This window comes from Ischnura elegans, chromosome 9 (genome assembly GCF_921293095.1).
Source record: "Ischnura elegans chromosome 9, ioIscEleg1.1, whole genome shotgun sequence".
NCBI lineage: Eukaryota > Metazoa > Arthropoda > Insecta > Odonata > Coenagrionidae > Ischnura > Ischnura elegans.
In genome coordinates, this window is record NC_060254.1 from 106,955,142 (window position 1) to 107,027,230 (window position 72,089).

General features: G+C 39.2%; 1 protein-coding gene across 1 annotated transcript; it reads left to right on the plus strand.

Annotated features, from left to right (window-relative positions):
* The first annotated feature begins 14,213 nt into the window (after positions 1-14,213).
* On the plus strand, positions 14,214-36,559 carry LOC124165706 (putative mediator of RNA polymerase II transcription subunit 12). Its single transcript, XM_046543192.1, has 2 exons — positions 14,214-14,307; positions 33,966-36,559. Exons 1-2 carry the CDS (start codon positions 14,286-14,288, stop codon positions 36,002-36,004), a joined length of 2,061 nt encoding a protein of 686 aa, XP_046399148.1. The 5' UTR covers positions 14,214-14,285; the 3' UTR covers positions 36,005-36,559.
* The last annotated feature ends 35,530 nt before the right edge of the window (positions 36,560-72,089 follow it).

Genomic DNA, 72,089 nt, shown 5'->3' on the forward strand with positions numbered 1-72,089 from the left:
GCATGCCCCCTGGAATTTCAAAATGATCGCCTGCGTTTTAAACGAATACTTCCTTTCGTAAAAGACAAAACACGCCCGATCGAGGCGGTGAGAGGCTATCATAAGAGTTACATTCCAAAATCTTATTAGCCAAAGTCCGGTCATTTCTTAGTAAAAAAATCCTGAATCCTGAGTATTAAAACTTCACCGAATGTTGACCATTAAAATTCGGACAAACTAAAATATAGCAAAGAGTCACCAGTTAAAATAGTGTGGTTTCCTATTTTTTTTATTGAATAAACAGAAAGATTACTCTATTTAACGCTTTTAAATTTTTAAATGACGATATCTATTTTTCGCGATTAAATGGAAAGTGAAAAATTTCAAGCGCGCGAAAACGCAACGGCTAAGTATGAATGCTGGGAAAAGCCCGTGTGACGTTATTATGGTTCCAGCTGCCGCTGTGTGAGGCCACCTTGGTGCGAGATTATGAGCGCCGCTGTGATGCAGGCTGCTAGCAGGTAGCAGAGTACCCTGCTAGCAGGTAGCGCTTGGCTTAAATAAAGATTATTAATACCCTATCAAACGAAGGAAACTTTCCATAGGCAATTTTAATAGGTGATTATTAAGAGACGTTTCCCTGAGCTCTGTGCCCCATGCATGCATTGGTAATTTCAGATGATGTAAAACCATTCCATGTAAGTATTCCAAAACCATGTAAGACCATTGTCATTCGTCTAAACTGGGATTTCTAAAACCAAAACAATTGTATATTATGAATACACTAATGGTGGGTAACGAATCGCAATCAATGCCTTTCGTTTTCTTTGATGAAGGAAACTACCCTATTGTAACTTCTCTCGCCATTTTGTCTATGGTTTGTGTGTGAGTGATCATGCGAAATTTCATTGCAGCATTATGAATTCGGAACTAGGCTGTTTATCACAACACAAATATGTTCCATGACTCAATGTGCGGATTCCATATAAATGCCAACAAAGGTGCGATAACAATGAGACCAATGAAGGTTCAATCGTCTGCACCGCATGTGAGATTTTTCTATCATACGAATTAATATTTAAGCACTTTTTATTGCTTTTTACAAAACTACTGACTAAACTTCTCTCCCCAGTAATTTTATATAAAAATATGATGAAAGAATGAGAAAAATCCAGAAATTGCATTGCATTTAAATTTGAAAAATACATGGAAAAATAAGTTTTCCGAGTAGGGATAATGGTATAAAATACTTTTAGAGTCTTAATTGACGACCCCTCAGCGAATATTCGGATAAAGAAAGAGAACTACAAATGGCGAATAGGATTCACCAACGACCGGAAATTGACAGTGAGGTGTTGCCTATACTTTGATATGTAGTCATGGGAAATTTTCAAGCTGAAGACTTTAGGTTTGGCAGCCCTTGAGGAAGCCATTCCAACTTAAAAATAGTTTATCCCCTATGATTAGATGAAATCTCAGCACATCCTTGTGCTTCAAGGTGGAAAGTACGTACACGCATAAGGTTTCAATAACACTAGGAAGTCAGATATCATAAACAAGGTGGTTCTTAAACAACAATTCACTGGCTACAATGACTGCCTAAGGTGGTTTTTGTTGCAAATTACGGGTATAGAATCGGTGAGGTTATGTTAGACTTGCGAAAACCTCTTACTATTCTAAATTTCCAAAAGAAATTCAAAATCAATTGTGTAAAATACCTCTCCACAAACAGAAAGTTTCACAGAACGTGATGCAAAAGAATCCCAGTCGATTTTTTTGTATTACAAATAAAGAGGTTGAAGTAAATGCTTGATTCCCATAATATCCACGCTCGCGCTCAACTTAGCACAATCAACTTTAGTCGCCTCGTTGCCACCACTGTTTGCTAATGTTTTTAATGACTCTAATGAGTTTTCCCTTCAATACAAAATTTGTTGATTTTTATCTTTAGCGATGTAAACAGATGCTCCCTATTGTGGTGGTCGTATGGCCGAATTAACAGCGTACGTCCACCCACGGAAGGGAGCCGAGCCAATACCTGCGAGGTCAGCCCAAAGACAAGGTAGGAAGTTGCGATCAAAGACTGTGACGAGGGAAGATTATCTCTCAAAAACTCAGTGAGTCGAACAATGGAAGAAGAAAATAATATTTTGAAAAAAACACTCAAGGAACAGCTGTCCACAGAGAAGCGAAGTGTCATTCACACCCGTTAGGCAGACAACTGCAAGGATTCTAAACAACTAGCTTTCACGTTTTGTCCATTAAAACGTTTTACTGTTAAATTGGCATCGATTTATTCTAAAAACCATAATTATACCCCTATGAAAAAATTGTATAAACCTGTTTCAAAATTTTATACAATCTTATACATTGCCATGGCAATTGTATAAATTGTATAAAATTTTGAAACAGGTTTATACAATTTTTTCATAGGGGTACCTACGACACAGGATGTGCATAACTTAATCGTGGCATGCATTTTCCAGTCTCAGCTATGAATTGACTCCAGCGCTATTTTCATATATTTTTACGTGATTTTAGTTCACTTAATTTGCTTATGTTTCAAAATTATGTATTTCATTTTCATCAAAATTGTAAGTTAAGACGAAAAGTTAATATTTTTTTAAAGCGATATATTAACCCTGGATATTTTAAATGCCACAAAAGAATTTTTCGCAAAATCATGTCTGCTGAAATAAGAGTGGCCGTAAAAGTATGAACAGAAATCCAAATATTTACTGCTCAATTTTCAAAATACGCGAGGATAGTCGATTGTTTGTATGTAAAACGGTGAAGCAAATAGAAGACTAAATTTTGTAAATGCTTAAGATGGCATGCATTTCGTTTTTAAGAGCAATTAGTGGAACAAACAGCGTCGACAACATTTTTGGTCCAACACTGAATGCACCGCAAGCATTGATTTCGACAATGAAATAATCAAACTTCCAATTGGAATCATCATTGTGTACAGCAAATTAATCTCGATTCTGTGATGAATTCTTGAAGATTGCAGTGGGTCCTCTATCTAATGACAGAGGCGAGATTTGTACCGTCATTTTTCCGAAGAAAAGGTCGGCGTCCTTATTCTCTCACGAGAGTTAATACTTGAGATGTTTTTCACCACGCTCATTACGCATTGCAGTTGGATGAAATATAAATGGCGAAGGAATTACGTAAAAGCCATTATCAATGTTGCAATTCAGCTATGAGTATGAAATGCGTGATCCAATGCTGAGAAACAACTAAAGCTGTTAAGAGATGGAAGTTAAAATCTTCTCAGGGAAGTGTGTTACTTCAGCTTAGTGAAAAAAGTATTCTTGTGTTGGAAACCAAGTGATGCATCAAATAAAACCGATCAATTATTACAGGGATGTCATTTAGATTTTCTGCATGATAAAGGCCAGAGGGAAAATTCATTCTTAAGCCTGAATCACACGATCATTTTTTTTGTCGCGAAAGTGATCACTATCGCGATCACTTTTCGTCCCGTCGCGAAAAGCGATCGCTCTAGTGATCATTTTTCTGAATCACACGGTCTTTCCCGCCGTCGCTTTTCGCATCCTTTCCGATATCAGAGCTCGTTGTCATGGGACCCGCATCACGAAAATATATAGCGTGTTTGTTTATCTATGTCGTTCCCACGATTGTCAAACGCTGCGCTGCAATCACACCATACGGTCATGCGTTCTGATTGGCTGATATGGGGCTTTAGGGACGGTTTTACCGACGGAAAAAAGCGACCGGGCGAGTGATGAAAAATAGCGATGGGAATCCTCATCGCGATCGCGAAAAACAATTGCCGGCGACGATCATTTTGCGAGTTATCACTCTAGTGATCGCGATAGTGACCACTTTCGTGGCGAAAAAAAGACCGTGTGATTCAGGCTTTAACCTTAAGAAAGAGGCAACATCGCAAAAGTTTTTAATTATGATTTGCCTCATCGGCAATTTTTTCAGCGGTGTCATTATCCACCTGAGTGAGTCATATCGTATTTGATCAAAGAAACGTATCCCACGAGAGGCGGGAGAAAACCTCAGGTTATTTGTAAAAGCAGCGGCCTCCCAGCCTCTCCTTACAATGAAATGATGATTGGGATGCATTCTCGTGTGCCCGATTTCACGGACAATTGACTCGGCAACCCACGGCCGCTGACTTAACGGAATGACCTCCAGTGCATGAATGAGAAGCAGTTGGAGGGAAAAATCCTCTAAGCGGGAAATGTTCAAGATAATCTCAGGAAACCTATGCCGAGTGGTAAATGGCATTCCAAAATGATTCTAAGAGGCTCCTCAAAAACTTTGCTGAAAGAAATAACAAGTAGGTAATTTCTTCTCGCAGATTAGATAAAAAAATAACTTTTCGAAGGTGATATTTTTCGATGTTAAATTGAAATCTTAGCTGCACAGCACTCAGACATTTCAATGGCTATATTTTCGAACCAAAAATTATTCCATAATTTCGATTTGATTGTGTTCCACTTTCATTCAACGTATATTATACAAATTCATTGTTTATTATTATGCAGAACGCATTACAATGGCCATGCATCAAGACTGCATGGGTGCATATTATCATAGGCGGATCTAGGAGGGGGTATTCTGGGGGGGGGGAGTACGTGCCCCCCCAGAACAAAATCCTGGATCCGCCCCTGTATATTATGATGGACATATGATGGTCACGTCCTCGTATACACATATAACAGCATTGGAAAATATCAAGTTTATGGTATGCCACTCAGTACTTCAACCCGAAGGTTATTTTGTATGGGAGAGGGCAGAGCTCACCCCAAACTAACCCAAGGGGTGAGAGAATGTGATACATGTAGGCCGGGGGAGTGATTTGCCTTCCTTGGACTCCATCACACCCCTTATTTGCTTTCGGAATTAAAATTTTGGAACATTTTCAGGAATTTGAACGCGAGACCGTTGATGCAAGGCGCTCGCTCTACTGGGCAAACGCGCTCCGCAATATCAGCCAATGGATACTCGACTATTTTCAAAAGTCTGAGAAAATACTATCGAAATCCAGTTTATTCGTACTGCAATCAGTTAACTCCCGTTAATAGAATATTTTTACCTCTTGAAATATTTGTAAGAACCACATGTACTTCCTCTCTCGAAAAACTCTCTCCTTGAAAGAAAAAGCACAAAAAGATCGACTAGAATTTTTTCGCATCACGATCCGTGACACTGAATAGTTTGAGGTTTTCGTAAATATAGCATAACATGAGATAGAGCTCAAAACCCTCTAACACTTAATTATCACGAAAACGGATTTGTAAAATATGAAGGACTTGACTTATGTGCGAAAACAAATTTCTGCAAGAGATTGCGATTGAGAAACCATCAAAACTTATGTATCGATTTTGTTCTTTTAAACGAATTCGTGGCAAAAGAAATTGCGATTTAAACAATTAGGCAGTGGCGCGATTGGACTCCAAATATCATTTCAGTTAAATAAAATTGCTTAGTATTTATTTCCGATTTCAATTAAATTTTCTTAAACCATGTTTATAGTCAACATAAATTATGACGATACCTTGCTAGGACCACGGAAGCGTGTATGAAAAGGACGAAAATTTTGTTTTACCATCGTTGGCCTACGGTATTCAATCAGCTAGGTAGTAAAGTCATGATATTACTAAGAATTGAGCTTATTTTAGCATCACTCACGATTACAAATATAAATCATCACGTAAGGGCATGGGTGGGATAAAAAGAAATGGCATTTCACCTCCATTCACTTAATAGGCATTCAGCATATATTTAGATAATAATGATGGATTTCTAGCAGTAATATTTGAAGGCTAGCTTTCTACAGACGTAGTCTTGGATTCCTTGCCAATTTCAACGTGAGGTGTGAAGTAAATCTATCAATTACTCTCTAAAATGAGCTCATGATTCAAAATTAACGAACTATGAAAGGATTGAAAGACTCGGAGACAAGAAGCAGCTCCCTGATTCATCAATTATTCTACGCAATAATCACCTGAATTTCTACCACTTAAAATCAAAAGGGAAGTAATACCTCTGATAATGATTAAAAATATTATTACCACCGAGGTGGTGAATGCCTGTTTCATTATATCCTGCTTGGAATGCAATAATCAAGAGTAAATACGGGAAAGCGGGCGCCACAGTTGACGGTGCAGTAAGGAAAAACATGGAGTAAGTATATATTTACTCTATGGTAAAAACCAAGACAGCAGCTGAAATCCTCAAAATCGGTATTATGATGGGCATTATGAATTGTTAGCAAATGATATTTCTGAGATTAAATTTTATTAAAATCTTGATACTGCCCCTTGATTGCCAGTTTATTGAAATTGATGGAAAATCAATTAAAAGCGAGATAAAGAACATAAAGACACATTTTATGATCGGAATAGGCCAGCTGAACTCACACAGAATATACAGTGAGTGAACAAAGTATTCGAACAGCTCTTGTTTCTATTTCTGATAAAATTTCCTTTTTCCCTGTGTTGCGCTTGTATTTCTCGAATGAAGTGACTATCAGTGTGCTCAATATGCTCTCTTCATTCATACATACACTAAAAGTACAAAAACAAAATATAAACTTTCGAAATTTAAAACAATGTCCCTGCTAGTCAGCTATCGTGGACGTCCGCTTCCAGGCTTGTTTAGAACGGTCTTGGTTTTCCCCAATCGATTTACTACGTCGTGCACAGTTGACTTAGGACGTCCGATAAGTCCAGCTATTTGATTCTGTGATTTGCACTGATTACGGAGCCTAATCATGAACTTTCGCTCAGCTTCAGTCGTATCAGTTGCCTTTAGTCCCGTTTCTGTCAACAATAGGGTAGTTTCCTTCATCAAAGAAAACGAAAGGCATTGATTGCGATTCGTTACCCACCATTACTGTATTCATAATATACAAATTATTTGGTTTTAGAAATACCGGTTTAGACGAATGGCAATGGTCAATTTGAACCGCATTTGAAAAAGGCCAGATTGGCGCCCATGCGATTCCACTCCACGTGACGTCATAGGGACCTAGTTTCTATACGAGTAGATAGGAGTTTTAGATCGTCTAAGATTACCAATGCATGCATGAGGCACAGGGCTCAGGGAAACATCTCTTAATAATCACCTATTAAAACTGCCCATGCTCGGTAACTTTCCTTCTTTTGATAAGGTATTAATAATCCTTATTTAAGCCAAGCGCTATCTGCTAGCAGGGTACTCTGCTACCTGCTATCAACCTGCATCGTATCAGCGCTCAAAGCCTCGCCCCAAGGTCACCTCACACGGCGACAGTGGGAACCAGAATGACGTCACACGGGGTTTTCCCAGCATTCATACTTGGCCGTTGCGTTTTCGCGCGCCTCTAAAATTTTCACTTTTCATTTAATCGCGAAAAATAGATATCATCATTCGAAAATCTAAAAGCATGAAGTGCGCACTCCAGGAGTAATAATCTTTCGATTTAGGCAATAAAAAATAATAGGAAACCACCCTATTCAGTTCGCAGCTGAGTTAAAGCTGTAAATCGCCTCGCCACAACCTAGAGGAGGCGTGTCCACAGCTGGGCAGAAATGACACTGGCACTCTCCAAGAAACGCGCGTTAATCGCCGTGTGCCCGAATACTTTTTAATCGCTCAAGTTTTGTGTATTCGTACATTGGACTCAATATCTAGCAAAGTATTCGCAGTTTTGCGTTGCCTAGTGTGTAAACCCTTGTCGTAGCAGTCAATGATAACACTAGAATCATGTTGATTCGAAAGAACAGGTGCAACTGAGTCTAAATAGCTGAAGTGGACGGAAGCAAGAGCTGTCCGAATACTTTTTGCACTCATTGTACCACCGGACTATGCCAATCAGGACTTCCACACCCAATTCTATTGTTATCTCATTCAGAAACCGAGTATGCTATTTGTATGGAGTAATTCATATGGGCGCAGAGGGTATAGGAAACAACGTCGTATGATTTGTTTAAGTCTCGTGCCAATAAACAATGGAGCAGACTCCTCTATTTTAATACTAAATAATAACGCATCACAATCATTTGCAAGTATCACGTACCAAACTTCTATCTGCATTCTCAGAAAATAACTATACAGCAACTCATTCACTTACACGCAGTTTGCATGATACCTTTCGGTTGCTATTTTTTTTAACCGGTGACGTGCGGTCTGAGAGACCGCTGCGTTTCTAAAACTATGAATATTTTCAAAATTGCTATTTCAAAATATCTATAATCCTTGGGAGCGTCTTAATTTTGTTATTAAGGACATAGCACTCTTAAAATTTAACGTTCTTATTATTTATATCTGAAAATTTGCAACTGAATTTGAGGAGCGGTCTGTGAGACCTCACGTGACTATATTGGAAAAACCAATAAACGTAATGCTGTTGGAAATAATTCAAAAAGTTGTTAAAAACAATTGCTAGTGATTCTTAAAGAATGATAATAATAATTGATAATTTGTAAGGAAGCATTTTCAGTTTCATAACGTGGATAATTAAGTGCTAAATTAAAAAAAGTATCATAATAAAAATAATAACTCAAGTGTTTTTGATATCAGTTTTTTGATCCTCTTTCAAGTAACAACTTTTACTGAAAAATTGGGTTCGTATTTGGAAAGCATGATATTAAATGTAAGTTTTCTAATAGTTGATAAGTCAATGAAACGTTAAACTAAGCAATAAAAATGACTTTGCATCGTTTTACGAATTTTTGTTTTATTGCGGTCTCCCAGACCGCACGTCACTGGTAGTGTAACAAGAATTGCACGTCACTGGTTAAGGGTTAAAAGGAATTTTCAGTTGAAAGGAAGCCCTTATCGGAGAAAAAATCCCTGCCTATCGCCTTTGCTCTGCTCACTCTGGGAGAAAGACCTACGAGGAGGATCCGGTCTCGCAAGTCCAACCGCTTTAGTCAGTCGACCTTGAAGAAGAAAGAAAAGAAGCAAAGCGAATTGGTGAATACCACGAAGGAACGTGGAGTTGGATTTCTGAAACCTATTTATTGAGCTGGGCAATTCTGCTTCGGACATGTTCATCCCTCCAGCACCATGCAATTAAATTATTTTATCAAGTAAAAATAGATGATAAGAATGATGAATCGCCAATACAGCCAAAGCATCGTCCCAAAAGATCAGACAACTGACAATGAGTGGAAGAGTTGTGCCTTGCCCCGGAGGCATGGAGATTCTAAACAAATCATAAAGCTTTGAGATTATAGTCATGAAGGAGAAGAAATGGATAGTAAAGAGGAGAATGCAAGATGCTGTAAGAGGTAATTAATCACCAAAATAATAGGCGAAACGTGTGTCACAGCACCTAAACCTATAATTTGACAAAAATAAGCCAAGTTTTTGCTTAAAAATATAATATAAGTTCACATGAGTTTTCGCCAAAGGGTAATACTGGAGACGCCGACACTTAATGAGATAGTGTGGGCAGTAATTCTATTATTAATTGATGCGAAGGAGGATCAATGGAGAAGGCATGCATCACACAGGAACGTGCACTTTTCAATGCGAACCGAGAGGGTTGAAGGCGCACAACGCCCTCTAGACAATGCGAACGCGCCTTTCGTTTGTTTTCGCCACTCGACCCGTGCCACGCCCACTTTCAATGCGCCCGAGGAAGGGCTGATTGGGTGAGATTGGCCAATGAGACACGCCCCCACGTCGAACCCGGGTATAACCCACACCAAGGTGGGCAGTGAGAAGGCACAGCCAACCCACAGTCACACTGTGCTTCTACGCCGAAAACTGTTTATTCTTAGATAATGATAGAAACGCAATTGGACTATTCCTAGGAGACACATTAAGTTGAAATCATTGTCTCGGTGGCTCATCCTTAAAATTCATAATTACTATAATATGAGTCAAAGGGAGGTATATTTAGTCAATAATTTTCAATTACATATTTTAAACCATGGCAATGCACTTTGCGTGAAAAAGAAAAAAAAAAGAAATTAGCATTATTGAAATGCTAATTAATAAGCGAAAAAGTGACCCCATTGCGACCAATAGCCCTGAGAACTATGGTAAAACATCCTAAGCATTTGAATAGGCTTAAGTGTTTTATCCTTGCACAATGTGTCTTGCCTCGGAATATTTGCTTCATTATAAAAAGATGCAGACCCAGTAAACAGGTCGATTTGCCCACCCATTGCTATTTAACCTTTAAAAAAACAGAATGCATCCTTCATCTTCACAAAAAGCACTTTAATTGAGAAAACGGACTTATCAGAAGGGAAAAATACTATAAAATTGAAAGACATTGAAAGCCAATGAATCATTTCACTGAGAGTTTATGTGGGCCCAAACGGTCTGCTTCCATTGCTTCAAGATCAAGAAATGAGAACAAATTTTGTGCAATAGTCAGCTATCAGTGCACGCCGTTTAGAAGAGTCTTCAATATCTGTGGTACATTATGGAATAAGCTTTCATTCCAGAGTTAATTTGGAAAGATAAATCGTTGTGCGTCATCAAAACAATGGAATAGATTTTTAAAAATTAATAAAAGCCTTGAATCCTAGGAAAAATACAGCCAGCCCAAGCTTAAAATTAATTTAATAACATGTCTCACTGACAGAGCCAAACAGTGGTTAAAATAAAATATATCGACCATGTATACGTGTTAGGCAGAATAGGAGACAGTTCTTTTGAAAGCCTCCAGAAGAATAGGTGGGAATGAAATGAACGACATGGTGATGTGATGAAGAAAACACAAGAAAACATCATGAAACACAAGTGGAAGTGAAAAAGGGCAAAGGAAGCCCTCGGAAGAGAGGTGTGGAGCGGATGGTGACGGAATTCTCATGCTGGTAAACATGAACAGATCAGCTGATTGGAGAATGGAGTGGGTAGCTGCGACACACACACATCACGGGACTGTTTACTCTCAATAATGACGACTTCTGTCCTATTACTCTGCACCAATAGCAACGAATAGGGAGGTAGCAATTACACACATCACTTATAAGGCTTCCTCAGCAATAAACCTAATCGCTTGTAGCAAGACGAATATCCCGTGGCACACTTACTTTTCGCTAACTCACCGCAAATATTTATTGGGATGGGAGCACAGGAGATTGGACCCAACAAAAATATTGAATTCATCTCAATAAATCAATCAAGGAATTCAAAGGGAGGGTTCTCTCTCACCAGACTCAGCCGCAGGCATGCGAACCTGACACACTCAGGGTATGGGGGGGTGGGGGGGTGAGCAAGTATTCCCGATCTACCTCGTGGATTTAATTCGGAGATGTCCGACAGGATCCGAACTCGGGACTATCCGATCAGCAGCCAAGCGCTCTACTCATTAAGCTCCCACAGATAAGAGCGTGAGAAGCCCAAAAACCTTCAATTTTCCACAGAAGTCGCAGTACATTGGTATCTCACACGTTCTCTCCCCATAGGGTGTTTACCTTTTATTTTTTTAATGCCTAAATCGAAAAATTATTATTCCTGGAGTAAGGATTTCATGCTTTAAGATTTTTAAATTACGATATCTACTTTTCGCGATTAAATAAAAGGTGAAAATTTTCAAGCACGCGAAAACGCGACGGCTAAGTATGAATGCTGGGAAAAGCCCGTGTGACGTCGTTGTGATTCCCGCTGCCGCCAACTTAGGTGACCTTGGGGCGAGGCTTTAAGCGCTGATACGACGCAGGATGCTAGAAGGTAGCAGAGTACCCTGCTAGCAGGTAGCACTTAGCTTAAATAAGGATTATTTGTTCCCTATTAAACGAAGGAAACTTTCCGAGCTTAGGCATTTTTAATGTGTGATTATTAAGAGATGTTTCCCTGAGCTCTGTGCCTCTTGCATCCATTGTTAATCTCAGACGATGTAAAACTCATATCTACTCGTATAGAAACTAGGTCCCTGTGACGTCACGTGGAGTGGAATCGCATCTGGCCTTTTTGAAATGAGGATAAAACTGGCCATTGCCAATCGTCTAAACAGGGAATTATAAAACCAAATAATTCATATATTATGAATACATTAATGGTGGTTAAGGAATCGCAATCAATGCCTTTCGTTTTCTTTGAGGAAGGAAGAAAAATATCAGGTTTATCAGCACTTGCAGTGATTTTTGCTATAACGTTTTTTTGCGCCTATAAAATACACTCCCTTTTTAAAATTGAAATTCATCCATTTTTTTATCGCATTTAGTGCTCTTGAGCAGCTTCTAAGTGTGAAACAATCAACCTGATTTTTTCACCACTTTGATTCCACTTGACATTTTTTAAGAGGCTGAGATCGGAAATCTGAGAATGTTAATGCGGAATTATCAGGCTTTAAGGATGGACCGAGAGCAATAATAAATATCCTCATCATGCCGCTTTCTTCATAGCTCACATTTGCAAAAATACCACTCCGTGCCCTGCAAGCAGCACTTCCTCATTCCTACTCCTGACAATGACAATTGACGAACGCACGGATTTATGAAAGCTCTCGGAAAATACTCATGCCAGAATAATAACCACAATACAACTAATTAATGTCGTATTTTGTCACCACGAATTTCCTCAAAGCCTTATACATTTATTCTCCATTTAGGGCTCACGTCCTTTTGCAGCCACTTTATATAATGGCATTCAGAAGGCGCTAGACACGTCCATTTGTAAGACTAACGTGAGTGAGGATCTTCGTGTAGGACTGATATCCTAGCGCGCAGACTTTCGCTCCGCTGTCTCTTGAATTGTGTTTTCCAGCGCCCGCACCGGAATATCCAGCTCCAGTTGGTGGGAATCTCGTCTGAGGGGACGTCTACCGCTTCCGTGGGTCGCACGGCTCTTTTGTAAAACACTTCCGTCTCTAATGGGCACACCAAGATGCACCGCGGTGGAACACTTGAGTTACAAGGAAGTCATACGTAATCGGGAGACACAATAGCAGCGATCATATTAAGGGGCCATACCGCAACACTCCAACTGTGTAATTTTTTAACGCAATACTTGCTTTCAGCTTACGCTAATGGCTCCAAATCATCAGGTTCTATACATTAGACCCTTGTAATAATTAACTCTAAATAGAATTAGCAAATTTTACTCAGGGTATTTCCGCTGAGGTTCGTTTTTGAGATGCGTGGTTATACTTTGTTTCCCCTGGAAGGCAGACGGAGACGCAGACGTCTTGCCATCGGATGTGGATTCCTTAAGGCCGTTTTACACGGGAAACGGAATTGCGTAATCTGACGTATGTGCGAAGGCGCAATCAAAATTGCGTCGTGTAAAGCGGTGAATTGCTAGAACACATGCGAGAATGCGTGGATGCGAGACGGAAAAATAGCCTCTGTTCTAATTTCGTTCATGCATTCGCGCAATTCCACGCCATTTTTGAAATTAATGCAGCACTAACCTGCGCAATTCCGTGCCCCGTGTAAAATGACCTAAAGAAATGATAACACCAATGAATCAATGCAAAAATTATGTTTTTGAAACAGCTTAATTTGAAATTTCCTCATTTTTATTTTGGAAACTCAATTGAAACAAATTAATATCATCCGGATGAAGTGAGGTACATTTATTTTTGTATACACTTCTGTACGGCAGGAAGAAATTTGTAAATAATAAGTAGAACAAGCGATAGCTATTGAACAAAAATGAATATCAAGGAAAGTAAACAAGTGATAATTAGTGTTCTGAAGCTTTTTTTACGAATTTACGAAAATTACGAATTCTGAAGCTTACAGTGGTCAAGTGAATAGAAGAATACACTTAAAAATGATGGCAGGAAGATAGTAAATTCTCATTTTTCGACTGAAAAATCTATTTTAATTAAATGAATGGAATCGCCAATGGCATCTTCGCTGATTTCGAAATCCTCAATTTTCAACGGCGGTAATCTGAAATGAATGAGTCATCATCGAATCGGAATCATCATAGATTCGCGCCATTACGGCAACCCGCCCACAATTCCATGGTTAGGTACTGTTCCATATGCGCGCAATGTGCTGCTGGCTTATAGAAATCTTCTCTCATTTTCAGCACATTAAACTTCGAGGAAATGAAATCGCGGATCCCCTTAAAGGACCTTTCCTTGGAGCCCGTCAGCCCGTTCACCCATAAGCCGCCGCCGCCGCCGTTTCATGAAATTCCCTTCGGAAGGGAGAATGGGGGGGGGGGGGGTTCTTTCCTCCTCGGTGGCAGCAGACGCCCTCCGCGCCCCCCTCCACCCCCGCCCCCCTTTCACAGAGTCTATATAGGAGCGGGTGACCCTCAGGTGAGGCACTTCGGTGCCAGTTGCCTGAGCATCCATTCCCCTCACACACACAGAGAGAGACTCCAGAAGAGAGAGGACGGCCAGCAGAGCAGCAGAAGACATGTGGCCCAGGATACTCACAGGTAAAAAGCAACGACAAGTGTTAGTGCTCGTCAAACGCTCCACACTCCACAAATAATCCCCTTCCCGCTGATTGGAATGTTTTTATCCATAACACAGTGGCACCGACTCCATGGGGATTGAGGGGGCGCGAGCACCCTCAAAATTTCGTTATGGGTGTGAGGAAAAAATGTGTCTGGCTTGTCGATTTTCCCCGGGGTGTCTAGATATCAAGATTCAAGTTATCAGGGTTCTAATGTTGATCATACGACTCTTCTAAAATGCATAAAAAACTTAAAACTCACTACTTATAAAATTTCCCGGGGAGAGATCCCCGGTTTGGGCCCCTCCAATATTTTTTGTAAGTCGGCGTCCCTGCCATAACATGAGAAACTTCGGGCACGTGATTTGCATTCTCAAAGCCAAGGATATAAGTGGCAATGATTGATTTCCATCGAACACCGTGGCTAATTCAATCACCCCCTTTCCACCCTAAATGTTTGGGTGATCGGTTTCAGGTGCATCCCCTCCTTATTAAACCCCCCCGAAATGCAGTTTTGCTTCCAATTAAGATCCCCCGAATTGTTTAGCTGTGTTCTTAAGGTCATCTTGCAGCTATATTTTACATAATAATAGTTCTTATTATAGAGGAATTCAATGCAGTCAACGCAGCATATAGGGGCATGGTGCAAATTGATACACATTATAAAAGAACACGCCTCGTCTATGCAAGAATAGGTAGACCGGCCAGACTTAGTCATGTCTGCATATATTTCGCTATCTCAGTATACGTAATTACAAAATTAATTGGAAGAGCAATTTTTTATAACTTCCAGTGTTCAACACAATTCAAAGAAAAATAGTACTAAGTACATATTTCAGGTGCTCAAAGTGAAATCACTCTCAATAATTAATACCTCGGTTTGACAAGGAAAGATTCTCTAGTCGATTTCAGTGAAAAAATTTAGACTTTTATGAAACAGAAAAGCAAAATTTCAAAGACAAAGGCAAAGGTTTGAAGGAAATCGACAATGAAAATTTCTTACCAAGCCATACATTAAAAGATTTCACGAAAACATAGTCTTCCACGCATAATACACATTGATATGTAATAATTGTTCATATTTATGAAGGTTCAAAGAAAAATGAGTGACATTTACCGATATGAAATGTAGAAATAAATTTTCATATACTAGCTATACCAGAGTCGAAAAATTTATAGCTTCCATCTCTGGAGAATAACCGTAACAGTCAACTGCCAGCATGATGGTCTGACGTCGCCTAGATGTTCGCAGCTAATAAGTATGTCATCTGTAAAGCTCCTGCGTTTCCGCTTTAGTCCCGCCTCCAAGAAAATATACCCTCATTTCTCATTGCAGTTTATATTACTGCGTTTTCAATTTGGGTGGAAATAGTGAAAGTATCGCTGCGATAAATCGGTGAATTCTTTTCAGGATTGATAAATTTAAAGCTTGCTTCTTATTGTGTCACGAAAATGCTTAAAACGTTACAAAAGGACACACTATTATGTGAAATGATATGTTTTCTTCACAAAGAATTTGAATTTTCATTATTCGTGGGCTACAAGTATTTACCAATAAGTATATATTTTCTATGCCTCCATATTTAGTACTTGTTACCGAATAATCATAAATGGAAATCTAGAATTTCTATAACCTCTATACCGGTATGCATTACTTGAAATGTAAAAAAATCCTTCAAAGTAAAATTTTAATGCAATATAATACCATTAATCGTAATATTGATTTCAACATTAAATTTCGTATAGAAATATCTTTTTTTAATGTTATCAAAACAGACTATTACGAAATATCTCTATACTGTTATAAAAAAATGCTTAGTGACAGATAATGTTCGTACAAATGTTCAAATATTTCGCAACATCTGTAGATCAGATATAGGACACCAATTTGATTTTACGTAAAACCGCGCCAATAAGCATAAGGTTGCTGAAAATACCACAGCAATATTTCAGTCTTGACAATATAAATAACTGGGAAGTGTAACTTGTGGAAGATCTAAGACATTAATTTTTTTCCAAAATTTGCATCGTGAAAGAAACATAGCCAAACAATAACAAACACAGTCATCGTTTTTCCCGTTTTTAGTTTGAAAATTACGAAAACCAACTTTACAGAATTTCATTTTATGGGTGAACAAAAAACGTCAGGAAAACAGTAAGAGATTGTTTCCCGGATAATTTAAAATCGAACCATAGCATTGAAAAAACTTAAAGAACGAGAGCAAAACATCAAATCCAGCCGTAGTGCGAATTAGTAGACATTGCACGCACTTTTAATGTAATATTTCACATGGTTGAAATATAATAAACTGAAGTGAATGGCGAGATACATTTTCTCTCGCAGTGGCTGCTGAACCACGCCGCCACGAGGAAAAGCCAAAAGTCGCTCCGCCGATGTAACCGTCTCGCAATCGCCGGAGATGGGCGTGTCATCGTGATCGCCCCTTTGGAGAGGTGGATCAGGGTCATTTGTGTAATGCGCGCGTGGTTTGGGCGCTCGCGTTTTCCTCTGGTGGGAGAAATGTCGGGTGCGGAGCGGAGAAAGTGCGAAGTTTTGGGGCGCCATCCATTCGAGGCGATCGAGTATTCGAGAAGAAGTAAATGCGAGCTCACCGGGGAAGAGTTTCACGGCTCGGCAGAAAGATATTCTGTCGGACGAGTCACGAATCGAGGCCGATCGAAAAACATGTATTCATGCATAACTGGAGTACGTAATAAATTTACGGGATATGCTTTCGAACACATCTGTGTTTATAATTAATTAATAGTAGCGGGCGTGACTTGGTGGAAATACATAATCGCAGGAATAGAAGAAGAATACTATGTGGAAATAGCAAAGTTGTTGATCCTTCTATTCCTGCCATATCTGTGTTTGTATTCATGGGTTCGTTTCGAATTTTTTTCGCGTGGGTTCTGACATAGCTTTGCGGCACTCCCCATTATAAAAGTAGTTTCTCAAATGAATGATTATGAAGCAAGTGTTAATACTAACTCGGCATACAACCCGAAGATTGGTTCGAATGTGTGAGATTAGAGCTCACCCCAGACTTCTCGTAATCAGGGGTAGGGGGTGGGGTGTGGTATTTCATTTGGCATCCCACCTCGTAGTAATTCGAGGATTTAATTTGGGCAAGTGCGATTGTTTGAGCTGCAATTTGAATCTTCGGTCATTAGCAGACAACCGCTCATTACGTCTCAAGCGCTCTTTTCAATGCAAAATTAAAATTAAAAATCATCAAATTTACCTACTTTATACATTATTTTTACTAATTACGTTTTCATTCCATACTAGATTGCCTACCTATGGCTAAATAAATGCAATGAAAATTGGCAAATTCCAAACAACGCAGTGTTCGGTGAACCCAGAGCGATTTCAACACTCTCGTATCCTACGAAACGGATGATTTTCAAAGAAAAATAAAACATAGCGTAGTGCAGTCTCATTCAATGGAAACGCTTACCAATTCGCTTTTCTTTTGATTCCATTCACTTCGCATTTCCCCCCAGAATGACCTCTGAGCGCTGAAATCAGTCGTCGTTCAAAAAATAAAGAGTTTATCTGTTTCTAATAATATTTCAATCTACTTTTTAGCGGTGGATTCGATATCCCACAAAGTTATCTCGTTCACTAATAACGACACGGATGGATTTTTTTAATAATCTTAGCGACGCCTGGAGATCGCGGCGACAGCAAATCCAGTCACGCCTGTGTGCTCGTAAGAACTAGATATGGGCCAAGTCATTCATTCTTCTCAAAGATTCAATCCTTCTGAATCACCAAAGTGAGTCAATCACTTCGTTCTCGTGAATCTCAATGTATCAAAATAACCGTAGACTCGTCAATCCGCGAGAAGGAATTACTCAGTGATTGAGAGGGACTCACAGATGTAAAACAATCATAAGACCCGATATTACCAATCAAATTAGATTCAGAATATTTTCTCGAATATTGATAATACATAGAGGTTTGTGATAACTTTCAAGGTCTGTAAATATCGATAAAAAAAACGATTCCACCAGGATCTAAATAAAATATTTTTAAAGAAAGAAACTGTTCAGCAGTTATAATATACAATGGTCTTCCTCTTGGCAATATTTATAACGATTCAAGCAGTTTTAACCGTTCTCAACATTCATACTCAATTGAAACCTTCATGGGCATGAGTTCATTGACTGTATCATGAATTTGAACGTGAAAAACACTTCAGTTAAGGAATGAATATCGTCAGTGAAGTCTCGTTCATATGCGGCGAATCGAATAGAATTCTATTTGTAGGAGATTCCGTAAAATAGGGGAGAGTTTGCCATCATAGCGGAGGAATAGTATTCTTTTCACATCCTGTAGTGCGAGTTACAATACTCGGTAAAATTCACAGGGTAGGAGCAGATCTTCTGTAAATTTATACTGCCGCTGAGATATACTTAATTTAAAGGCTTGAAAATAGTTTTGGAAAATTGGATTTCTAATAGCACGACTGCAAGGTTTTTCAATCAAGCGATAAAACATTTGAAAATAGATGGTTCAGCATAGTTATCATCAGCTAACAAATCACCGTAGATATATCAGCTGCTATTATTGAAACATTTACACTAAGAACAAAACGATCAATGTCACCATCAATTAGTATGTTATCATAATATTTTTCTAGAAAATAATATTAAAAATGAAGACAATTTTATTAAATTTCTAAATTGTAGTCTACGACTCGGGGTAAAATTAAAGATATGAAATGTGCAACTTGTTGTTTCAAGATAGTAAATTCAAGATAAAAGATTATAAATACTATTTAATGAACATCAGACTAAATTTATCAGACAAGGGATACTGGATAATGGTTCAAAAGTAATTAATGCTTGTGTCAACGTTTACAAAGTTTTAAATGGATACTCAATTTCTTTTGAATGCGATTACTTTTTTTCCACGTTTAAGCTTATGGACTAGGATTATGACGCTTAGGTACCCTCTGAAACCTTGTTCTGCGTTTGAATGAATCGTACGTAGAATGTGAAAAGTAAAATCAAACTCGATGCGGATTAATTCAACATTGTAACGCCCGAAGAGTGTCTTTGAAACGTCACAAACGAGGACATGTGCGGATTAGCGATCGAATTCAATACAGGATATTTCGAATTCAATACAGGATATTTTCACCAAAGACCGCCAAGAGACCGCTTCGTGCTATTCCTGGCAAATACCCTCTCAACTCTTCAGCAGATAAATCGAGAAGAACAAGCGAACATCCATCGATTCGGGTGCAAGATACCGTGGTTGGCAGATTGTGCAGAGTGGAGGGTTTTCGGGTCAGAGGGAGTGTTTGACGGTACGCCATTACTTATGGGCCTTCTCTTCGGCTGCGTGATCTAGCTGCAACATCGGCCGCCAACGGAGAAACAATCATAACGGAGGTTTTTTTTTATTTCTCGTCCGAAAAGATTTGCCCTCTCTTTTTGACGAACGGGGTTTTTCTTTGGACTGTGTCCAGGTCGCGCACGTACGTGAGCTTTTCACACGCACTTCCCCGCCTATCCACTTTGGCCATCTTCGTGTGAGCGTCCAAAGACTCTCCCCGAATGACTGTGAGAAAGCCAAAAAAGTCCTTCCTCTAGAGGAGACCGTGTCGAAGGATTTTCCCGTCAAAGGGTGCGTGGACATGGTTGGATGGATGGGATACTGCACACCGGGTTTCAGAGGAATATTTGAGAGAGGCATTCTAACCATGCTCCCTTACGTACATAAAATGTACGATATTTTACACACAGCAGTACCGTGTTGAGCATACGTCTTCAGATATTGCTCATTCATTCCATAAATGACGGTTCCTTACACTTCCTAGTGATGAGCGATATATCGCTAACTGTGACTGAATTACCGTTACTGAAAAGTAACAATCACTGTCGGTGATTTAATACTCGAAATTACTGTGATTGGATCACTGGATTCGGTGATGAAAGCACAGGCTGCTACCAAGTGATTGGCGATATATCGCAACCTGTGATTGAAGAGAAGTAGCTGATCATTGCCGGTGACTAAATCACTGAATACTCGAAATCACTGCGACTGTGAACACGGTGAAGATAGCTCCGGCTGCTTCCACTGCTACAAACAGGATGTCCATTCTTTACGAAATATACACCTTACGATTTGAATCACGATGATTTGAATATAAAATATGTTTTAAAACATGCCGACGGAATTTTAATGATAGCCCCTTGTCAATTCCTTTAACATATCAAATTTACTTATCGTAATATAGTCTCAGAATCAGAACTATTCCCTCAAAAATTATTTTGCCTAATTTTCCTATTTTCAATAAGTTTATTCGTTCCTTTTGTGGAGAGCTCATTCATTGGAATTGGACAAAGCAGCAGGAATAGCAGCATAACAAATCTCCACTGACTTTTAAGAGTGATCATTCTCCTCGGTGATCGCAATCACAGTTAAAAATCACCGTTACTGATGAGTAGCAGTCACCGGTAACGAAGTGATTGGAAAATCACAGTTCCGCTCATCACTAACACTTACGCCACAGCCAAAGTTTCGGTTTGGTATAAAGCATACCTAGAACCATACTCACTGCTAAGTGATCACTCATTCTAGACAAACAAAATACAGTTACAAAATTAAATGTCCACTTAAGAATTTTGAGAAAGGCACCAAATATTCAATAGTGCTGACTTGATATGTGCATCTTTGTGCCGACCTGGGACATGTGTGTTTGTAATTGACCTAACCGGGGCTTATATTGCGAAAAAAAAGTACAATGAAAACAAGTAAACGACATTGTAACAAATTCCGAAATCTACAAATTCTGAATATTTCTTTCTACAGAAACGAAATTCATAGCGGTATCTCGGTGCGTTACACCCAAATCGATGGTTTATCATAGAGAGATCTTGGGCTAACTACAATAACTTGAAAGCCTCGAATTCTATCCTGATGTACCTAATTGCATATACGCCAACAGTTTCGTAACAGATAATTTACTAAATGAATCTCATATATCTTCCTTTTAATTTGAACAGCTCACACCAAGCAATACTAATATAATAATTGAAAAATGTATAGAATAATTGTCACGTAAGCTAACAATACAACGTCAGTTCTCGTCCTCGAGAAAAACGAACAGATAAAGTTGGAATTTATTTTGAAATATTGGGCAACCTATGATATTCTAACACCCTAATACCTCTTCACTAAACATTTACACGACCGCGAGAAATTATTGGATCCAATACACAGGAAAAAATTATTTAAAAAATGACATTCATAAAAAATATTCAAAAGCAAAAAAAAATACTTGGCCGGGGATTATATCTAATATTTATCAGCTCATACATTGTACCTCGATGTAACCGATGGAAGCAGGCATTTTTTATTTCTCTAACAATCGCTCAGTAAACGATATGTTTGTGTTTAGGTGCAGGTTAAATAAAAATTCATTAATTGAAGATTTGTAGCGTAACTTCATAACAAATCTTGCCAAAATAATGTTACTTAAGTGAAATCGAAGATTACTCCTCTCTGGTGAAATGTATTGTAAGTACCTACAACACCAGAGTGAACACACGCAAAATAGATCATGTTCACGTAATTTATTGTGGACAATTAAAAGAACCTCTCCTAAGATTCTGAAGATATGATTTCCACTCATTATACAGATAAAAACATGCGATCGCTTGTATATTATTTTCAAATCACGACACCTGCCGGGACGCGCCATCAGATATCAAACGCTTAACACGTGGATTACGATCTGGAAAGGCTCGGAAATTGGATAGCGAGACTTGGGATAATCGCAACCGCCGGAATGGCGTGAAAGGATACGAATGCTGTTCCCGAGGATCAGCAGATGCACGGAGGAATCACAATGCACAGGCGCCGCCGTGACATTTCACTATCACGCCATCTGCCAAGGTCCCCCGCCGACGACCTTGGAGGCGGGAACCACAGCACGCAAGGCCCACAACCCGCGGTGTCCATTACACGGAATCCACACCACTCCATCGAAAATAAAAGCTCTCACTGTCTGCGCCTTGGAATTTCATTGGACGCACACATACTTCCCGAACGGTGAAATTTGAACTTTTTTTTGCATCGCAGTCCCTTTGTTTGAAACTTGAAGTCATCATCTTTAACTTTTATTAACAAATAAGCACATCTATGTCTTCTCTTTCCTCAGTCTCGGTTATTGAAATTTTTATCTCTCGTATTGTTTTTAATCATGGAACGTGAAAACTCGTGTAAAACTTACCTAAGCATCTTTAGATTTTTAAGACACTCGGATCAGACCTTCCTTGACATTTTCCTGGTTCTCAAATACAGAAATTATCATCAGATATATCACCTTGTCTTCTTTCGCATCTCATAACACTCTGACACGGATAGGTCGTGCATAAAAATTATTTTAAGAAGAATTTTAGCCTCCTCTATTTCTTTCAGTGCGGTACTATCACACTTCGATTTCTCAGTCCATGTATCACTTGCGTCATCACCTTGTAATTTCGGAGCAAGTAGAGGAGATTTTTGTCAATAATCACCTAATTCTGAAACAGACAATTCATTAGACGATAATAGATATTAAAAAAGTAATGCATCACGTTCGAGTGCTGGTCCCTCTTTATGAGGGCTGCTCATGAATCCAACATTTCAACAGAAACACTATTATGTTATATAAAAAAGATTTATTTCGCCGATGTTATAAAGCAAAATCTGAGGTAAAAGAAAATGGAATTCTAAATTGATTTGAAATTGATTGAAAATGAATTTTATTTCTTATATAAAGTCATCAAAGCATCATGACTCCAATTCAATTTGATACAAATCTTTGACAGAAAAAGGATTCATTCACTAATAACTGAAAAATTATTACGGTGAGCTGTCTATATTGCATTTTTATCACGACTCTTGAGTTATGGCTCACCACAGATCAGCTTTCAGTACCGAGTTGGACATCGTTCCCTCTCCAAACATGCGATAAGGAACTGACACCATGCCTAATCGAGCAAAATAGGTGATGAGCAACATGTAACTACCGTAATCTCGGCGCAGGCTGTCGCTTTCTCAGGTAATGCTTGGGCTTCCTTTGGTGGCGACCGGGAATGGGCGCGGAAATCGACAGACGGGAATTCCATGCACTCGCAAAATGATCAATCAAAGAAATTCCCATTCACCGATTGAAACAATGAAATATATATAAATTCAGGAACGCGAAAAGAAATACATATCTCTGAAAATGTTCACTGTTCATGATTCTTAGACCGAATTAAAGATATATTAATAATTTAAATTTGAATATAAAATCATTTGGAGTCTCCATGTACAGAACTTTTGCGTACTCAAGAGAAGCCTTCGAGTCAGCCCCTCCAGACAGGGGCGCAGCCAGGAATTAAGGCCTGGGGGGGGGGTTTAGGTACAACTAATACAGGGGTATGTGGCGGTATGGAATATCCACCAGGATAAGCGGTAGGTGCGAGATTAATAAATTGCGGAATTTTAAGACAAAAGGTTCAAAATGGTGGGTTTTACGGCTTTCTGAGGGATATTTTATTAATCCTTACACTATTCTATCAGTAATATCAATCCAATTAAGTAAAATAGATTAAATTTAAATATCTACCAATATTGATATCACGTGATGGGAATCGTATTGCCTCGCCAATGCCTCCAGAATCCGCGACAGCAGTTTTGGAAAGAAAATCTCACAAGAGGGGATCTGTGGTGTAATTTGCAGCGTCATTGTGTGAAGAGAGACCGCCGCGTTGAGCAATGTCGGGCACAAAAAACGGTTACCGTTAGACGTAACCCATCTCATAACATCCTCGATCGACCCACAAGGAGAGGAACAGGTTTGTGAGCAAATAAACGAAAATGAGACGTCAAGGTGGGAGAGAAATGGGACGATGCGCGGGGGAAAGTGCTCTCAGGAGGATCACGACGCTGAAATTGAGATCGCCTAAAGAAGAGGGCGGGCGGACGCCAATGATTTGAATACGACTCCTATCACGTGATATCAGGAGAGATACGATAAAAACACGCGTGCTTTAAATAATGGCGTCAGTGGCGTAGCCAGGGGGGAGGGGGTCCGGAACCCCCCGAAATATAAAAACACAATTACAGTCCTTCATAAAAGGAAAAAAAATTGAAAAATCAGGAATATACGAAATGTTTCTTTAACAAATTAAGTTTTTTCGATTATGAAAAGTGTTAAATTAGTTTAAAACCCATTACTTTGTGCCAGGTTTTTCAAAAACTTTCCCCCCTTGTTTTGGACCCCTCCCCCCCGAACGAAATTCCTGGTTACGGCACTGAATGGCGTAAACAAAACAATAAATGCAAACTACGTTTAATGCAGGGGATAATTTCGGCGGGAATTCAATTCATTTAAAATATAAATCTTCAGTTATTTACTGCCAGATGATTACGAGCGGGTTTACCACCGGCTCAATTTGCATGGCTTTAGGGGTATAAATCACCCCATGGGCATAATTTCGATTTTTTGATAATTTCGATAAGCTTGGAGTCGGGCGACGCTGCATAAAATGGGCCCATGCTCTTGCAAACGACTTCTCTCTAGATGAAAACAAAACACACCTACGGTTGCTCGGGGAACTTCCTTATAAAATAAAAATACTTTGTTCTTTCCACACTTTCTTTCAAATAGTACGACCCGGATTTCTGCATCTCATGCTATCACCAGGTGCATGGTAGCATTAAATGCAGAAACACGGGTCGTACTATTTAAAATAAAGTGTGGAATAAAACAAAGTATTTTTATGATCTCTGCATTCTCTTCGGGTTTTCACCGCGTCCGTTGGGTTTTGGCGACAACGGTTTCGCTGACATTGCAGTCAGCGTCTTCAGGTCGAAGGTGAGGTAACTCGGAAAATTTTCCGCCTTGTATTTTCCGCCTCTTCATCCCGCTGCTGCTCTCTCATTGGTCGGTAGTAGTCCATCTCTCATTGTTGGTCTCCCATTGGTTGGTGGCCGGAGAATGCTTTTCCATGCGATATGCAGGCGGTAGCCTTGATCCCTGTTGAAATTCGCCGGCGTTTTTGCTATCTCAATAGCTTCTCTGATAAGGCGAGGGAAGTGTTTATTTTCTTTTGCTATTATTTTGGCGTCTTCGAAGAGTATGTTGTGTCCAGGTCCACTCCAAGCATGTTCAGATATGACTAAAAGTTGGTGCTGTTTGTTTTTAGTAGCCCTTCGATGTTCCTGCAATCGGATTTTCAAGTATTTAACTATTTTTATTTTATGATGAAGCAGTTCCGCAAAGTAACACCGGAGACCGTGTCTTATATTGAAACTTCCTAAGTCTGCGGAAGACGACTAGTGGTTGCGATCGGTGACCAACTGGGAGATCTGGAGCCAAATGGTACGGTACAGTATCCAAGGGACCGCCGAGATGATTTGCGCCATGAGGGAAGGGTCAAGGGTCATTCTCAAAATTTAGTCGCCTTTCATGTGCAGAGGGTATTTGAAAAGAAAGAACAATATTTCAAGATAAGACCGCCGAAAATGAGAGTCGAATGTTAAATAAGTCATTCAATTAATCTAATAGTTTTGTTCATATAGTTTACTAAGTGCTTCCTAAGGCATACATGTATCCTTCGTTCTTTTAGGCAAAAATGGGGAAAATACATGAATATGTAGCAGGTTGTGTATTTTCATATGAATAATGAATCTTGGGAAGCCATTCTATTTTTTCGCAATGATGAGTTCAACCAGTTGTTAGTTTTATGAGTTTTCAGTGGAATTGTTGCTAATTATAAGGTATGTCCTTTTGTGAGTCCATCCTTTGGAAAATAAAGGAAAGAAAAATCACCGATCCTTCAATTATTTGTGCCTTTATAGGTATCCAAGTAATTCTGAAAGTACAGCTCGAGTATTAATAAAATATATTGTGAAAACTTTTATCTTCCGTTACAGACGGAGGAAGAAGGGCTGTAGCGGAGGACGCGAGCTTCTCCCTTGTCTAGATCCAATACACTTATCCTATATGGAACATCGATTCATACTAAGAAATCTTGAAATAGGAATTTACATATTAAAAAACTTCTTCTCTAGTACCTCAGAGATAATAGGTTCCGTTAGCTAAAATACTCTGTTACAAATCTTCATGCTCCGGTAAAAAAAATTGATTTAATGTGTTTCTGTGAATTTGAAAAGCGCGGATTTTTTTAGAATGAGGCCAGAGAAGTAATTGGTGGAAAGAAATCCGACATCGGCATGAGCCTGCTCCTGACGAAAGGCTCCTAGGAGACTACGGCTTAACGTCCCATCCGACGGACGGAGAGTTGAACTTGAAATGCATTCCAGCGAGCAATCAAGCAGGGATCGGGCAATCTGCGAACAATTTCCGCTTCCGCTGTGATTTGAACCCTGACCCACAAGGTGGGGAGGCCACTACCGCACAAACACGATCCCCGTCAAATCATTTTCAAGGCAATTTCATAATAGGTGTAAAAATATCACTGTAAACTTTGTAGGCGGCTGATTCGCGAACCGATCTTGAATTCGGAAATGAAGATTAAGTCAGGAAATAGCTGGAACAGGCGGCAATTAAATTATACTTGTTTAAATTTAATGATCAATAAACTATATAAAGGTTCTCCCTACCTTTAACTTTTGGCGTCGACGCATGTACTTTCCTTAGAGAACATTATTTTTCATACTATATGCCAGAGTGGGAATCAGTTTCGCCTTGCATTGCACAAACAAGACAGAACCGTGGTTGGGTTGCGGTGGTGGCTAGGGTGTACATCGATTCATATTAAGAAATCTTGAAATAGGAATTTACACATTATTAAAACTTCTGCTCTACTACCTCAGGTTCCGTCGCATCCCGTGGGCCCGTGTTCAAAACCCGGCGGTGGCAGATATTTTTTTCTGCCCGAGTGCTTTGCGGAGGGCCTTTCGTGAAGATGCGGATTCCCCCTTTCCCTCCCCCCCCCAACCCTTTCCTCACCTCAGTCGCTATCGCTCTCCTCCTCAAATACCAGACCAGCGAGCAATACGGAACCTCCGCGAGGCCCATCACAAAGAGAAGAGCGCAACAGCTAAATATTTCCCGTGAATGTCTGCGCAGGTGGAACAGGACGAAAAGAAAAGCCTCCTTTCACAAACGGGGAATGATACGTTAGCGGTTCGGTGGCATTGATGGGATCACGATTCTGAGCAGGCCAAGCGAACGGCGTCCTGAAGTGAGACGCCGAAGGAATGCGCGGAAACAAAAGAGGAGCGATTTCGAGCGCCCGTGATCCAAACGGTCAAGTGTTCGAAGGCAATCCGTAGAAGGGATAACGGCGATGCGGTCGCACACTTATGACGGAAGATTCGGAACAGTAAGCTCGTTTCAACACTTCGCATTCACTTCAACGAGGCTCAAGGTGCTCCCTCAAAAGAAAATGACTCGAGGCAGCTTGTTTCAAACGAACAATGTGGTCGGCGGTTTCCACCCGAGGGTTCCGCAACAGTGAATGCACTTGCTGGATGCGCTTGGAAAGAAAAAAGATCGTAGAGCATTTTATCGTCGGTTGATTTTTGGGTCAGGTGGACAAGTACGCCTCATTGGAAGAAGGCCTCAAGCAGATTGAGAATATCTGCTGAACGGGTGATTTTTTTTTAATTTTACCAATGCTAATAAAGGCGGAACTTAAAAAATTGAAAATTTTTTCAGGGAAAATCCTTGCTTATGATTAAAGTAGGATTTGATAGCGAAGTACCACAGCGAAATAAATGGGAGACGTTTTCCATCATCACCTAAAAAATTGTTTCCAATAAAAGAAAATAGGGAGAGATAGCTTCTAGAGCAAATCCTGCAATGCATCCGAATATTTCCTTCCTCTTTTTTTATGAATTGCCTCCAATCCATTCCGGGACCAAGAACTTTTACTCATTACGAATAGTGGACATCTATCTGATCGTGCGTTCAAATGGAGTCTATAAATATGAGCACGAGCTAATGTGCATTAACAGGGTCACGTGGAACTAAGAGTATCCTATTCCGCGCGATAGAGAGACAAAAGCAAAGGCAGCAGAAACAGTAGACTGAGCAACATCTATAACTCAAGGCTAAAAAGTAAATGGAAAAAATCAATTTGAATAGGGTGGTTTCCTATTATTTTTTTTATTGTCTAAATCGTAATAATATTACTCCTGGAGCACGCATTTCATGTTTTTAGATTTTTAACTGACGATATCTATTTTTCGCGATTAAAGGAAAAGGGAAAATTTTCAAGCGCGCGAAAAAAAGACGGGTAAGTATGAATGCCGGGAAAAGCCCGTGTGACGTCATTCTGGATCCCGCTGCCGCAAAGAGAGATGACCTTTGGGCGAGTATGTGTGCGCCGCGGCGATGCAGGCTGCTGGCAGGTAGCAGAGTACCCTGCTAACAGGTAGCGCTTGGCTTAAATAAGGATTATTAATACCCTATCAAACGAAGGATACTTTCCGACCATAGGCAGTTTTAAAACGTGATTATTAAGAGATGTTTCGCTAAGCTCTGTGCCTAATGCATGCATTGGTATTCTCAGACAGTGTAAAACTCCTATCTACTCGTATAGAAACTAGGTCCCTGTGACGTCGAGTGGAGTGGCATCGCATGGGCGCCAATCTGGCCTTTTTCAAATGAGGGGAAAATTGACTGTTAACATTCGCCTAAACTGGGAATTCGAAAACTAAATAATTAGTATATTATGAATACACTGATGGTGGGTAACGAATCGCAATCAATGTCTTTCGTTTTCTTTGATGAAGGAAACTACCCTATTCAACTAGCCCCAGTCTCCATTCCCAAACTTTAAGCTAAATCTAAAAAAACATAACAAAATATGATCGTGTAAAGCTCCCTCGGAAACATTTTTCTTCTCATCTCATTTATTCGCATCCAAACAGCTAAGTCACTTCCAAACTTCAACTTTAAGTGCTATATTTTTTGCTAGGACTGGACAAAATTGACGTCACATCCGCTTCTTTCTTTCGAGGCAGCGGTTTTTCAATTCAATTTTCCTACGGTACAGTGCCCTCCTTAGAACCAATGGAGGCACAGCTAAGATTGACGCTCAAGACAATATACCGTTCACAGGGAGCTCAGTGATGAAATGAACACTTTTTTCACAGAATAACATCCGGAGTCCAGTTGTATGTAGGTTAACACAAGTTAAACACGTGGAACGTAATCCGTGCGCACAAAAAATTTCATAGTATTCATGGGAAATATCATAAAAAAACAAGAATGAAAAATGATTCGATAAGTCGTGCAACTACATGAAACCTTATGTTTAACATTACTTGAATTGATATTACGGTTAGGAGTCAATGATGTCACAGTGGCATCATCTGTTCGACCACATTCGTATCCAGAGTATGACAGTGCAAGTACCTATTTGAACGCTACACTTCCGAACCCTGCTCAAATAATAATGCCACAATCCCAATTCCTCTATCTGCTACCAATCGGCCCCTAACGATTATATTGAGCAATCCAATTCTTATCGCAAAATATTTACTGACACCACTCGTCATAGCGAATTATTGCACACAATTCATTTCGGAAATATCAGGCAGAGTTGGACAGGTTGCTCAAGCTAAGAGATTTTCATTTTTACGAAAATCTCATACTTTTCTTATTTTTATGAAAACCTGTGTCCTAATGAAATATTTACACGCTTTAATTTCTTAAATTCAAACTGTAAAAATAAAAATAAATTTGTGTCTGCGTCGTAATGTCGCACGATTATGAACGAAGTTTATTGGAGTGAGTATGTACAACCACAAGTATATTTGCAAAGAATTTTTTCTGTTACACCTCCGAATTCCACTCTAAAAATTTTATTTTTGTCAGTGAAATAGTGAAATTCTCGCGAAGTATTCCTTTAAATCATCTATCACCTTATTTTATCGTCCTTCGCTGTTATCACCCCTCGGATTGGGAAGAGAAAATTGTCTTCAGACTTGGTTTAGGAGAATTTACGTTAAAGTATAGCTAAAAAAAATCCTGTTGCGCACTTTCAATGTATGATTTAAAGCACGAACTTAATTACCGTAGTCAACAAAAGCTCAAGTACTGTGTAATGCGGCCCCGATTATCATACTCATCGTACATTATGTGAAATTTACTTAGGGTAGTATATTTTCTAAAAAAATCTAGAAAATGATCAGTAGCAATGTAGCTCATGATTTATATCAACATTGATCGCCCCTGTAAAGTACTATTTCCACTATTTCCGCTTGCTTCAAATACATTTCGTTTGCTTTATCGCAGTGGTTACACAATGACGCTTACTAGGTATAAAAACTAAGGCTTTGGTACATTCTAATCTGTAGGTACGATCCCGGAGAAAACAAATGAAGATATTTTATTAATCCATTGGAGTTCTTATGATGAAATCCATTCTTTTGGCGGTGAGTGCAGTAATACTTACGACCCTTTAGGGCAGAGTAAAATCCGTGTTTAAGGGATATTGGCGCTAAATCTATAAATATGAATTTAAATTAAATGCAACTACTGCAAATAAAGCGAAAATATTACGTTGTGTAATCTAAAAAGTGGATAGAAATCCCATTACAGAGGCCGGATATTTAAGAAAGGCCGCAGAAAAATGATTTGTTTTATGCTTGTATGATGTGATTAAATTTATCAAACAGCTGCTATATCAATTTTTTGTCAGAAATTTATAGAAGGCGCGTCATCAAATGAAATTCATGACTTAAAGAACACTAAGGTACCTCATCATAGAAATCACTTACGCCTCTGAATCTATCGTATTTTTGCTTTTCTATTTCTAAAGATTGCTCTTTGAAATCAATTTCTTTTAATTACACAAGTAAAAACAGTTTGTTTTGCTTTGCGTAGTAACAGTAGTAACTCCGAAAAGCTTCTGAGCACATTATTATTATTGTTATTATAGTATTCTACCGATTAAGGTAGGTTTCCATTGAGTATTCAAGAAGTGATCTAGGAGCCTCCCTTTCCTTCCAGCACTGCATTCTTCAATTCACTGTAAGGCCTACTCCCTTTCAATCTATCTAAAAATCCTATTCTTTTCCTTCCCCTCCCTCGTTTCCTTAACATTCTACCCTTTAATACCATTTTCAACATCCCCTCCCCGCTAAGCAATAACTCCATCCATACCTTCTGTCTCCTCCGTATCTCATCTAAAAGCTTCTGAGCACATAAATGACAGAAAAATTAAGGCAAGAAATGTGGTCGACATATACGTATACACAATCGCCTCGACCTTACCCACGCTGCAGTGTCAGAGGAGCCAATCAGTTTTTAAGACGCGGTGCGTTTAAGGAGGACGCGAGCACCCAGAGGCTATTGGAGCCGCACCAACGGCTCGGCCTGACCTTTGAGGCAGGGGCAGCGTGCGGGAGGGGCGTGGTCAATCGGGTGGGTCAGCGGACGGCCGGCCCAAGTTTCAAGGTGTCCCTGAGACGAATCGCTAAGTAAAAAAGGCGGGCGCACTCGATCAGCTCGGACGACTTTCCCAAAAGACCCACCCACGCCCAACGGCTGGCTCTGTCCGACATATCACCTGACCGTTGTTACGCAATCGCTGCCAACAAAAAAGTCACCCACTGCAGCGGACCGCGATCTGAGGATAGTCGGGTCCTACTCGAAACAACCATCCCACGCTATTAATAACACAGGCAAACAATGAAACAACCTTTTCACTGAGAATACCTTATTCTTATGTTTTTAAAGTTGCTGCATCCTAATATGTTGGTTTTAAAGTTGTATCACCCACCATTTATTCAAATTTTACAGTTCAATTGATGAAAACAAGCAATATTTTTAGAATTTAAGTTTTTTTATAGTTATAATAAAATTGAAAAAGTAGGTCTAATGAACGAAGATAATGGGGATTAGTGTTGGTACTTCACCGAGAAGTTCAGCAAGCGGTTTATCGCAGAAAAAGCTACACAAGAAGAAGGAAAAAAGGGAAAGAAAATGTAGACCAATTCCAGGTGACAAATGAACCCTGTATTATCACGATGTAGTACATACAAACAATTTTATCACGATGTAGTGAACAATGAATACAAACAATTTTATTATGTAACATAGTGTTTCATTGATTTCCCTGTATACCGTATAGGGGTATCAGACTAAATATTAAATACATATTGCTTGGAAACTATGGGTGATACAAAAAAACTAAAGCCAGGTTTGGATTCGGCACATCAAAATCTATAAAGATCAGCTATTAAAATAAAAAGTTTTGAAACAAAGTTTTTTTGTTGGCCTGTGTTACGGTTATAACCACTGACAGCATTGCTTATGGAAAAAGTCAGGAATCAGAGCAGTGGCGTAACTAGGAATATGCTTTGGTGGGGGGTGTGGGAGGGTCTGGGGTTGAGGCCACCCTCCGAGCAGGCCGGGGGGATCCCGGAAAGTTTTGAAAAATTAAATGCCTGGAAATACATTTTACATCATATTGGCACTTAAAATAATCACTTTGAATAAATGCAGTAATTATACGTCAAAACTAGACAATAGTTTAATATATTTTTTTTATTTCTCTGAGGCTTTTGGGGGGATCTATCACCCTCTTCCCCCCCATAGCTACGCCACTGATTCAGAGGGTAAAAATGCGGCTATATAGCCTTGAAGAAAACGCTTCTAGCGATGAAGCTTAGATAAATGAATAACATGATGATTAAATATATAGAACAACAGAAATAGGAACACTCAAAAAAAAAATTTTCAGACGCTTCAATGGGATGGCACAACATTCTCAACGAGAGAGACTGAACTCATGTGCTATTGATCTATTGATGTACTATCGATTGCCATTTATTATCAGCGTTATTTTCAATTTAAGGGGTCGATGAAAAGTATATCTACTTTTAAAATTGTTTCCACACAATGGAATTACGGTGGAGACAATTGAGGAGCAAGTTCCTTCGCATAGCTTCTCCTTTATTTCATGCCAAAATATTTTCGAATGCGAATCAGGCCCTTTCTCGAGTGAAATCTCTGATATATAAAGTCGATATTAAAATTCGATAAGCTAATTCAATTTTAAAATTCACCTTTTAAAACTTGGTTTAGCACTTAATTCAAATTGAAATTTACAGTCTGTACTCATGGAAACGGTTGAATGTTCGTAAAAGTTAATCGTAATGAGTAAATTGCAAAAAATGTGATAATTTACTATTATTATTCTTCTTATCCAAACTTTTCAAAAGAACCTTCTGCATTAGCGGAATTGTTCATCCCATGACTTGTACTCACCAGCCTACCTTATCTGAGTATCAAACGCGTGTTTCCTGACATTTTAGCGTTTTACCAAGCACTATGAAAATGCTCCACTAGAAATATTTTTTTACTCTCCTGTTTTAGAGCCAACCTTATAATTTTATCTCGTTCAATATTCGAAATAAATGCCATTTAAATAATAAATGTGATCCTCTAATTTTATTAAGTACATAAATATGACAATCAAATATTTGCAAATTTAATTTAAGATATCATTCTCAAGTAAAGTGTAATTCAATGAAAGATTGGAACAATAGAAATGAGACAAAAGTCAATGTTTTAATGTAAAATTTATGGAAATTCATTTTCATAATCACCAAAATTTTAGCTAAGATAAAACGATTCTAATTGTGTTGCATTTTTTCCACAGGAATCATTCTGTTCGTGGGAGTAGCGGTGGCTGTCTCCGAGTATGACAACATACCGCTAGAGACGTCTCACGCAGCTCAAAGGTCAATCGGACAGAGGCCATTTTACACGGCCACTTATGGGGTGGCGCCCGGGGAATACGTTCTGAGGGGATCATCAGACGAGGGCCAAGCACAGCCTGCCGCCACTCCACTGCAGAGCTTCAGCTTTATCCAGAGGGACCAGCCTCCCCCCCAGGAGTACCTAGATCTGCTGAACCAAGCTGGAGTTGCTGAAACAGGCGCCGCTCAACAACATCATCAACAACAGCAGCCACAAGCACAGAGTGCACCCAGCCGTGTGGTGCAGCAACAATATTTCGGGGTCCACAACAGAGCGCCTTACCCCGCGGCGGGTGTCCAGCCAGTTTCTTCTCTCCAATTGCCCAATTCTCCCACTAAATACACGCAGCCCGAACGATCCCAACCCGAACCACCTAGAGCGCCTGTGCAATCGTATCCCTCTGCTCACAATCAGGTGGCGCCCACAAAATATGATTCCACTCCCCTGTACGTGACTCCATTACCCGATACCGTCCCTCCCAAAAAAACCAAGCCGACGCCAGCGCCGAGCGCGAGGAAAACGACTGCGGGCAGAAGTCAAACTAGGTTGCAGGGTGACGCGCGGCATGGATCCGGTAAGGCCGTCCAGCAAACTTACTCGCTAGATTATGACCTCAGGACTCTTCACAAAGACGCTGGTTCGGCGGCCAGAACATCTCCTGCCGTGGCACCCTACTCTCCCTCCGTCCCCGGGAAGGTCGTCAAAGGCGACGAGCAATTGTTGCGGAAACTGGCCCCGGAGCCGGAACCTCTGCCCTTCCCCCTTTCCAGGAGAGGAAGCAAGAAGTCCAAGACGAAACAACCCGCTTCCTCATCCGACTACGACGACGATGATGACGATCAGAAGGTCGAAGTCATAAAGCTGCCCAAGAATCAGCGTCCAATCACTCAGGAGGAACTGAACGAACTTATTAGGGCGGGATACGATGTGACGCCCGTGGAAGAGGACGAAGAGCAAGCCCCGCAACAGCCCAGGCAAGAAAGCATCGCCCCGCAAAAGCCTCAACATCATGTCTCCAGGGCACAGGGCTATCCCCAGCCCGCAGCGCCACAGCATCAGCTCAGACTACCCAAGTCCAGACCAGCGGAGGCACACGCACCCAGGTACTACACTTCGACAAAAACTCAGGAACCCACCATAAACATACCAACGCACTCTCGCCAAAGTGCATACCCCAGTGCTCCAGCATCGGCAGCCGGCGATGAAGATGTCGGGTACACGTACCATACACCGCGACCTCTACCTCTTCAGACTTTCCGCCAAAAACCAGTCGAGCCCAAGGTTCAAGCGTACCAGCCGGGCCGGAGCGGAATCCAGGACGTGAACAAGCAGAAAGCAGCAGAGCAGGCATATCAAGAAGAAGACGAATCTCAAACCCAGGCTTATCTTAATGGATACGTCTATCAGGGGCACCCAACACCACCTGAGCCGCAGCCACCTCAAAGTCAGAGCTATCCAACCGCCGCAGCTCACGTACAATACCAGCAAGTACCAGCGGAACAACCTCAGCACCACCATCAACAACAGGTAGCTCAGCAGGAGCTGCAAGCGTACCATTACCCACGGCCCACTGAGTCACGACACGAAGTACTATCCCAGCCTAAGGAATACGAGCTTCCGGCGCCTCAAAGGCCCACGGGTTTTCACCCAATCGGGCGCCAAGCATACGTTACAACAGCCCCGTCAGCCGCCGGAAGCGACGAGAGCCAAACATACCGCCAGGCATTGGTACTAAACCAACAGCAGGGATACGAGCAAGGTCCTACCGCGGCAGGAGTTTCAGCACCCGCATCTGAGTTACCACAGTCATTCCCACAGACAACTGAAGGATACGGGAGACGCATTACTAGAAGAAGGCCGTCTTCGCTACGGGAATCAAGGGTGACGTACATCAGACGCTTTCCGGGACAAACAACTGGGTACTCATCTGAGCAGTGAGGAAGGCTCATATCAATTTTCTAATAATTTTTGCGCGCTCATAATGTCAACGTAGCCACTGCCCCTACTGAAATATACTTTCGTTTGTAAATAATTTATTTCTTCTTTCGCAGCCCCCGATGACAATTATCAAACGAAGCCTGTCTTAATAATTTCCAAGTGTTGGAGAATAAAATTGAGATTATTCGTGTTTTTATTAGACCCTTTTCAAACCTTCATCGTCATAAAAAGAAGGGTTTTCTTAGGCTCTCTTTAAAACATAAATCATCAAATATATCAATAAAGATGCAGCTCACTCGGAATATCACGATGATTTATGATAGCTTATGAGGTTCCTAAAGTATTGTCTTTGAGGTCCGAGAGCGTTAATTAGATTCTGTGAATTTAACAATGGCTCTCAGTGAAAGGTGTAGCAAGAGGTCACAGCAATCATTGCTCGCTGAAGGAAGAAAGACGACCCCTGGAGAAAAGATAATATGCTCAAATGTGAAATGAAAAAAATGTTGTATTTTGTACATATTTATGTTTTCGATTTCATTAAAGTTTTAAATTTGATTTATGTGTCATTAAATTAGAATGAAAAACTAAATATTGAAAATAGGTCTTGAATGATATTAATTGTCAATTCTTTATTATATTCAGGGCGACATTTTTTGTACCAACAAACAGTCCTTCCTGAATTTGCTATGTAAAATACCTACTAATTGATGAGAAATCTTAAAGATAAAACGAATCATCGTTTAAAAATAGCAATATTCTGCTAACAAGTGACAAGGGATGTTCGCGGCATATAATTAAAAAGAAGTTGCATAAAAGGCAATGTCCTCATAAAAGCTGCGAATCTATCACTTCGCCATTACAGCATTCTCTACATGAGAGTGTATTCATTTGCTACAGCACAATTATCTTCAACTGCTATCCAGCATGGAAGAACAAAAATCATAACGAGACAATGATGGTTAAAAAGGTAAGTGCGTTAAACATTAAGCTGCAACTAAGAAATGTCATTCATTTCAAGAATTAATATAACATTTTTTTCGTTGATTCACCGTACGTGTGTAGAAGCTGCGTCAATTTGATTGCTTGATTTCTCCTGTTGAAGTAATTTGAAAATTGGATTCCCAATGTACCTATCCGTAAGGGGCGTATATAATGGATTGATTCGTGGGACACTGTGTGCTAATGCTGAGAACGTTCGAAATGCAGCGTTATCAAATTTATTTAAATTGTATTTTTTGTGCTACTTATATTAACTTTAAATGGAAATGAACATAAATATTTGAAATGCAGTCAGTGAATTACAATATTAAGGATACTATTCCAATTTAATATAGAACTCGGAAAAAGAAAACCCTCTTATCATAAAATCTTTTCAATTTAAGTATCATCAAAACAAATTTAAACGATAATAAACAAAATCGAATTTAAATACCAGGAATAGTGTCCTAACGAACGAAAAATCCGTTGGCAAATTAGTTTCTTTATGCAAATAATATGATTTTATTCTTTTTAATCGCCGGTAGGTGTAAAACTTTCATAAAAGGTTTGGTCTAAAATGAAAAACACTTCATCTCCAGAAATTGGCATGAACAGATTCAAACAGTGAACTTTCGCATAAAAACCACGGATATCTGAATGACTTTCGCAATATATGAGGGCGAGGGAAAATTGTTTGGGAGGTGATGCAGCAGGAAAACCTAAGGTGCCTACGCCCTTAAATGCATCTTCTTTTCAAAAAACTGAACATTTCCAAACAGGGTATGAAGATGGCGATTTGAATCCCTTCGATAGGCAGAATGATATAAAGACATTATCGACGTCATATATATCATATTACCTAGTATTCCTATTATTAGCATGAATGGTTGAAGGTGTCGTTGCATCATTATTTCTATCTGTGCCTAAATCGACGCACAAATCGTAATTCAATGTAACCATTCAATGCCGCATTGTCTAGTATGTGAGCTTCCCGCGGTCCTTTTCTGCCGATATCTATGAAAATATAACATTCATGATAAGAATTAAGGAGATGGTCTTTCAATGGGTACTTAATGCAATGCCAATCAAGAATTTGATCATAAAATCAAGCAAGTATATTTAGGGAAACAAGGATTCTTTCTTCGCAGAGAAGAATTCCATGAAAGCTCAATAAAGTGGTAAATATAAATCACTTCATTATATATTATTATCATGCATCGCGGTTTTAATAAATGACACTTTTATAAAATTTTTATCATCATCCAAGGTAGTTATGGGTCGCGACGTATTTCAGCCGTGAAATGAATGAGGCCTCGCATTATCCCCATCGGCAGCAATTTCAATCGAATCTCATTTCAGTAAGGAGTGGTATCGTGATTTACGGAATTCGTGATTTTCCTTTCTCAAGCTTCCGGTGCTGCTTCACGCGATCCGGATTTTGGGGGAGAATTGAAAAGAGAAGTTTTCAATTCGTGTCCCGAGTTGGACACAAAATCGTGAGAAGCAACACCCAAGGAAAGTGATAGGCACCCACTCAATGCCAGGACAGATAGGCTGGACGTGCTTCACCAATTACACTTTCACATCGACCACTGCTCCGTTTCCGGGCAACCAAATCCCCTCTAATCTCAACAGTCAGCTTCAAAGCATGTCAGTAGCGTAGTGGAGCAAATGAAAATATTCCCTTTATTATTGTTCTGTCGACTGAAATAAGAAGGCTGGGACGAGAAATGGGAGCGTGCGTTTTTTATGAAAATTTCGAAAAATTATCGTTTTTAATCTACAAATTTCACTAGCTGAATGCCCAAAAAGAACTTTCCGAACTAAAATATTGGAAAATTGCAGTCGAAAATCCGCATTATTACGCAAATTACTTTGGTAATCCTTGTACCATCATCGGAAAAGTCAATGGTTTTTCTTTTAAATCAACAAAGGAATCATGGGTAAATTTTCGTCAAATGAAATTTTCATGAACAAATCAAAATTTTGGAACGTCAACGCACAACTTCTTAAACTATTACCAAATGAAGGCTAGAGCTCATATCCTACCATGTTAATTACATATAAATGTCGGTACGGTCGACTCAAATACCCGAAAATTGAATTTCCCTAAAATATAAGTTGATATACATGTCAACATCAACCTGAGTGCCCTGCGTTCCAACGTCGATATATGTCGTCGACAAAGGCAACACTAATGCAACGACATACGAAAAAATTCGTCATTTTGGTTATATTAGTTTACAAGACCTGAAATTGACGATAATTACGACAAAAACCACAAAGAAAGCTTTGCATAATCTGATTTAAAAATGGCGTTTTTGTGACACGAAAGGTGAGAGAAATCAGTTAATAGCCCTTAAATGTACAAATTAATTAATTGCTTCGTATATTATTATTGAAGTACGGCTACTTCATTCTGGCAAGCCACACCACTCTCAAGGATGACTAAGTGTTCTCTAAAACCAATCAAGCAAACAGTGAAAAAGCTACTTGCATAAAGTATTCTCTAGATTTGAACAATTAAAGGGCTAGTTCAAACTTAAAATTGAAACAGAATAGATCCATGGTGCACCGAAGTTCGTTTCAGTTAGAGGGAGACTTGAGAGATGGCAGCACATATGCTAAGAGTCACATAAGATGCTCTTACGCTAGCGTGCGCCTCGAGGGTGGAGGAATAATGAAGCCACGAGTCCCTTCCTTCCCTTTGACACATCACACAGGCTCTGCAATTAAACGTTCTTACCACGTTTTATTATACTCGCTTTCTCGTTTGTCCTCTCGTGCAAAATCTTACAACTCGAATTACGACCACTTCCTGATTAAGTAGGAGGCTGAAATGTTCTGGAAAGCTCAGAACTGGATGAAAATGAAATGTTATTACACTTTTACCACGATTTGAAGAGTGCCTATAGTAATATTCAGAAATAATAATTAAATATGGAGTTCTAAGAATTGCCACTTATATCCAATGGAGGCGCTGCAATCACAGTAGGTGCAATAAAGTAGTTTTTTGTAAAGCATGAAGTACCTGAAAATTTTACTGTTGCTCATCTTCAACAGAGGCCTATGATTTACTATTCCTTTAAAGGTTTGCTCGGAAAATTGGACATTGCTGAGGGGAATTATCGAATTTGCGCATAATTTCTGGCGTGTCTATGTTCTAGTCAACAGTCGAACAAAGAAACATTTACTACAAATCCATTTAAATTTGAAGGAAAGAAAAAGACCAATTGAATATGTAGATGAAAAGATATTAAAGAAAAGGGAAAGTTAGGAACTGCATAAGAATACAGTGCGTTAAGGCATCAATTATAAGATATTAGACGAGGTAGGTTGGCAAGATGAACAGTTTAATTATAGAATCCATTACGAAAATCTTGACGGCTCTTCATGAAACTGTTGCATTAGTTCTTGAGACCACTTGACGATTTAAATTATTGGGTATCAAAAAAGTCGAGAAATAAATAGGTAAAATATTTGAAGTGCAAATAACACAGTGAAGTGAAAGAAAGTAAAATGATAGTGAGGACAGCATAATAATACAGTGTGTGTTAAGACATCAATTTCAGGACATCAGGACAAGGTAGGCAGGCAAGATGAGCAGTTTAATTAGAATATTTTATCAGATTAGCGCTCTCCGGCCAATATAATTAAATTAATTTTAAAATGACAAATACAGGGTGTAATGATTTTTTACGGAATATCCATTACGATATTCTTCATAGTTCTTAATGAAACTGTTGCATTAGGACTTTATTTCTCTTGCCGACTAAATATATATGTCATTTAAAAAATACTTCTAATTTCACAGTCTGATATATTTCTGTTCACTTTCATTCATCCAATTTATCCATTTTTAAAGGGAAACAAATTTTCTTTGACTCGATTCAAAAAATGAAGTGAACAGAAGCAAATATAGCAATTATGGCAATAATAATGGTCTTACTTGATTTAAAGTGCTTTTATTATTAAAATATCATCCTTTCTTGCCAACCTACTTAGTAGGCTCTGGGATTTTGTTTTTGAGTAGAGTTGAAAACTTTTCTTGCTGCTTGAAATTATGATAATAGTTATCGCTGTCGGGTATAAAATACAATATTTGAGACAAACATACAGTGGTTGTAATTAAAATTTGAAATCGATTGCGAAATTCCTCCCTAAAAAACTAAAAAGTGTAAAATAATATTAAAGTACAAAAAACATTTTTAAGAACCACGTTCTATAAAATAGAAAAAAACTGCCTTCGGCCCCTTCAACTATTCAAAATTTCAAATATAATTGATGGGAAAGTAGAATAAGTTTTATAAGATCATTTCAGATATCAAAAACGACAAACGTGGAGTGCATGTAAGATTACATTCGCTTTCGCTAGGAGGTAAATCTGATATGTATTGACCAGCATTTATTAATTATACAGTACAGTTACAGGTAACCTCCATAGCACCTGAAGATGTAGAAAAAAAATGTTACAGAACCCGGGACGTGTTTACTGAGCACAAGTAGTGAACCATACTAAGTAAGCGAAATATTTTTACTTTCCAGAAGCAAAACGAGAGCAAAAACGACAAATAGCGCGTTATCGAGGCGTCCTCCAAAGATAACTCACCAATGGTTATAAATAGCGCCTCAGCGTTGAAAGCGATCGTCTCTAATTAAATGCTGCGAAAAAATTCGTTGGTTGTTTTTTCGTTGCAGTGAACTGCATGCGATCCGCTTTTTTGGTTGTATTTCGGTCGTGTGCGGGCATGACCGATGCTCTTTCAGGGAAATTGGCTGTTAAGACGCCCAAAAAGCGGTCATCACGTCCGTCCGAGACAGAAGCATTGGCGTTGGATTGGCACACCACTGGAGACGGGAGTGGGGGATTTTGGGGGAGGGGGCAGAGGGGGTAGAGCAGCGGGAAGTCCAGAGGACCACACCCTAGAACCACTCATCCTCTCCCTCATATATATCTCCCCCTCGGCCACCGCCTTCTTCTCCTTCTTATGATTTGTGTCGATCTTCACACACACAGTCGATTACGTGACATTTCCGAATTAAAGTGAAAAATCGGTATACAATTCAAAGACCACTCAATAGGGTGGTTTCCTATTATTTTTTTATTGCCTAAATCGAAAGATTATTACTTCTGGAGTACGAATTTCACGCTCTTAGATTTTCGAATGACGATATCTATTTTTGCGATTAAACGAAAGTGAAAATTTTCAAGCGCGCGAAAACGCGACGGCTAAGTAGGAATGATGGGAAAAGTCCGTGTGACGTATTTCTGGTTCCCGCTGCTGCCGTGTTAGGTGACCTCGGGGCGAGGCTTGAGCGCTGATACGACGCAGGCTGCTAGCAGGTAGCTGAGTACCCTGCTAGCTGGTAGCGCTTGGCTTAAATAAGGATTATTAATACCTTATCAAACGAAGAAAACTTTCCGACTATTGCCAGTTTCAACAGGTGATTATTAAGAAATGTTTCCCTGAGCTCTGTGCCTCATGCATGCATTGATAATGTCAGACGATGTAAAACTCCTATTTACTCGTATAGAAACAAGGTCCCTGTGACGTCACGTGGAGTGGCATCGCATGGGCGCCAATCTGGCCTTTTTCAAATGTGGTTGAAAATGACCATTGCAATTGGTCTAAACTGGGATTTCTAAAACCAAATAATTTGTATTATATGTATAGACTAATTGTGGGTAACGAATCGCAATCAATGCCTTTCGTTTTCTTTGATGAAGGAAACTACCCTATTATTGTTATTATGGACATTATATTCAATTTTAACGCGTAGTATTTAAAACAAAAGTTAAGGGGAATTATATAATTTACCGCAAAACTCAATTAAATGCGAAAAAAATCTACTTTTGAGTAAGATGTAAGACTAGAATTAATAATGGACTTGATTGAAGAGGGTATATTACCAGGCTAAATCTGGTGGAAGTCTCAAATATCATCAAAGGAGATTGCCAAATTTCCACAATTTAATTTAATATCCGACTTCTTTGGATTCAGTCCAATTCAGTGATTAGGTAAGTAGGTTCACTGAATGTACTGGAAGCGGTTCGATTTAAATTATTTTATGGTAAATTTACGATCTCTTAACATAGACAACATAGACTATCAATTAACAAAATAATTGCGAATGGTATGATTATAGCCACAAAATAATTTTTAGTAAGAGTAACTGACGCATCGGACAAGCAGACGTCAGGTCAAATGCTGTTTCTAATGGTGAAGAATATCTAGTAAGCAACTGCGCTATCAGTTAACTCTTGTAATGAAATGCTCTTGAAAGGGGTGCTTCCATTGAGATATTTAAGCGTGTGGCGAAAATTGGGGTAAAAATCTAGTAAAACTTTGGTATTCCTTGCTTGATATGCGTCAACATGATTCTAAAGGGAGGACTGCTTATCACCGGACACTGCACGAATCTAAATCCGATTTCTTTCCATGACTGGAACTCAATTCTATTCAAGTCACTTGTTTAAAAATAACGTGTCTCGAAATCTCGAAATTTCCATGGTTTAGTCAGTGAAGCATTCCACTGAATCATATTCTCAAGTATTTTATTTATTTATTCATTACTATACCAACGGAAACAGCATCAATGATCTATTACATAAGGGTTTCTAACTTAACAAATTAACGCAAAGGAACATCCACGCCTTGGCAAGAAGCAACGTACCCAGGTGGAAATCGAACCCGCGACCTTTTGTGTGGAAGCTAAGTAGTTATCCCCCCGCCACCGACGCCGGCGAAGTATCAAAATTCGATGTCATTATTTTGTCGGAGGGAGGGATGTTTTCCTAGTGAATCGGGTAAATTTTGTCAGGTTCCACTCTTGACACCCTAGAGATATTTGAATGGATCGAAAGACAATAAATTGACACTGGAAGAAAAAAGACGACAGGGTCGAGGGTGTGGGTGCGGTGAGCCCTCTTGTGGTGTCTATCAGTACTATCACCTCACGCCTGCATGCCAAAAATATTTCTTTAATTTACTCTCAAAGTCTCTCCATTGACACTCACTCGAGTGCTAAGTTATGGGACCAGATCGCGATGCTCCAATTACGAGACGCCGCTTCTCTCCAGAAGCCCTCAACTTACTTGGGATCCGACACTGCCTCCTGGCGTATCTTGACCTTTCAGACGAAAGGAAATTTACGATCAAAATCTCGGCTAAAATACATGTCACTGGGCGCCACGAATTGACGATAGCCCCGTGTCCTTGTGTTTTTATATACGACTGCAACAGGACAGCTGAACGAAATTTAGTGGGATTCTGCTACGCCTGATGTGAAATACAAGAAATTTCGAACAGCAAGGAAGAATCTACACTAATAAATCATTATTTCAAATAGATGACGAAACTCTCAAAGAAAACACGATAATTATTCCATGTGTTGAATAGAACTTGAATATCTTGAGTGTCATTGTGCTGTAAAAGAGTTCAGAAGAAGGAATGAATTCGAAGTGTATCTTTTCTCAAATATGAAAAATGAAGGACAGGAATTAGAGTTAAAAAGTAGTATAGCGAATTTAGATAAGCCATATAACATAGAAATTAAAATATAATAGAAAATATACTAAATATGTAACGTGGAGATTAAAATAAATTATTTTGACATAACTGCCTACACGGAAAAAGAGATTTCATCAAAACTATCAAACTGGTGTGATAAGGTGTATTTTTGTTAAATATACTTAAAATTTGGTGTAAAGTATTAAGCACTTGAGTTATTTTATCAAACGCTCTTGATATATTTCATCGAACATTTTGATATTTCATAATTTGGTCAATTGTACGAAAGGGTTTGGGAAAAATAACTGAATTAATTCAATACGATTCTGAGTTAGGTAACTTTCATAGAAGTTTTGATTAATTTTAAGAAGGTGCTTGCTAGTTTGGTAAAAATTATCAAACTCTACATTTTTATGCAAATTTGGTTTGATAGAATTTACTAGTGTTTCGTAATCCATCGAGCGGTCTGTCGTACCTCTCTTGTTTATACCAATACACATTTGCAGTTGAAATATTCTTAAACAGGCCTTTCACAAAATATAGGTTGGTAGAAATGATTTTGTTTTCATTATTTGTGATGGAGATAACATTATAATTTTGTTTACGTTCATTTTTAAATTTATTTCTGCTTTCAAGTACAATGTTTCCGTAAAAGCTGGTGCATTAAAGACAATACATACTAGAATACGTAGGATAATTGCAATTATGGGCATTAAATTTTGAATAAGTTCAACAGATTCAGGCTTCAATTGGTGGAAGTTAGACATATTTAAGTAAATGAAAGGTCGTAGCACTTTTCCACAAGAATTTTTAATTCGTACAACGCGTTTCAGCTCACTGAGCCATCATCTGGTACAAGACGCTTGAACACATGTGAAGATCCCTTTTATACCCTTGAGAGAGGAGAGTATTGGAGAAGGAGAGGATTTGACATCTTTGAGGATGGGGGGGGGGTGGGAGCGGGTGTACAGAGTATAGACAATGGGGAAAGATACAACTACGGGATGTGGAGAACCCACGTTGGAGGGAGGGTTCTGGTCATAACTGTAAAATGACGACACGTGCGGAAGACCATAGCAAAACAGGAGGAGGGGGTGTTGAGAAGAGTGAAAAAAGGGGGGCTTAGGGTAAAAAGAGGCCGCGTGTCTTTTGAAAGTGAGAGGAGTAAGTAGCGACGCAGAAAAAAGGCGCCTTTTTTCTGCGTCGCTACTTACTCCTCTCACTTTCAAAAGACACGCGGCCTCTTTTTACCCTAAGCCCCCCTTTTTTCACTCTTCTCAACACCCCCTCCTCCTGTTTTGCTATGGTCTTCCGCACGTGTCGTCATTTTACAGTTATGACCAGAACCCTCCCTCCAACGTGGGTTCTCCACATCCCGTAGTTGTATCTTTCCCCATTGTCTATACTCTGTACACCCGCTCCCACCCCCCCCCCCATCCTCAAAGATGTCAAATCCTCTCCTTCTCCAATACTCTCCTCTCTCAAGGGTATAAAAGGGATCTTCACATGTGTTCAAGCGTCTTGTACCAGATGATGGCTCAGTGAGCTGAAACGCGTTGTACGAATTAAAAATTCTTGTGGAAAAGTGCTACGACCTTTCATTTACTTAAATTAAATTTTGAATTGTTTTCATTAAGAATATCACGTTTCATTGAGTGACTAAGTTATATAGCTTTTAACATCTTAAGAATCATAATTTTAGTATCTTGTTTATCAAAGCTTGTCATCTCCAACTCACAATATGATTTAATAGCGTATTATCATGGGTATTAAAGCCTTAAGGACATGTTAGTGTATTCCGACACATAAAAACTTTAATTATTGGTATTCCTAAAGTGTTATTATTCGCGATCATGATGAATAATCATGTGGTAAAAGTCATCATACTAGAGCCAATCTATTCTAAGGATATCACCTAGCACGTTAAAGTCAATCTACCTCGATGTAAAAAGCCTGCATATAAAGTTTTCTTGCACATCTGCAATAGATTATGATATTGAGTACCTTCGTATTGCAATTGTGTACATCAAGTATTCCTCTTAAGCTTATAAAGGAAAGTGTGGTCGCATCTTATTCACATTCCAAAGGAAGGTTGGTTATTTACAATAACAATATATTAGGGCGTTTGTGTGACCTATCATTATGACAACCGAATCAGACAGTGTTGGAGTCAGTTGCTCCTACGCGGGGGCCCACTTTCAATATAGGCCTAGGCTGTATGCGTACTTTTTCTCCACTTTTTTCACATTTCTTTTGCAGAAACTTACGTTTAACTCCTAATTGCATGATTTTCAATCAATCAATGTTTTTTCTGGTTGGAAAATCTATCATATGTGCACGCTACGTCGGTTTTTGTTATCCTTTTGATTTTAGTTGTTTTTATCGAACTGCTGTGGCCAGTTCGGTAACAATTACCAAACCAGTTCGTTAGAATTTATCAAACTGGTTTGGTAATTGTTACTGAATTTTTCAATGTGCCGTATGAACCGAAAAGTTTGATAAATGTCCTCAGAATTCGATAGTTCTAACTTAACTTTTTTTCCGCGTATGATGAGGTAAATACATCGGTGTATCATCGAAAGTATTTCATAATTAAAGGCCTGCGGGTGAAAACGGTGAATGTGAGAACAGTGAGAAACAGGAAAGAATGGATTAAAAAATGAGGAAAAGAAAAGCGGCCCCTGACTGAAAGGAGAACATCTGAAGAAGGCTTATATAATAGAAAGTCAACAGAAACGCCGAGTTCGGTGCGGAGATGTCCACGGCTCAAAAGAGTTCTCTGCACATTCTATATGACGGTAAAAACTTTAACTAATCACAAGCTTGCACCAAAGACACCTCGCAAACCATGTTTATGATAACTGTATGTTTATGATGACAGAGGATAGAAAAAGGAAATGGCACTCACCCAACTCATAGTACAATGCTCAATTCGAAGATAGATTCGTGGCGACATGCCATTTCTCGCGTTTATCTGCCTCGTTCTTAATTTCTGAAATGAAACAAATAAGACTACGATGACGCATGTTTTAAGCAAAGATGCAAATTAGTGAAGTATTCAAATAGAAATTCAACATTGGATGAAAGACTCAATGACAAATAGCCTCTGATAACTGAAATGGAGAACATGCACGATTTTTTTAAATCACAAGAATAAAAAGGTCCCGCCCTCAAATGTACTCGCCGAAAATTTCGCGGATGAATAAGGCTTGTTATTTGAGTTATGAGTCTTTTAAAATTAATCTTCAGCGGCTGCTTGAAAACACGACGTCATCGGAGCGTGACGTCACGGCACGCTATCAATTGATGACAGACTGAGGAAGTAGGGATTAAAGGACAAATTTGGCGAAAATAATTGAAGTTTTAACGTCCAACTGCCAATTGTGAATATGTTGGGTTGCCAAGGCGTTGTTGAAACATATTAAGGGATATATTTGGTAGAGTTTGGGGAGATTTGGAAAGATTAAATAAAAATAAGTTGTTTTCAAGGTGTTATGTACGTTACACACCTACATCATTTGCTTAGTGGAATAAGTGTATTGCTGCATGTATCTTTAATAGAAAAACCTGTGAAAACCATATAAATCGCGTATTGAGCCCCATCGCTCAATTACCTACCTCTATTTTCTCGCCGGAAAAGGTTTTTGCTTGTGTCTCAAAGGACAAAAATAAGAGAAGTGGTTGATGACCAAAAGAATGTAGTTTAATACTTTATATACATTGTCGACGGTATATTTCTCAACCTTAGCACACTCTTGAATCAGGGGTACATGAGGGTTTTATCGAATCGCCATTTTTCTCGGATGGCCACCAAAGTTAGGATATACCTCTCATTTCACTTGGTAAACAGCCCTAAAATATACCTAATAGTCTACCCATTGTAGGATTAAGTATGAAGGAAGGTAGCAATTCACGAGAATAAATACTGATTACGATTAAACCACGGGGAAAAATAAGGAATACACGAGAAATATGAGGCTTTTCGCAAGGCAAATTCAATATTTGCTACTACGATGCCGATAAAGTTCGCTGCATGTCAACGAAATCTAAAATTTGGACTCGTTTCTGCAGTGGGTTTCGGTTCAAAAACAGAAAATTGAGTAAATACAGCGTAAATAGTGCTTTAAACTTATTCCTGTGCCTGTCAAATACTTTTTTTATTACCTGGAAACTATCATTTCGATCTCACCTCCGGTCGATTGGGGAAAACTGTCTAAGTTCTACAAGGTAGGCTACTAAGTAAATACCTACGATATATTTTTCGCTAGCAATGGATCTATTAAAACTTGATGGACAATAAATAAATATTTAAACACCTTTGCAGTAAAATTTTTAATAATCGCCTAATTATTTACCTGCTTGCTTCTACTCCACGCATCGCGCTGATGATGAAGCAATCACTTGTTTTCAGAAAATCAGCCGCCATTAAGGAGTCGACCAAAAGTAAACTGTCGTATTGTGCCTTCTTAAATCCCTCTTAAGTCAATTTGAGGAACTACTACAAAGCTCGATGATGATTGTTACTTCGATATCTTGCATTCAAGGCTCTTCATCTCCACTCTCTTCGCGAAATGTGATCTACGTTACACACCTCCATCATTTGCTTAGTGGAATAAGTGTATCGCAGCATGGATTTTTAACAGAAAAACCTGTGAAAACCATAGTCGCGTATAGAGCCCCACCGCTGAAGTACCTCTATTTTCTCGCCGGAAAAGGTTTTTGCTTGAGTCCCGAAGAACAAAAACAAGAGAGGTAGTTGATGACCCACATGGTGTACCGCGCGATGACGGCAGAAGGCGCTTCAGGTCACGTGACTGCAAGTGATACTCGAGTACTACTAATTAGCATTTAGTGACATTTGTGGACTACTTGGGGAGTTTTGGCTTATACATATGGGCTCGTGAGAAAATTTCCTATTCGATGAGACTTGCTAGCTTGATGAACAAATTTCTTGCATGTTACCCATTGAATATCTGAATAGATACAGCAGCATGAATGTCAAAATATTCACTATGCAATTTTTTGTTCAGACAAAACCAGAATTTTGTAGCCGCAAATCAATCTAACACCTCTCTGTAAAAAAATCCGATCTCTAGAGATCTTCAGAGATGCTGATATCAATCAATAATAAAATTAGGACAAAAAGTTGGCATATTTTTCTGGAGTAAAAAATTAAAGAGGATAGATGTATTTTTTCTAGAGTAAAGGCAATGTTTTTATCAAAATAACTGATTAGCCTCTGCTAATTACAGCATTTACCATTATAAATACATTCATTTGGAGTACTTAGGCCAAGAGAAAACGCTCGAATAATGTACGATTTAATGAACGGATGAAAACTCATTCATTGTCATCGAAACCAAATGGTATTTATGAGGCCTTCATTACTACATATGATGACCAGGACTGGTTGAGGCCAATAGATAAAAGTTTAAAGGTGTTGTTTTATGAAATTACACAAATAATAGGATATATATCTCGAATAATAGGCTAGTTTCCTCCATCAAAGAAAACGAAAGGCAATGATTGCGATTCGTTACACACCATTAGTGTATTCATAATATACAAATTATTTGGTTTCAGAAATACCGGTTTAGACGAATGGCAATGGTCAATTTTATCCTCATTTGAAAAAGGCCAGATTGGCGCCGATACGATGCCACTCCACGTGACGTCACAGGGACCTAGTTTCTATCCGAGTAGATAGGAGTTTTATATCGTCTGAGATTACCAATGCATGCATGAGGCACAGAGCTCAGGGAAACATCTCTTAATAATCACCTATTAAAACTGGCTAAAGTCGGAAAGTTTCCTTCGTTTGATAGGGGAATAATAATCCTTATTTAAGCCAAGCGCTACCAGCTAACTGCTAGCAGGGTACTCTGCTACCTGCTAGCAGCCTGCATCGTATCAGCGCTCAAAGCCTCGCCCCAAGGTCACCTCACACGGCGACAGCGGGAAGCAGAATGACGTCACACGGCATTTTCCCAGCATTCATACTTATCCGTCGCGTTTTAGCACGCTTGAAAATTTTCACTTTTCCTTTAATTGAGAAAAATAGATATCGTCATTTAAGAATCTAAAAGCGTGAAATGCGTAGTCCAGGAGTAATAATCATTCGATTTAGGCAATAAAAAATAATAGGAAACCACCCTATTCACGTGATGAAGGCCTATTTTAAAATTAGCTACGCCAAAGCTTAACTTTATCAGAGATCCAATCCGAAGGTTGGTTTTGATGGGTGAGGGCAGAGCTCCTTTCAGGATAGCAAGCCACAGGAGGATTAATATCACATACACAGGGTATGGGGGCGAGTTCATTTCACTGCGGCACCCTCTTGAACTTCGAGGTTTTGTTTTGAATCTAAATCCAAAGCTCTCTGGTCGATAGCCAAGAGCTCTGCCCCCAAACATCAATATATTCCCCCTTTTCGCACCAATATTTGATCATATTTGATATACGTTGAGAGCATGAACATTTGAATAGTTCACATACATCGAAGAAATTTACGATACATTTTTACTCAAACATACTTATCACACTGAAGCAATGAGTGAATAGAACCTCCAAGGTGATGGTAAAAATAATACCAAAATTACAAAAGCACTACACAAAATAATCAATAAGAGTTAATAAATTTAGTGTCTTAAGATATTTCTTCAACAATGATCCGAGTCTATGTCTATATTATAAACTATGCATTTTACTCTTTCTACAGTTTATTTTGTCTCCTGAATTATATTACGATGTTCTAACCTTTGGAGTGATACTTGGAAATTTGAGTTGAATCTTTACAAACGAAGTTTTGGACAAAGAAAAACTTTCCCAACGAAAAATATTTAATTAACAAGAAAAGTTATGAAGTGTAGAGTCGGTCAAGTGTTGTTTAGGATTACCTCTTATCCAGGACTTGTCTTGTCGGAAACACATTCAGTAATTTTGAGGGTAGGCATCCGATATTAGGATTTATTTAAAGAACTCTTGGAAAATGCGATAAAAATTTAGAAACGATGTTCTCTCGTGAGACCCTATTTGGAGTGAATCTCTAGTGTAAGGGACTCGGGTGAAAAAGAAATTATAGAATACGATTCGGAAACAGATAAAATAGAAATGGTGAGCAGCTCGATTTGTTAAAATTTGCTACCATAAACATTGAAGTGTAACTGAATTAATTAGGAATTTATAACGTGAAAGTCTAACCGACCGAAGGAAATCAAGTAGAATACTTTTTGGCTTGGGTTAAAGATATTTTGAGAGAGCCCAATTATCATGGTGGAAACGATCGCACGATTGAGATTAGGGAGTGAGAGATAGATTTAAGATGCGATTTTTCCGCGAACAGAAAGGAACCATAGTACCTGCGATAGTTAAGCCCAGGGACTGCTCGACTCGAACAGGGTAAACAGGCTCTGAATCTATAAAAGATACAGTGTCCGCCGTGATACGGTGGAAATCTTTGATATTCAGCTTATAAAAACCACTTGTCTGTTTCCACACACTTTTATTTACACCGACCATGATTTTGAAACCTTGATAATGGCACAAGTTGCCGAAACCATGGTCGGTGTAAATAAAAGTGTGTGGAAACAGACAAGTGGTTTTAATATGCTGAATCTGCATCTACAATTATTAACTTACTAAAATTGTCAGTAATAGTTCATTGCATACATTTCTCGGCATCTTAAAACTCAAGCACTTACCTACTACACTGAATTTTCGTTTTCTGCCACGAACTAATGGTGTGATTTGCATGTTCGTAAAGCGTTTCGTCCCATTCTTTCACTCGTCCGCATGCAGACATGAACGCCCATCCAGTTCTGCGCACGGGGCTAAGGCAAGTGGCAAAATCCGATGCCGCGCGATGAATCTGAGACGCAAGATTGCGTGATCACGGTGTTTATCATCGATTACGGTCGTACAATTTAAGCCCATCAAAATCAATGCTCAGGATAATGGAAAAAGTTTCTACATTATCATTAAATCCATTCTTAAGTATTCCATTGCGAACTTTTTTCCATTATTATAAAATAAAACTGTGTTCAGCGTTTTAACGCGCACCTCAACCTAAAAGTAATTGTTGCTAGATGTTGCCATGCAGTAGAGATTTTTTAAAGACAGATGTACACCATTGTTTCAATTTCTGGGTTGAGTTGAGGAAAAGGATCATTTTAAAAACTTCTTATCGTTTTATTTTATTTCACGACCGAGTAGGCTTCTTTTTAAGTGCAGTTTTTGCACGAAAATATTATTAAAAATAAAACGATTCCAAGTTAAACTATACGTCTTGAAATTAATTCTTGATAGTAAAGAATAAATGAATAAAATCATGCATAAAAGAGAAAAATACAAAGTAAGCCTTGGAGCAAAAAGATTGGGAAAATATCAATCTATACATTTTATCTATCCATTGAATACCAACATATATATGCCAGAGTCAAGTCGTTGAGCATCACCCAGCGCCAAGTTCTAAACGGACGGTACGGCAGCCATTAATAACGTCCACACGCCAACCCAACAGCACCAACAGCGGCCTTTCTAGACCATTTGCCACGCAAAAATATTTCGTTCTTTTTGTAAGGCCTATGTTAAGTAACATCATTACGACTATAATACGATATTATATTTCCTGGAGTTAAGGTCAATTTTAAAACAAGTTTTAGCCAACGTTTCGATTTATTTTTAAATCATCATCAGGGCTATGTAAGAAATTATAATTACATCTTTATGTCGATTGTCTTTTTATCAATTCATTATCTTTTCAAGTTTGTTGCAGCCGTTTCTATTGATATCCCCATCGCCGTCTATGGTTCGTTTGAGAAACAAAGGAGCATTGATTAGACTCGTCTTTCGCCGCTATAGAACTTCGAGGCGAGTTTTTGAAGTAAGTAGCGTTTTGAAATATAAAAAAGGTACACTTTTTGTAACAATTTTATTTTTACATAAAAGCCCACAATTTAAATTCATTTTCTACACAAATTCCGTTAATATTTAGTCGCTTATTGTATCGAACAACAGGCATTTGTATACCGTAGTCATAGAAAATTGCCGCCTGATTAACAGCCACTGCAAAACTGTTGTTTTTAGTCCTTCATCGTCACCATGGCGATGACCTCCTACATGTTTTATCAGATGAAAAAAAACGTGACAGTTACTCGGTGCTAGGTCTGGAATGCATGGAGGATGATCCATTTGTTCTCCACCAAATGATGCAATGACATTCTGAGTTTCATTGGCAGCATGTGCGCGGGTATTGCCAAGCAGCAAAACGATTCCTTTACTCAACATTCCTCGTCTTGTGTTCTGAATAGGGTAATTTCCTTCATCAAAGAAAACGAAAGGCATTGATTGGGATTCGTTACCCACCATAAGTGTATTCACAATATACAAATTATTTGGTTTTAGAAATCCCAGTTCAGACGACAGTAAATGGTCAATTTTAACCGCATTTGAAAAAGGACAGATTGGCGCCCATGCGATGCCACTCCACGTGACGTCACAGGGACCTAGTTTCTACTCGAGTTGATAGGAGTTTTACATCGTCTGAGATTACCAACGCCTAGATGAGGTACAGTCTCATGGAAAAATCTCTTAATAATCACCTATTAACACTGCCTATGGTCGGAAAGTTTCCTTCGTTTGATAAGGTATTAATAATCCTTATTTAAGCCAAGCGCTACCTGCTAGCATCCTGCGTCGTATCAGCGCTCAAAGCCTCGCCCCAAGGTCACCTCACAATGCGGCAGCAGGAACCAGAACGACGTCCCACGGGCTTTACCCAGCATTCATACTTAGCCGTCGCGATTTCACGCGCTTGAAAATTTTCACTTCTCATTTAATCGCAAAAAATAGATATCGCCATTTAAAATCTAAAAGTGTGAAATTCGTACTCCAGGAGTAATAATCTTTCGATTTCGGCAATAAAAAATAATAGGAAACCACCCTATTACGCGGCGCAGTTTTTTTCAGTTTTCACCCTATCTCACAGATTTATTGTGTCACCACGAGGCAAAAAATCGTAAACCCCTTTTTTGTACAAAAGTCGGGTGCACAACAGTTTTGCAGTGGCAGTCAAATCAGGCGACAATTTACTATGACGACGGTATACAAATGCTTGTTGTGCGATAAGTCCCTTAATATTAACCCTTTATGGTCAACAATTTTTTTACCCAAGGAAAAAATTTTTTCCTTCCAAATCTTAATCAAGGGAGACCATAGGAAGCACACCTACCCATTTTTTAAACTTTTTTGTCAAAATTGATAAAAATTGAGGTATGTGCCAAATTCGGTACATTGGGCATTCCCGTAACAGTTAGGCTTCAACAGTAAGTAGGCAACCCGTCATACATTTTTAGATTAAAAATACATAATTCCTCATTAACTGCCTCTTTACAACAATTAGTCTTACTAACAAAACATGGGAATATCCTTGGTCAAATTTTACGTATAATTCATTTCAATGCACAATCTGTAAATCATCAATAACATTATTACAGTCAAATATCAGCTGGCAGCATAATAAGTAATATGTGAGGAGGAAAACGGATATTTTTTCAAAAAGTAAACAACAATGTATCCATAATAATATGCCTGATGGCATTTGATTACTTAGTGAAATAAATTTGGAGAGAGTTACACATCATAATCAAACACTTATACTAAAATGGATGCACTAATTTCTGTTGTCATTTCAGCAAAATATAAAAATCAATGGGGAAGTATTTGAAGAACTGCAGTAGATGGTTGGTAAAAATAACAATGAACCAAGTTATTTTTCATGAAATTTAATAAAACAATTTGAATTCTTGTTCAAGCACAAGTGTACATCGCATTTAGTACAAAGAAACACAGTTTTCCCTGAACAACCAGGGTTTTTGCACCTCTGCCTGACATCTTTTACCTGTGGCCAATGGCCAACACCATCAACTCGGCAAGTTGTTTCTGGTATTGGATTGGCTGGTCCTCTCTTTCTCTTTGCTTCAAATTTTGCATCCACGCTGTCATGTGATTTCCTGCCCCTCTCTTTCAAAAGAATGTCTTTTCCTCGTTTTGTTAGAGCCTCTGCTATTCTCATCTTGAATTCCAGCAAATCATTTTGCTTTTTCTTGGAAATGCCCAAAGAGTCACAGTCTCTCCGGTAAAGAGACCAACTATTCACCACTGCCAAGTCAACAAAATGAAAAAATAGTCTATGGTAATATTTCCTCGACTTGAGAAATATTCTGTATCTTGACAGATTTGCATCGCATAAATCTACGCCACCCATACAATCATTATACATTTTTACCATTCTGGGACACTGAACTTCAACTTTTCCCTTGCCCTTCTTGTCCCATCGTTGTACAGTTCCCATCGGATGAGCACCACCAAATGTACCCATCAATGTAACTGGTCGGTTATCAAACCACTTCACGACCCTGACACTTACTCCATCCACAGTGGCTTCCTTTTCATCGATTGAGCCCCTGCCTCTTTTCTTCAGTTCCTTGTCAGGCAAAAGATTACACCCTGGAATTCTATTGCATCTAACTGTCCCCAGAGAATATACTCCTTTTTTGTGTAATTCTGTCAGAAGCGCCAACGAGGTGAACCAATTGTCAAAATATAATGTAAAGTTTTTGTTGCTTTCTAAAATTGAAACTAAATTCAGGACAACATTACCACTTGCTCCTATGTCCGTGACACCAGGCAAAGGAGTGATTTTACCTGTGTATAGTTCAAAATTGTGAACTAAACCCTTAGTATCACAGAGCACAAAAATTTTATATCCCCATTTGTATGGTTTTTTTGGGTTGTACTGCTTCAATGTAGACTTCCCCTTGAAGGGTACAATTTGCTCATCTACACACAACACTCCACTTTGGGGAATTGCTTGAAACTTTTTCACCACATGGTCATATATAGGTCTAATTTTAAACAATTTATCATGCAATGGATTGTCCTTTCCAACCATATTTGTGTTGTCATTGAAATGAAGCTTGCTCTTGATATCCTCAAACCTATTTCATGAAATAACTGATGATACTTCATTAAGTTTTGTGTGTACTCCCCAGTACATTCGAGACCGTGGAAAATTAAAAATTGACATATACATAACACAACCAAGGAATTGCTCAATTTCTTCTGGTGAAACATTTAGAGGTTTATTCACATTGACCTGTAATGCATAGAGGTTGCTCTGTTCCACAATGTGGGTAATAATTTCTCTATCAAATATCTCTAAAAAATAATCAACTGGGGGCTTAACTGATTCTGCAGGATCTATTTGTCCAAGCCATAGGGGACACGTTTTTGGACTGTCAGCACCACAAGTGGCCTTCCAGACTGGCAACCTTTTTATTCCCTTTCTGCCCACAGACTCGACAGGGTGAAGTTCTGGCGTTGTTTCATCTTCAGAAAAACTATCTGAAGCACTTTCGGAGTCATCAGGTGACTCTGATTCCACATCTTCATCGCTTGAGCTTTCACCAGCATGAGGATCATCACTATCCTCCGGTGGTACAATGACATTTTGCACGACTTTCCTCCTCTTTTTCCCATAAAAAAAATCAGGATTCATTATCTGAAATAGGGTACAAATACTATATCTAAAAATGCCAAGAATAAATGTTATAACTAGCCATTTGACTACTCTTTACACTCAATTATATAAATACGACAATATCACGAAGTAAATTTATAAAATATTTTATATCAGGTTTCAGAGGCGATTTATTGACTTACATTGCTGTATTGCCGTAACAGCCCAGAGGGACGAATTCGTCACACACTTATTCTTCCTTCAATTTCCAATAATCCGAAACATTAACATGTCACGATTACATATTACAATAATTAAAACCATAAAGAATGCAAAATAAATTTTATAAACACATAAACTTACCTATGAAAGCCAAAAACTAAAAAAAAAACACAGCAAGTGAACTTTTTTCCATGTGCTTTGCTTCGACTTATTCCGATCGTCGTCGGAGTTCTACCTTTCCCCGCTTGGTAGCGACACTTACTGCAGCCGGCAGATACGAATGTGCCGAAAACGTCTCAATGGGCTTTTGTGGAATAACTCACTTAGCTACTGATACAAAATGATTCTGGAGGTATGTGCCGAATTCGGCACACCTGACGTTAAAGGGTTAACGGAAATTATGTGGAAAAATAGTTTGAATTTTGGGCTTTTGTGTAAAAATAAAATTGATCCAAAATGTGCACCAGATTTTTTAAATATATCTGTCTCATGTATTTATGGCAATTACCCCCGAAAACAGTACTATGTGGCCTTTACATGGGGGGTTTCAACAATTAACAACAAACGATCACGCACACCCATGTCCTGGAATGGGAAACCTATCCAGGCGGGACTCGAACCCGCGACCTTCGGTATGATAAGCGAGGACAGCATTGCGCTTCGCCAAATTTGAGGCAAAATGCTTTGCCCGGCTTCATTTTAGACAGGAAATGGATGATTGAGATCACGAATATTACAAAAGAGGATCCTCAAGTCGGCGTCAATGAGTGTCGTCGCCCACCGCGCATTTAAATGGGTTTACAAAAGTCGCCACTCGCGTCGCTGACGGACAAACTGATCCGAGTTTCACGGTTAAATAATGTATGATTAGGGGTATTAACCGGAATTTAGACACATGATGATGCGATCTATCAAATTTTATTACTTCTCAAGGACATTCCTCGCAATTACACACATTATAATGCTAAATGTTGGAAAAAAAGGATCGCATTGCACTCATCACCGCGCCGCGGACATTTTTGAAAGCCGATTAAAACGCGACCGAAGTGGCAACAGAAATCAGCCCTCAGTGGGATGGAATTGGGGCTTGTCTATGCAGTCCCCTTGATTGAGATTATAAACAAATAAATATTTTCCTGAAATCAATTTGACTTAATTTCAGTCTCCCAGATTATCTTTTAGCCCGCTAACACTCCGCAATGTGCCCAATGGATTTGATAATTTTCCCCCACAAAGTTACACATTAATAACACGGCCAAATTAACTCCCACGCCCTTCAAAAATACCCGATTGTTTAAATTTCACACGCGAAAATGTCAATGTGTCACTGGGTCAGCTCCAAAACGCCCGCTATGAAGAAACCCTTCGGCCGATACCGAAACACAAGAGGGCATTCATCTTATATTCTTCTTTTTTTATTATATTTCGGCTGCCCGACGTCGAGGTCGTCCCCGGACAAAGGCGTGGTCCACCCACATCGCGCGTAGACGTTGGCGATCATGACCGGCGAGACCACGTGGCCTAAGGGACTGGCTTAACCTCCAGGAGACCACCGTTAGCAACCATCGCTCGGCCGTATCCATTCGGCCTTGGCACACCTCTTTTACGCAAACATTTAATCCATCATCCTCGGGGATATACTCTTTGCGTCCAGACTAAGAGCAAAAAAAAAGACATTCGGCGGCCGTGTATCAAAGGGCGGTGCCCTTCCCATCATGCCATAACATCCAAGCATTGATTTGAGTTAGCAGTGGTTTCCTGCCAAATGATTTAATCGATATATGTGAAGGAGATCAAAATAAATAAAGCCAAGTAGCTTGAAGCAGTTTGATCCGCTTAACAATAGAGAGATAGAGGATATTCATAACAAAGCGAATTGATTTCACCCTATTCCGCCATTGAGGGGGCCAGAGCTCTGGAAATATTTTTATTTTGTAGCTGTAATTATCTTAAATATTCTGCATCTCATCGTCCTCCACCATCTTACACTCATCACGAGATCAGAATACCATAACACTCACAATCATTCTCTCTTAACTGCAAAACATTCGGCGAAAAATCCATCTCCCAGATTAAGATAAAAAATGTAATTCGATGCCTGCGTAGCGATTGATGCAATTAGATCAATCTCTACGAACAGAAGCATTGATCAAAGAAAACAGAACGAACTTAACGAATCATTTATCAAGAGATACGTAAAATAATAACCTACGCCATCGTCAAGTAGCTTGCAACAGTTGGATACAGTCAACATCCGGAGAACAAATAATGTACGAGTAATGCTAAACCCGAATTAAGTCTTCAATTACGCATGCCTTGGTGTCACAACCTTCATTCCTCATCACGCTTACAAAACATACCCTCACCTCACAAATCTATCCGCAGTTGCATGAGAATGTCTAATATTTGGTAATTTATCAATTCATGATTTATCCCACTCCTGCTTTTAAGAAATTATGAAGCTGAAAATAAGGCTAATTTTCAATAAAACAAGAGCGCTTAATTCAGCTGAGGAGGCATTTACCAAAAGTGGAGCTCTAAAATTTAACCCCACCCTTGATAGAATAATGGGAATTGGTAGAGTGTAGTACAGTTCACATGTATGCACACAGTTTTTCATTGATCCTGATACTTTTCCTTCGGCGCATTTAATGCAACGTAATTTAAAATTGCAATCAACATTACACAAAATTAAAAGAACCCTGTTGTCATAGCCAGTCAATGCGATCAATCAGACCCATCGCATGACCTCGGATTTCGACATTTTTTTGCGTACGTTGTAGGCGAAGATTCTCCATGTTGATATTTTATATTGAGGCCGATCTTCTTTTAGTATCCCACGTAAAAAAAACCCTACCCACCTCTAAGCTGCACCATGTGAATTCTAGGACCTGCCCTTGGCATACCTCACTACGTCTTTCAAGCACTTCTATATCGCCAGGGGAATTTATTGGGCCCAGACAGAGATTTTGGAAATTAAAATCGGCGCCTGGGTAACAGTGTGTGCCCTATGATCACACGTCACCTCCAAGCGATTGATCAAGATAAACAGTGGACTAACCGCATAATATGACCGGAATGGAATGGAAGATATTTTACTCCCGACTTAATGGGACGTGACAGCCTGAAGCGCAATGATCCGATCGCTATGCGGAGAATAAATATTGAATGTGGGCGTGCATACATTGTGATTGATAATGCGAACATCCTTAACCCTTATTCCCTTACGCCGACACCCACATTCGTTGACCTTTATGTTGAGGAAATATTGCTCACTCATTTATGCATTTTTTAACCTCCAAATTTTCAGCGTTTTACTTAAAATTTCCCATCCGTTATTCCAAGTTTGAGAATAGTTCTGTAGTGCCGATTGCTTCATCCCGTTCTTCGCTTCATGCTGTATGCTGATTTATTTGAAGTGTGATTTATAGCGCAGTGGAAGAATACTTGGCTGGTAGTGGCAGGAGCAGCGTTCAAATCCCTCCCATGCCCAAAATTTTGCCGGCCTCGGTGGCGGCGGGGTTATGTCCTCGCCTGCCAAACCGAAGGTCGCGGGTTCGAGTCCCATCTGGGTAGGTTGCCCCGACCCAGGGAATGGTTGTGTGTGATAATCGTCGTTATATGTAATTTTTCTCGCTGTAAAAAAATTTTGCTCGCCCTAAATTCTGGTAGTGGTATCCCGCCTTTAATTCTTAATTCTTTAAGGACATACAGTCGACATGACTTCCACTACCAAATGCCGAATTCGTTAAATACTTGGGGGTCACCATTACCCGGTATCTTTCGTGGGGTAAACGCATGCGTGAAGTATGCGGGAATGCTAACCGTAAACTGGGATTTGTAAAAAGAATTCTCGGTAAATGCCCAAAAAAGGTGAAAGAAATAAGCTACCTGACTCTAGTGAGGCCTCACTTGGAATATGCTGCTAGCGTGTGGGACCCTTTCGAAGTAGGACTAACAGCTGAAATCAATCGAGTACAGCGCAGGGCGGCCAGATTTGTGATGAGTTGTTACGACAAAAAGTGCAGCGTTTCCATAATGTTACACGAGTTAGGATGGGAATCTTTACAGGAGCGTAGATGGAAGTATAGGCTTAACTTATTTAGGAAATTCGAAGAAAATATTTTCCAAGACGACGTGAATCATATCCTTCGTTTAACATCGTACTATAGTAGACGCGATCATGAGAATAAAATAAAAGAAATAGACTGCAAAACAGAGAGATTTAAAATGTCATTCTTCCCTCGTACTATTAAGGATAGCAACGTTGTCTCAATTGATAGGATTAATGGCGTCGCTCGCTATGATCACTCATTGCATGTGTTTTCATAGTTCTAACCTTGCATATATTTGCTCTGGGAATTACTAACCTCTAGTAATTTTTTTATGAATAAGCATGTATATTTTGCTAATGTGCGTAATATTTCTATGACCGTGTGGTGTGCATTTGGCGGTCCTCTTGCATGCTGCATATTGGTGATTTTTCACCCCCTGCCAAACACTCTAGAGGTGGCTCGCAGGGTGTTTTGTAGATGTAGAAATGAGAATTAAAAGAACTAAAGCTGGAGTTAATAACAGCAATCTATACGAAGATAGAATTAAAATCGCAGCGATGAACTAAAATTTCGCTCGCGGGTGTCTCCTGCAACCAGTGTCCTGAAGGATAGAGCTGGAAATTTGAATGCGAGCGAGAGCGGCGCCTTACAAAGCACATTGAATCACAAACCCAATTTGAGCCGCACGACGACGGTGAGAGTCGGTATCGTGCGTCGATTGAATTTGCTCGTCGCACTCTTACTTCAAAATCACCAGACATAGCGTAAATAAAAGATGTTCAGTCATCGCTTAAAGTTCTTTCTTTCTTCCAATAAGCTAGGAAAGGATTGAAATATGTCATTGATCAATTATTTCAGAGAAATATGACACAATCACAATGTGGAGACTTTGAATAACTTGGCAAATACTGCTGTTGATTGATTACCCGTGTCATAGACAAACCAATCATTTTCATCCAGCTTCTATTCCTCATTCATTACAGGCAAGCATTCCTGATCAGTAGCTAGCCGCAGTGAATCAAGGAGGCTTGACGGAAATCGGAGGTACAATTATTTTCACGAAAGGAAGAAGACACATACCATGCTACATCTTCAGGATGCTGCATTTGAAAATGAAAATTATGCCCAGGTTATTCACGTCAATCATGAATTAAGTGCACGAAAATGCTAATTACTACTAGAGGTTTTGACTTTCTAGCTTGAATATAAGCACTTGGAAAATGGGAAAGACAGTAGGTAAGACATATATAGATGCAGACGAGATAGTGTCAGAGAATATGCCTTTTAACCTTGATCATTAAAACTAATGCATTGCTCAGAACATTGCAATGCAATGGGGACCTTGGATGGTCTTCCTTTTGGCTTTAAACTAAACCGTATTCAGTTTTGTTTACTACAATTCTCTTGCTTTGATCCGAATTATTTTTCATTGTTTATTTTAACCATTGAGAAGCTCACTATCCACTGATTTTTCTTGGGATCAATAGGCCAAAGTGAGTTGCAAGATAAATTACATTTTCTTAAAACGTAAAAAATGTCCTTGGCTCGCAACCTTAAAGTAATTTCTCAATCTACTCGATTGCACTTGCGTAACGCAAACCAGATATCAAGGATGTAAAACTAAACTATAAGCTGAGAAAAAATGAGAAAATATTCCTCCGATCGGCCTTGCAGTGGACTAGACTATGGAACTGGAAGAGATGAAGGGAGTGACGCATAAGATGAAAAAGCATACGGCCTATTATGATGGCATAGGGGGGGGGGTGAGATTAGTGGTGGGTGGTGGGCATTTGAAAAGATTTATAGAGAAGATAAAGGCTGCAGCGGGAGAGGCCAGGCGGTGAGAATGAACCCGCCCAGAAATTGCTGCTTTGATGGATATAATTCGGACGGCGTTAACTTCCCTCCAGTGACTGCCCGCTCGTTGTTTCCTTTGGATGCGTTGTCTTTGCCATGACATTTTCTCCATCGTAGCCACTTAGCCTCTTCCTCAAATATGGACGAGATATTCCACTGCCGCGAGAATAATTAGCAACTTTAAGCTGCGCCGTTGCTCAAGAAAAGAAGCAAAGGATCGGTCCTTAGAGCAGGGCAACAACAACGCATGAATACTTCGACACAGGGGTCTCCAATTTACTAGGCCACGAGGGCCAAATTCCAAGTTCCGAATCGCCCCGCGGGCCGGATAGCAAATTTTCCGATGACTGAAGTATTCGATACCAACGTCTACTGAAGTATCCGGTGGCGTATTTCTTATTTACGAACAGTTGAAGGCGGCTTTGACATGCAGTACAGCGCTGCATTGCTCCTAGTGGCGTCTCACAGAGTTAAACGAGCGAGAATCGCGCGCTACTTGAAACGAGTGCGCGGGCCGGATGAAAGCTCTCCGGGGGCCGTATTTTGGAGACCCCTGCTTCAACAAATAATACTACCTATTTGTATTGACGACAAAAATAAACTACGTAACACGGAAAAGAATTAAGAAAATGTAGAGGCGCAGGAGAGGGAAAGATTGAGTCGATGAAAGTTGTTAAAAATGTTCACTGGCAGTTTGTCAACCATTCGCAACTGCCGATTCTGACTGAAGTCATGTTCTCTGCGCACTCCGATCTTTCAGTCGTTTGATTGCGTAGCTAACTTCTTCAGGAAGTCGGTGGTGAAATATTGAAGGAAAATGCAACTCTTTTTAAATTAAAACTTAGAATTGCGGTGAAGTGATATGGATGCTGCCTGCCGTGAAAAAGATTCGAAACTTCATTCTATCGTTTTCGCATTTTCTAAGAATTTAATAAGCCTAGAGCAAAGTAAAATCAACGGTCCTTTTTTCGATTTCTCACGATGTAATGGCGAAAGCGCGTTTACGAACGCCGCAGCGTTGAGGTACATTAATTCAACCCAACCAGCAAGTTCCCAAATATCTTCAACTTATTAAGCGCATATGTTTGCGTTGTCAGAGTAAAATGTTATTTGTATGAAGAGAAAATTGAAAAATAATAACATGACATAAAAATGAACTAATTGAATACAGTGTAAAGAATGCAAATTGATGCAATGACTATGTGTTAATTCGCTTTGATTTTTAATATTTTTTGTACCAAAGTGGTATTTTCACATGGATTTCATTTAATCTCTTAAACTCTTGTTTTTAATATGAATTTGCTACTGCGACCTTCATATGACTTTTTTCATTATTTTCATATTTTTTTGATTGTAGCAATGAAACATGAAAATTTCTAACTACTAACCTATGATTAGAATGAGCTTAAGACATACGAAAGGCCCGTGAGTGAGTTGTTGATTCTGATTTGACGGATTCTGATTTGATAAATCTGATTTGATCTGACAGATTTCGTCAGATTAATCAAATCTGACGGAAAAAATCAAAGTTATTTTCAGAATCAGCCCTGACTATCAATGGAAAATTATAATTAAAAATTAAATAACAGTATCATCATATCCTGGTTAAATGAATAACGATATTAATGGGTATGTTTGCTGTGACGGACGAGAAACGCCAACTTATAAATGACCCCAGCCTGAGCCCACACGTGTTGTGCCTAACCGGAAAAAACCTAAAAAATGAAAAATGAAGAAAATTTTTTTCATTCACTGTTAACAAAAAATGTCCATGTGAAAAGTTGACACCAAGGTAAACAATTGAATGAAAAATAAATTTTTCAAGCCATTTGTGCTATACTGTGGCTAAAAATTGTTGGATAATCTTAGATTGGGACTCCGCCCCCAACCAAAAAGCCATTGACGAGTGAGAAACAAGCACCTCAAAAGACTCTTCCAGGCAGACGTTTTGACTTGAATGCTCGTAAGCCGTAACGCGATGCAAATAAAAAACAACCCTCTCCGATTGAAGAGGGTGTGGAGGGAGGTGCAAGGGATGCGTTCGCAATGCGAGGGGGTTGGGGGGGAGAGAGAGAAAGAGAGAGGCGTTGCCAAGAAAGCCAAGCCAACGGGAAAAGAAGCATCAACAGCTTGAAATCGACGAAAACCATACTCCGGAGCACAGTGGTCCGACATCGGAAATTCCCAGACAAAAGCCAAAAATGACTAATTTTTGAGATAGAGACTAAAACTTAGTGAAAATACTAATATACGATTACCAACTATGGATTTAAATGCTGTATACCATTACGTAATCTACCAAGTCTTTCGTCCTTTTGAGTTTCTTCTTTGTTTCAGTGATGACCGCCATATTTACTTTGTATCTTTTAAGGGTGTTATTAAGTTCTAACTCGTGATTGCCTAAGCCTTGTACATTCCATGGCTATGTTTAATACATCCATTATACCAGTAAGAGTATAGAAGGAAGATAGAATCATCGGAAATGAAATTTTGAAGGTCAGTAAAAAGCTGCACAAGATTGGATAAAATAAGAAACACTCAAATAAGAGATCAACTGGGTGTCCAGGCAGTCACTGACAAATATAGAAGACTACAAACATAGAGGAAAGGAACATTTACTTCGAATGACAAATGAAACAATTCCAAAACAATCAATATATCAACCATTTGGCAAGAGAAGTATAGGAAGACCAAGGAAAAGATGGTAATGTGGAGCCGGAACAGGCTTAGTAGCCTAATCCTGGAAGGAAGAAGAAGAAGGATTTAAATGCCGTTTTACATAAATTTGATCCGTTGCTGAGATAGCTATCTCATGAGCTACGCGAAGTGGGAACCTGAGGAAATGGTAACCGCGGGCGATTCTTCAAGTTTATTTTTTTGAAAATAAATGCTCGATAATCGTCGTTTGAATGACGCGCGCGATCGAAAAATCGCACTTCTCTCCTTGGTCGCATACTTTTTTCCAAATTTTCTTCGTGGTATTCTCAATAAAGCTCTACTTCACATCGTGATGTAAAATTCCTGAAGTTACACATTTCCTACACGAAAGATAATGAACACTTTATGTCAAAATTCACGTGAAAAACGGGTACGTCATTTTCATTGTAAAACCAAGGAGATATGAACCAAAATCTTAAAAAAATCGTGGATAATGCAGCCAAAGCACCTGGAGTATTGTGTTTTTCATTCCATAAAAATCATACCACCGCAACACCATCTGCTTACAATTAAATAATTTCGGATAAAAACGAGGTAGCGCATATTTTGAAAAATTTATCATACTCGGGCTGCTTTATCTCTGCATTGGATGAAATTCATGTAACACGGTACATAAACCAATAGCTGGTAATCATTTATGAGTATTTACACTAAGTTTTAAGCCTCTACCTGAAAAAAACCATTTCGGACTTTAGTCTGATTTCGGACCACTGTACTCCGGACCGTAGGCCCGGCCGAGGGCCTTATTATCCCACCGACGACTTCGAGGTTTGTTTTATTGTCGAGAAGAAATATGCGAACTTTTCTTTTAGGTTCTCGGGTTACTGCAAACAATTCTTAAGCGTTTGTTTTCTACGTCGCAGGAATAGGAGGAAGAAATCAGATTCTTTTCTGTCTACTTAGAGCTGATTACTATTAATATTACCAATTAAACAAGATTCAAACGAGAGAATTATTCGAGTCAACTCCTTGATGGTATATCCACAATTAGGTTCGTCATCATTGTTCGCAAAAGCAGCTTTTTAAGGGTGTATACAACAGCCTTAGAGTAACAGTGCTTTCAGTACTTCAATTGCCTGAGTAAACACGCCTACTAATCGCGTCTACTTTAAAAGGTATTAGTCAACCAACACGTACAAAAATTCTCGAAAGATTCTTCTCTCAAAAGAGCTTCGCGAATCGGAAGCTACTACCTATTCTGAATTAGAACATCCGCTCTCAAGGTATTAACTTGAATACTGGGGAGTAGGAAACGGCTATCACAAAACCAGGCGCAGGCCCTGGGACCTGACAGGTACTCCCACCCCTGACTGATACACCCGCTTGCTTGCAATGCCAATCCCCCGCCCCTCAGCAATATTAGTTAACCTAAGTACAGTCCGAAGTTTTCTGAAGTCACCCCAGAAACTCTAAGGGTCATACGAAATAACTCAAGAAAACTAAAAAAAAGTCAATATGAGGTATTTCTGAGGCCTGAGGTGACTTTGATGCGAGGTTTTCCTGGACTTACCTAAGATATAGAGGATTTTTTTCTTCCTGAAGCTATTCCCATGGGAGTTTTACTTGAGATTACCTTCAGAATCGGCAATTTTTTGTTATCCTGAGGTAATTCTGTCTGATGCTCGCTTCAGGTTAGCTCTAAATTCTGGTTAGGTTATTTTATACTCCTGGAGAAATTATAAGGTCTGACATACATACCTACGGAAAGTAACTTTAAAAAGAATTTGTTTTTCGAAAATGCTTTAGTCGGTGAAGTTTGCGTGAGATAACATTAGGCCTATAGAAACTTAAGGGAAACCTCACAGATACCGAGGTTATTTCATTTGTTTAACCTCAAAATTAGATCAAAAATAACTTTTGTTGGCTTCATAAATACCTCTGTTTTACCCCAGAAAAACTCCAGACTAGTTCGATTTTACCTCATGATGGCCCTAAGCTTTAGTCACGAGTTTCTTTCAACCCTTAAACGGTGACGTGTGGTCTGAGAGACCGCTGCGTTTCTAAAATTACGAATATTTCTCAAATTTGTGTTCGCCATAATTTTGTATAATAAGGCATAGCACTCTTAAAATTTAACGTTCCTATTATTTATTTCTGAAAAATTTGCAACTGAATTTGAGTGGCGGCCTGTGAGACCTCACGTCACTAAATTGGAAAAACCAACAAACGTAATGCTGGTGGAAATAATTCAAAAAGTTATTGAAAACAATTGCTGGTGATTTTTCAAGAATACCAATAATTAATAATTTTTTAAGGAAGTATTTTTAGTAACATAACGTGGATAATTTAGTGCTTAATAAAAAAGTACGATAATAATAATAACTCAAGTGTTTTATATATCAGTTTTTTGGTTCTGTTTCAAATAACAATTTCTACTGAAAAAGTTGGTTCGTATTGGGAATGCATAATATTAAATATAAGTTTTAGAATAGTTAAGCAGTCAAAGAAACATTAAACTAAGCAATAAAAATGAATTTGCAACGTTTTATGAATTTTTGTTTTGTTGCGGTCTCCCAGACCGCACGTCACTGGTAGTGTAACAAGAATCGCGCGTCACTGGTTTAGGGTTAAGTACTTTTTTCCTAAATGAATGTTTTTTAAGGGGCCGTTGAATGTTTTACAGGTCAGAGTTGTGGTAATGGTAATGCGGAAATATAAGGGAGATGAGATGATGGCCGCATGCAGATGATCCCGCGTCCTCGTCAGCCTGCGCAGCGGACTCCGATATCGGATATCCACCCGCGTGGCGAGAGGACAGAGCGGGATGGGTTGTAAGGGGGTGACGGATGGCTTTCACATAACGGTTCCCGCGTGTGGGAATGGGCGACTGTGCGGAAGAAGAAGCCGAACGCGACAAATGCCGCCATTAACTGGGCGCGCAATGCAGCTATACACACAGGGTGATTCAGCGATGAGGAATCTGAAATACTGCAGGACGTGCTATGGGAGATAATTTTAAGCATTTTTTGTCAATAAACATGGGATTGCAACTCCTTAGTCGCTGACCTACGACAACGCAAACAATATGTTGAAAGCTCTTAGCAGTTATTTAGTAAACGGTTTCTTTTTGGACATCTATATTTTTCGACAATTTATTTTATACTCTGGAAAACTGAGGAAATAAATTATAACTAAAGCTGGATGAAGATGTGCGACTGTAATTGTCTGAAACAATTAACCTCAAAAAGGTTGAGATTGCACAATACCATGGCTGATACTAACTCATTAATTTTTTATTTTTTTAACTAGGCTCAAAGATTCAGGCAATCATAATTGCAATTTTTCGCCCAATCTTAAATATTTCTTTCCTTCAAAAACCAGATAATTACATTGTGTGTCGAAAACGCTGGATAGCCTTTCTGAAGGCAAAAAAAAAATTTCTACCTCATTTGCAATACCCTTTTGCTGCAAAAAATTAACTCTATCTTTGAGATCTTTAATGATTTTATTATTTTCTACATGTTGTGCTTTTAAAGAATGAGGAATACAGCCTTCGAGTTCTTTTATACTTTCACTTATAGCAACTTCTACTGTTTCTTTTAAATCATCATTTGAATCACTTATAAATGTCAACGAATTCTTCACTTTCTTAATATCCCTAACTTAGGATGAAAGAATGACTTTTACTTGACCTTGGGGTATACTTTTGCAGTCCAAATCATCACCTGATGCTCGAGATGCCTCTTTGTTTCAGCAACTAATTCAACGACAAAAATTCTTCATTGCTCTTGTCCTTCCACGTTTATCCAGGTATTCCAGCACATTCAGAGTGAGGTTTGTTGCAGCAACTCATGCATAAAATGCAAGCACAACCTAGTAACTACGTAACTAAGACATTTATCCATAAGCGGACGAATTTGCTTATTCTATCATTCGATTTTTATCTAGGGCAATTTACAAGGAGGACGACCAAATTTCTCATTTTTTTCAAATCTAGTTATAATAATCTCTTGGCTGAGCTTTAAGCCACCGAGTGCGTCCACCGGGTTGTGGATGGTGGGTCAACCTCTAGATATAAAGGTTGGTTGCGATATAAGCGAGTTTACTTGTCGAATAAGCAGTCGTTGACAAAAAGCGACGGCATTCCGAGGTGGTTGGGTCTATATCCCTGGTAAGATATGCCATCTAAATGATAAATTAAACCTTTGAAGATTCCGTGACTTGGCGATGGGAGGCCGCCGACAATTATGCCTCACATCACTCGGGGGAGAGGGCAGCAGGTCTCCTTCATTTGAGTGAAGGTGGAGACCATGGACCGCTAGAAAACCTTTAAGTGGAAATGCAAAGATTGAATATCGACGTGCTATCAGCGAAATGAAGTGGCCTGAGGAAGGAGACTTTGAGAGTGGAAGCGATAGGAACAGCTACACACACAGGATCTCTAAACGGTAATGCTGGGGTTGGGACTATGATCAGGAAGAGCGCCGGAATGCGTGTGAAAACCTTCCCACAGTACATTGAAATGATAGTTATGGTAAAGAAAGAGACTGAGCCAGTAGATACCGTAGTGAGACAGGTTTATATGCCTGCGACAGACTTCGAGGATGAAGAAGTAGAAGGCGTCCACGATTATATCACAGAAGTAATGAAACAGGAGAATAAAACTTTGTTGCTATGATCACTTGTTATAGAAAGTTTTTGTTTGCCAGCACAGTGTTTAAGCATCACTTGCGAAGAAGATATGCATGGAAAACTCCAGGAGACAAAATAAGATTTCAAGTACACAATAATTTTTGAAGCAGAATTTTAGGAATTTGAAAAAGGACTGTAAAAGCTACACAGGGGCAGATATCGACAGTGATATCAATCTGGCGATGATGAAATGCAATCTGTAATTCAAGAAATAAAAGAAATCAGTGAGGAACCCTTATCAATTACAGACAATAAAGGAGCTAAAAATCAACAGGTCTTTAAAGAAGTAGTGGAGAGAAAGAACGGATTGGATCATAATGAGAAATCAGTGGAGAATAGCTGGAGGAATATCAAAAGAGCGCTTCAAGAGAACGCTGTAGAAGTTCAAGGGAGGAGAATATTTTTCAAGAAAATCGCGGATGATACTTTAGACCTTGAAGAACGGAGGAGGTGTAATAAAATGAATTCTGAGGAAGGACAGGCTTGCTACCAGAGAATAAGGAACGGGATTGGCCGCATAGCGAGGAAAGCTAGAGAAGGGTGGATGAGGAACATATTTGAGAACGTGCAAAATAACCTCGTATAAAGGAAAGTGGAATCGGCGTAGAGAATAGGGTAGTTTCCTTCATCATAGAAAACAAAATGCATTGATTGCGATTCCTTACCCACCATTAATGCATTTATAATATACAAATTATTTGGTTTAAAAATCCCAGTTTTGACAAATGGCATGGTCAATTTTAACCGCATTTGATAAAGGCCACATTGGCGCCCATGCGATTCCACTCCACGTGACGTCACAGGGACCTAGTTTCTATACGAGAAGATAGGAGTTTTACATCGTCTGAGATTACCAATGCATGCATGAGGCACAGAGCTCAGGGAAACATCTCTTAATAATCACCTATCAACACTGCCTATGGTCGGAAAGTGTCCTTCGTTTGATTAGGTATTAATAATCCTTATTCATGCCAAGCGCTACAATCTAGCAGGGTACTCTGCTACTTGCTAGCATCCTGCGTTGTATCAGCGCTCAAAGCCTGGCCCCAAGGTCACCTCACACGGCGACAGCGGGAACCAGAATGACGTCACACGGAGTTTTCCCATCATTCCTACTTAGCCGTCACATTTTCACACACTTGAAATTTTTCACTTTTCGTTTAATCGCGAAAAATAGATATCGCCATTCAAAAATCTAAGAGCGTGAAATGCGCACTCCAGGAGTAATAATCTTTTGATCTAGGCAATAAAAAAAGAATAGGAAACCACCCTATAGTGAGGAGTCATTTCAAGGAACGGAGCACAAGATGTAATGTCATAAGGGACAATTATGGAAATATTTTAGTTGAAAAGGAAGGCAAAGTAGATAAAATACCTGGAGGAGTTTTACAACGGTAGCAAACTCAGCCCAAATGTTACCGAAGAGGAAAGTGCTGCAGAAAAGGATGACATGGGAGCCAGCATCTTAAGATCGGAATTTGACGCTGAAATAAAAGATCTGTGAAAGAATAAGGCCCCGGGATTAGATGATATTCAAGCAGACCTTATCGTAAATGCGGGCGTGAAGGCTTTAGTTCTACTGTACAGAACCATCT

Bases quoted from the DNA above. Each gene is read 5' to 3' on its own strand.
- LOC124165706 (XM_046543192.1), top strand. From the start codon at position 14,286: ATGTGGCCCAGGATACTCACAG. The intron at 14,308-33,965 runs GTAAAAAGCAAC...TTTTTTCCACAG, and splicing joins GTGGCCCAGGATACTCACAG to GAATCATTCTGTTCGTGGGA.